Raw genomic sequence first — 72089 nt, 5'->3', positions numbered from 1 at the left:
GGTTTGGTAACAGCGTTAACTTTCCTGTAATCATTACAAAACCGAGGAGTGTTGTCAGATTTTGGTACTAGCACACACGGCGAACTCCATGCGCTGGCGCTCGGAAAGGCTAAACCGTGTTCTAAGAGATAGTCAACTTCCTTCTGCATTATCGCCCTTTTCACTGGGTTCACTCGGTAAGCATGTTGCTTAATCGGTTTATGTCCTTCCACATCAATATCGTGGCACAGGACCGCAGTTTGACGAGGGTGATCAGAAAAAAGTGATAAGTTGTTTTCTATCAGATCAGTGATGTCAGCTCGAGCGGGTTCAGACAGGTGGACTAAATATGTGTCTAAATCATTTAAGATCTCCGAATTTTTCAACCGGCCGCTACCCAGCGCTTCACTTTTCTGGAGTAGCCCGTCATCAGAGGGTTCATAGGGAGAAACAGTACTAGCGGCGCACACTGGAGACGGCGCACCCGAAGGACTCCTCGAGTGAAACGATTTTAACATATTAATATGACAAACCCTAGACTTTCTCCGGCGGTCTGGGGTCTGGATCACATAGTTGTTGTCACTGAGTTTTTGTTCCACCACATATGGGCCAGCGAACTGAGCTGATAAGCTGGACCCTACCACAGGCAACAACACCAACACTTTCTCTCCCGGCTGAAAACTTCTGCAAACAGCTTTTTTATCATAGCGAGTTTTCATTTTAGCTTGCGTATGTGACAGATTCTCTCGAGCTAACTGACATGCAAGGTGAAGCTTTTCCCGAAGTCCGCTAACATAATCCAGAACATTATGCTGAGTTTCAGAAGTTTCTGACAACCACCTCTCCTTCAGAAGGCGGAGGGGACTGCGGACCACGTGTCCAAACACCAGATCCATCGGACTGAATCCCAAGGATTCCTGAGTGGTTTCTCTGACTGCAAACAACAATAACGGCAGACCCTCATCCCATTCTCTATCCGACCCCGCGCAGAACTTGCGCAGCATAGCTTTGAGGGTTTGATGGAATCTTTCCAGAGCACCTTGACTTTCCGGGTGGTATGGACTGGATTTTACATGTTTTATGTGCAACTCCTCCACAACCTGTGCAAACATTTTTGAGGTGAAATTCGTTCCTTGGTCTGTTTGAACAACCTTTGGAAGCCCGAAAGTAGAGAAAAATTTAAGTAGTGCTTTTAGCACCGGTTTTGCTTTCAGCGTGCGTAGTGGAATTGCCTCTGGGTACCTTGTTGCTGAACACATTATTGTAAGTATGTATTGGTGTCCGGATTTGGTTTTTGGCAGGGGACCCACACAATCCAATATTACTTTTTCAAACGGCTCACCTATTACTGGAATAGGATGTAACGGAGCAGGTGGAATGGGTCTGTTAGGTTTCCCCGCCATCTGACATGTGGTACAGGTACGGCAATATGCCACCACATCAGCTTTCAACCCTGGCCAAAAGAAGTTGCGCAACACCCGATGATATGTTTTGTTCACCCCAAGATGTCCAGCCATGCTGGCATCATGCGCTAAGCTAAGCACCTGCCCTCGATGTGGCTTCGGCACCACCACCTGCGTAGCAACAGGCAAACCACACCGGTCAGAGGACCACCTCCTCATAAGAACTCCATCTTGCAAAAAATAAGAAGTGGGTGATTCACTTCCTGCACTCTTAGCTGCAGATAGAAAACAGGGAGCCAGTGATGAGTCATTCTGCTGAGCGGTTGTCAATGCATCCCTATTCAATTTCTCATCCAGCTCTGGCATCAGTTTCATCACATCGCTTTTTGTTCTGTCACTCTCACGGCTGGGAGATTTTCTCTCGTCTAGCGTCGCCATAAACGTGTCAGCAACATCCATAACGTCATCAAATTTGCGTGACTGCGCACGAGTGATTGCACAAACAGGAAACACATTTGACAAAGGGGCGGCAACCTCAGTGACAGAAGAAATAGGCGTTTCCACCACTTCAGGCGGTGGGAAAACTGTCCCACCAGCCAAGTCATTTCCTAAAATAAACGAAACCCCTTTAATCGGCAACTGGGAACTCACCGCAACTTTGACATGCCCCGTTTTCACGGGCGAATGTAAATGGACTTTGTGTAACGGCGCCCGAAGAACGCTCATCTTAATTCCCCAAACCAACACATCCGAATCACAAGCAGTTTTATCTGACAATGGTAGTACACTATCCAACATAAACGACTGATGCACACCTGTGTCCCGAAGAATAGTAACAGGCACTTTGTCCCCCTCTTCTCCCGTCACAGAAACAAAGCCTTTTGTGATGAACGGTTTAAAACGTGGCTCTATTTCTGCATCCACATGGTGCAAATCACGGGTGATAGTGGAATGCGATTTAGGCAAAGGGACAACTTTGATGAGACCTACGCCCGCTGGGTTTTTAGAGCCTTTGCGCTGCTCTTTCCTCCGGAGCGCAGGGCAGACAGCGATTAGATGTCCGGGTTCGCGACAATAAAAACAGTCGCGATTAACACCATCCTCCTGTCTATCTTTCAGTCCTATCTTTGGTGACTTTATCTTCCTTTCCTGTCCCACCCTAATATTCTGTGAGACAGCGGCTGAAAATATAGTTTTGTGGGTGAGAGTAAACTCATCAGCCATCACTGCCGCTTTAGCAAGTGAGGTCACCTTTTGCTCATTCAGATAAATAACTACTTGGTCCGGCAAACATTTTTTGAATTCCTCTAACAAAAGAAGCTCTTTCAGCCCCTCGAAATCCTGTGCTTTACTGGCCTGCAACCATCGTTCAAACAGGCGACTTTTTTCACGGGCAAACTCCACAAATGTCTGATTGGCGGTTTTTTCACACTTCCTAAACTTTTGACCGTAGGCTTCTGGGACGAGCTCATATGCCTGCAACACAGTCTTCTTCATGACGTCATAATCCAGGCTATCTTCAATTGATAAACTGGTACACACCTCCTGGGCTTTGCCAACCAATTTGCATTGTAACAGCAGCGGCCAAAATTCCTTCGGCCAACTTAACGCGGCCGCTATACGCTCAAAAGCGTTAAAATAGGAATCCACTTCGGCCTCACGAAACGGGGGAACCAGTTTAACGTGTTTGGTGATGTCAAAACCTGTCGGGACCGCGGTGGACGTACTAGGATGACTAGAGGCAGATGTGGAGGGCTTTCGCTCCAGCTCCAAAGCTCTGACACGGAGGTGCATTGCTTGTACCTCAAGCTCTTTAGCACGGGCTTCCACCTCCCTTATACGGAGGGTCAAACGGAGATCTTCCGTAGACCGCCCCGCCAGGGGTTCCCCGGCCGTACCAGACTCAGCTGCTTCAGGCTTCGCCCCAGCAGCATCAGGGTCCGCCTCGGCTGTGTCAGAGCCCGCCTCAGCTGCATCAGAGTCTGCCTCGGCTGGTAGCACGTTAACAGGCCCTTTGGCATCCGACCCCGGCTCAGCCTCCGGAGCCACCTTCACACCCCCGCCATCAGGCTGCTCTACAGCTGCCTTCGGGGCAGGAAGAATGCCTCGCTCCACCAACTCTGCACACAAAGCGTCCCTAACCTCCGCTTTGCGGGCACCATAGGACACTTGAATATCATAACAACTAGCAATGATAAGCAAATCCGCTTTCCTGCACTTCACAATTCTATCCCACGAAGGCGAAGTAACAAAATCATCCAAAGAAAACTCCATAATTCCACACACCTACCACCCCCACACCCAAGAAAACCGCCAACAGACCAAACACACGCAAAAAAAACCACAGAAAAAGGCAGAGGACGAGCCCCCAATTCATGTTACGACCCGTCTAGGGCCAGGCCATAACATGAGCGAGGCACTCGCTTCCCCCCCAAGACCCAAGCAGTCACACGCAACAAATCCGTTAGATGTGAAGTGATTTATTTACAATGTGAATAAAGAGAACCAAAACGGGAGTGTCAACACTTCAGGGTGAGCCAAGGCCAAAACAATAAACAAAACAAACCTACACAAATCCCGCACCCCTGACCTCACCAAAATAAAGTCAAAAATAAAGACAGAGTCTGACCTCCTTAACCAACTCAAAAACAGGAGAAAACGGGTGATCAAAATAAACGGCAGCTCACCCCTACCCACTCCACTTCCACAATTTTCGCGCGTATACTGCAGCCAGCGGCTACCACAGGACTACTGCTGGGTGATGAGGAGAAATGCGAGGACCTCTCCCGCTGTAGCACTCCAGCCTCCTTTTATTGGGCGGGTCCTCCAGCTGGATCCAATCACGCCGGGGCAGTAAGTCCACGCACCAATCGGAACAGGGCCCTGGCACAGCTAAATTAACATAGACAAAAACACAGCACCTGCACAAACAAACACACGGACATACAAGTTCGTAACAGTGCAGCTGCCAAGATGCCACTTGCCACCAGTTTGGCCATATTTCAGAGCTGCAACATCACTGGAGTGCCCAAAAGCACAAGGTGTGCAATACTCAGAGACATGGCCAAGGTAAGAAAGGCTGAAAGACGACCACCACTGAACAAGACACACAAGCTGAAACGTCAAGACTGGGCCAAGAAATATCTCAAGACTGGTTTTTCTAAGGTTTTATGGACTGATGGAATGAGAGTGAGTCTTGATGGGCCAGATGGATGGGCCCGTGGCTGGACTGGTAAAGGGCAGAGAGCTCGAGTCCAACTCAGACGCCAGCAAGGTGGAGGTGGAGTACTGGTTTGGGCTGGTATCATCAAAGATGACCTTGTGGGGCCTTTTCGGGTTGAGGATGGAGTCAAGCTCAACTCCCAGTCCTACTGCCAGTTTCTGGAAGACACTTTCTTCAAGCAGTGGTACAGGAAGAAGTCTGCATCCTTCAAGAAAAACATGATTTTCATGCAGGACAATGCTCCATCACACGCGTCCAAGTACTCCACAGCGTGGCTGGCCTCTACACTTTTACACATTCAGTGACACTCAGTACATCACATTGCTGCCGGTGTGGAGCAACTATGCCATAAGTGAGTGGCAATTCTGAGTGGCAATTCTCATAACACAATAGTCAAACTAACTTGTAACCCAGGCCTTTACAATATGATCCGGCGCATTAAACAAGAGAAACATACGATCTTTACAATATAAAACACTTTAAGATTGTTGTGATTTGGCACTATATGTCACGGCTGGCGGCATGAGCCGTGTGGTGTAGGAGGAAAAGGACCCAAAATGCAGGCAGTTGACTGGTGATGAGAATGAAGTTTTATTTGCAGAAGTGGAGCGACTAAACAGGTAGTGAGGCAAGACGAATGACTGAAAAAACCTAGACTGGGAAAACTAAATAACAAACCTAAGCATGAAACGGGGAGCGGAGAATGCAGAGAGACGTCGTTACACCGAGAAACACAGACGATCCGACGATGAACAGAAGCCAACACACACTATAAATACACACTAGGTAATGAGGAGATGACATGCAGGGGTGGACACAGCTGACACTAATGGACATGATGAGAGGCAGACCTACAAAGTAAAACCGGAAACACCCAGACTGTTTTGCAACAAAAACACAGGGACCTGAACGGAGCACAGAGGGGAGACACAGGTAGGGATAATAAACACGACAACCAACCCAAAGAATTAATACAGAATCAGAATAAACACCAAACACAAGATGAACCCAAAAAGAAACACAAAACGCTGGGTCAACGACCCAGGATCATGACACTATATAAATACAATTTAATTCAATTATGTTGAATGTGAGTTTATGACTGTCTGTTATAGGTCACTGGTATGCATGCCTGCCTATTTATGATTTCAGCATGATCAGTAAACTTAATATAGCTTCTTTTTCAAATCATAAAGTCAGAGATCCTCAATTCAGCCTCTCAAGTGTCTCACTCATCCCATCATTCCATCTTAGACCTTGTCTAAGCCCGAGGTCAGCATTAGCACAAACATGCCACTCCACACAGAATCTCAGTGAGAGACCAAATGTTAGAATCATTTAATTCATCAGGTTGTATTTTCTTATTCATCATATTGATTAAACTTGTATATTATATTCTGATTAGAATGAAGGATTATTTTCAAAATCACATATAGGTAAATTCTGTTTTAACACTCTAGAGGAAGAGAAGACATTGCAGTAACATGAAGACAATACACAAAGACCAGAAGGATGAAACAGAAGAAGGAACAATTAGACAAACACTGTGGGAATCAAACACAAATAAATCCAAGAAGGAACTGAAACTAAATACAAATCAGCGCTAGGACCCCAAGCGCTTTGGGATCCTAGTAAAGCGCTATACAAATACAGGCCATTTACCATTTACCATCAATGAGCACTCACCCAGACCTCACCATCTGCTTTGCCCCCATGTCACAACCTGCCTGCGGACAAGACAAGATAAAACTCTTGCTCACTTATTGGCCATCTCCCCAGTGAACCTACTGACGACGCCAATACAACCGGGAAAACGTTCTCTCCAGAATCAAAACAAAACCCCCACTCTCTCTCTTCCCCAACTCGCGCTCCTTTCCCTGCACACACCAACCAACAAACCTTTTCTCGGTTTCAGTGATTCTATTCACCGGCCCCGAACAACGACTCCTTTGCCCATTTCCTGTTCATAATTGCAAGCACCTGATATAGTTTATTGGTCATGTTGTTGTATTCCAAGTGTCAAGTTTCTGTATAAGAAAGCTTTCACGTCTAGCCGCCTCAACAAAGAAGCTGTATACAAAAAGGGACGAGCAATTGCTGTATTTACTGAGAAAGCTTAGATCCTACAATACATGCAGCAAAATGATGGAGATTTTCTGTCACTGTGGCAAGCACAGCGTAGATTGTGCGGCTTGCTGGTGGAGCAGTATCAGAGCTTATGGGCAATGCTGGCCATTCTCGATCAGTGCCACAAGGACATATACAGGGAAACTGTCATATCTTATGCAGTTACTCTCTTTAATCTGTGTCCTCAGTAAACATTTTTCCTAATTACCCGTGAAAGTGATAAACATCTTTATCTTAGTAAAGCTTAAAGAATTTAGTTTCACAGCTGCTAACAAGAAAATATTAGAAACTTTTATTTGGTTATTTTTATTTGTATTAATACTTATGAGTAAAACAATTTAATCTGGTTGCCCAGAAACTAATAGAACATACAGTCTGTTTACTATAAGTGTTATTATTGTTAATTAATAAGTAATAAGTTCTTGAAATACTGGTTGAAAATTAAGTAATGCTTTCATGATATAGTGTGTCTTTGCCATGGTAGTGATCTGTGACCAAGTGAAAGTTTGACATTATGCTGATTGTTTTTGAATACTCTGTGATTCTTAGGTTCATGGTTATTTTTACGTCATGTATTAAGTATGTTTCAGTTAGTCCTGAGCTCTGTTATTTTTCAGTTTCTCTCCCTCAGATTCTAATCTTCAGGACCTGAAAACTCTTCAAATTAAATTGTCTCAGCAGGATGCAACTTTTATCAAACACTTAAATCTCATGCAGGCACCGAATGACAACACCCAGAATTTATTTCTGTGTTACTCAAATGGGGTCAGCTACTAAGCCTTTAGCAAAAGACTTCACATTCACACAGTCAGGTTGAACTACACTTTGCATCTGTTTCTCTAACTCAGATGGCTCATAGCATAAAAAAGACTTTAAAAAAAAGTGAAACTTCGCGCCTCTGATACGCTCACAGCATCAGGTGTAAGGTTGTGGTGGCAAAAATGCACTTTGTCAGTGGTTGTGAAATAGAGGGTGACTTCCTGACAAGATGTTGTAGTGTGAAAAAATAAGTATGCACAGATGTGACAGGGAAAAACACATATAGTCAACTAGTTAGTCATCGACAAGCAATGTAGAGTTCACAAATTTAATATTTTTAAATGTTAAAAGTACAATAAAATTTTTAATCTTTTAATTTTTTTTATTAAATGTTCTAGCAGGGATTGGGTGAGTGCAGAGTGAGGGGAAAAATAAAAATGTAATTTTCAGCTTTCGCTTTCATCAAGAGGCTTATCTGAAAGATAAAAGTGTTTTTGACATTTTTCTTGTATCAGTAGGAATAGAAAAGCTGACATTTTTTAAATTGGCGTCTTTGTTTGTATATAAACTGTTAAGGGAAACATTTACTTTTCAATTTAAAGTGATTAAATGTTTTTGAGTAAATCCAATTTCAGCATTATAACTCCTCCTACACAAGAGCTCTCTAAATGACTGTCTTAGCTTTGAGCTGTAACCCTGTGCACCTCCTCTGACTTCTTCTTCTTTCTGCAGAAGAAATACCTCACTCTTCTGCCCAATTAAAAAAAAACTTGTAGTTTTAATGGATGTAACACAATGAAATCCATCATTAGTGCTTCATCATTCTTGTAAAGCAAAATAAATTTGTGCTTTCTGATCAATCTGATGAATGTCTGGTATGACCTGAAACCTGTCTTCTAAATACACAGAGCACACATACATTTTTGATTTAAAAAAAAATACAGTACAAAATCAGTAGGGATCAGTGATTAGTAGGTCAACCCATATAATCTAAAATACTTTTGATGTAATTTCCTCATTTGCATTTTTTCCTCTTCAATGAATGAAGTTCAACACAGCCAGTTTTTTTTTTTTGATTATCTCAGTTGGAGATAATAGGATATCATTGTAGTGGTTTACAACTTTCTCTGTTGGCTTTTTGCTTCAGGCTCTGTGCACAATCACAGTTAATGGGTCTTATGACTCTTCTTCTGCAAAAAGTGATCCCTATGAGTGCCACATACTCCAGTCAGACACAACAACATGTCCACTGTAATTTTGTAAACACTTATAAATTCTGCTAACTTTTTCATTTCAAATGCCTCTAGGGCTGAGTTTCTGTGTGTTCTCTTGTACTCTTGTACTTTTAAGCTAACAGACACAAGGTGGCACCCCTCTGTCCCAGCTCACTGACCTACCAGTGACAGCTCTCTTCCTCTTACTGAAGCTGTTCTTGTCTAAATTGACACCACACTATCTCCATACACTCAGGTCATATGATGATGATAATGTGGTTATTAAAAATCTGTAAATAACACAAAATAAAATAGTAAAATAATAATGACAATGTGACATACAGTTTGCACTTAATTCAGTAGTTTTAATAGAGTAGAATAATCCTTTAATTGTCCCACAAGGGGAAATTTGGTTGTAACAGCAGCAAGAAAGACACATATACAAACAAACAGTACACAAGACACAAAACAGAAATACGCAATTTTTACATATTTACATCAAGGACGATGGTTACCAAAAATAGAGTACTGTACAGTTATTAAAATTAAATAAAATTAAATACAGATAAGAGGCAAACCCAGGTTATAGTGTGAATCGGTTGATAAAATAGTGCCAAGTTACAGCGCTGATGTGAACATCTATGTTTGTTGGGAGCAGTTCTGATTGTATAGTCTGACAGCTGCAGGGATGAAGGACCTGCAGAAACGCTCTTTCATGCATCGAGGATGCAGCAGTCTGTCACTGAAGGAGCTCTGCAGTTCAGCAACATTTCCATGCATGGGGTGGGAGACTCTGTCCATCAGAGATGTTATTTTGGCCAGAGTCCTTTTGTCTCCCACCACCTGCACTGGGTCCAGGGTGCATCCCAGAATAGAGCTGGCCTTCCTAGTGAGTTTATCCAACCTCTTCCTCTCAGCTGCCGATAAACTGCTGCTCCAACATACAACACTGTAAAAAATGATAGATCCCACCACAGAGTCATAGAAGGTCTTTAAAAGCGCTCCCTGGACTCCAAATGACCTCAGCCACCTCAGCAGGTAGAGTCTGCTCTGACCCTTCCTGTAAAGAGCATCGGTGTTGTGGCTCCAGTCTAGCTTATTGGTACCTTATAGGCCGTACCAATAAGATACTAAAAACTTATACATAAATTGTGGTTTACTTACGCAAAAATGCAAAAATTGTAAGCCAATTTACAATACATAATCTGTATTATACTTAAAACATGCTGTAATTAAACAAATCAGGGAGATTTTAACAGAGTGAATCTCAAACGGACATTTCACAACCTTCACCAGCACATCAACTGCCCCACCCGGGGCACGAGGACATTAGACCACTGCTACACCCCGTTCAAGAACTGTTACAAGGCTCAGCCCCTGCCGGCATTTGGAAAATCGGACCATTCCGCCATCTCCCTCATGCCTGCTTACAAACAAAGGCTAAAGCAGCAACCACCAATCAGGAGGGAGGTCGCTCGCTGGACGGACAAATCGGTGGCCGCGCTGCAGGACGCACTGGATGACGCAGACTGGGACATGTTTCGGCGCAGCTCTGATGACATCAACATGTTTACGGAAGCGGTTGTGGGATTTATCGGGAAACTAGCGGACGACACAGCAGAAAGAACTATCATCCGAACGTTTCCCAACCAGAAGCCGTGGGTGGATAAAAACATCCGCGACGCTCTGAGATCACGCACCGCTGCCTACAATGAAGGGCTTGTCTCTGGTAATATGGACCTATACAAGGCTGCGTCCTACAACGTGCGCAGCGCGGTCCGAAAGGCAAAGCGGAGCTACAGGGAAAAACTAGAGTCACAGCTACGACAGTGCGACTCTAGGAGCCTGTGGAAAGGACTGCGGACTATAACGGACTATAAACGACCAGCTTCTTCAATGATGAATGCAGATGCTTCACTGGCTGATGAGCTGAACACGTTTTATGCTCGCTTCGACGCCGCAGCAATTAAAACAACAAACGGCTGCGCGCGCTCGGAGTGCACCAGTGAAGAAAATGCATTCGTCATCACAGAGCATGCCGTGAGGAACACCTTCAGGAGGGTAAACACCAGGAAGGCAGCAGGACCAGATGCAATCCCTGGCCGGGTCCTTAGAGCCTGCACTGATCAACTAGCACCGGTGTTCACAGAGATCTTCAACCTCTCCCTGGCCCAAGCTGTGGTTCCCACGTGCTTCAAACAGTCCATTATTGTCCCTGTTCCAAAGAAACAACAGCCCGCTTGCCACAATGACTACCGTCCAGTAGCACTGACTTCAATTGTGATGAAGTGTTTTGAAAGACTGATGAGAGATCACATCACTTCTTCACTTCCTGCCACCATCGACTCACTTCAGTTTGCTTACCGGACTAATCGTTCCACAGACGATGCCATATCTCACCTGCTCCACACATCCCTGAGTCACCTGGACACTGGCAGAGGGAATTATGTTAGGATGCTGTTCGTGGACTACAGTTCAGCATTCAACACAATAATTACCTCTAAGCTTTTCACCAAGTTGACGGATCTAGGACTCAGCTCATCACTGTGTCAGTGGATCCTCAACTTCCTCACAGACAGACCCCAATCAGTGAGGGTGGGAAAACAAGTCTCCCCCTCCATCTCACTCAGCACTGGAGTGCCTCAGGGCTGTGTTTTAAGCCCCCTGCTGTACTCACTGTATACTTATGACTGTGTAGCCACATCCGACACCACCTCCATTGTCAAGTTTGCTGACGACACTGCTGTTGTGGGCCTGATCTCCGACAACATCGAGACGGCCTACCTGGAGGAGATTAGGAACCTGGAGACCTGGTGCCAGGAGAATAACCTCCTCCTAAACATCAGCAAGACTAAGGAGCTGATCGTGGACTTCACTACAAAGCAGGCGAGGAATTACAAACCCCTCATCATCAGTGGCACGCCAGTGGAGAGAGTGGACAGTTTCCGATACCTGGGTGTCCACATCACTCAGGACCTGTCATGGTCCTGTCACATCAACACCCTGGTTAAGAAAGCCCGTCAGCGTCTCTTCTTCCTCAGAAGACTTAGAGACTTCCATCTGCCACTGAAGGTGCTCAAGAACTTCTACTCCTGCACCATCGAGAGCGTCCTGACGGCAAACATCTGCACCTGGTTTGGGAACAGCACCAAGCAGGACAGACGAGATTTGCAAAGGGTGGTGCACTCGGCAGAACGCATCATTCAATCAGAGCTCCCTGACCTGCTGTCCATCTACACCAAGCGGTGCAAGTCCAAAGCTAGGAAGATTATGATGGACCTCTCCCATCCCAACAATGGACTCTTCTCACTGTTGAGGTCTGGGAAGCGCTTCCGCTCCCTTAAGGCCAAAACAGAGAGAATGAGGAGGAGCTTCTTCCCCCAGGCTATTCGGGGCCTGAACCAGGTGTAGGACTGGACTCTCCCAAACACATCACTATAAGACTGGACTCTCACACACGTCACCACACGCACCACCACACATTTCCTATAATCCCATAATTCCTATAATTTATAATCCTTATCTTTATAATCTCTTCTGCTATTTGCACATTCTTTACTGTAAATTCCTAAGTTAATTTGTAAATTTTGTAGTAAACTGTAAATTGTAAATATTGTAAAACTTTTCTTCTGTCATTTAATGGTCGGGCATTGTACAGCAACAAGCATTTCACCCCCATGTCATACTGTGTATGGTTGTGTGTGTGTGACAAATAAAATTTGAATTTGAAATCAGTGAAAATGTGAAGATTTTAAATCGCAAATCTGAACACAACCTGCTCCAAGTGAGGTTGTGTTCAGCGTAGGGAACTGTAACCCTGAGCCAGCTCCCACTTCTAGAAGCAGAGTAAAGTCAGTCATAAAATGCATATATTAGGTACTATATACACAGTTTTAGAAAATGAGACATAAGAATTGCATGAAATCTGAAGAGGTGAGTGTGATTTTAAACATTTAAACATATTCAGTGTCACAAATGAATACAAAATATTACTTAAAATATAAAAAGGAAATAAAATAAAGTAAATGTAACTGTCTAAAGCCAGAAACAAGGGTAATATACACTAGTGAGCGTCAAAACCATGGTCCATGGTCAACCAAGACCATTTTGCAAGTCTGTGTTTTCAAATTGGGTAAAACTCCAAGCTTAGCAAAGGTCATACATTCGCACAGTCAGGCTTGCTCTAATCTGCATCTGTTTCAATTTATCACACTCAGTTCATAAGAAATCACAGAGAGACTTGAAAAAAAGTGAAACTTTGCGCCTCAGATGTGTTCGGATCATTGGGCGTTAGGTTATGTTGACAAAAGTGCACTTTACCGGTGGTGGACTTGCAGACAAAGAGGGTGACTTCCTGAGAAAGATCATAATCTGAACTAGTAAGCATATACAGATATGAAAAGGTGTCAAAAGTAGCAGAGTCAACTGTTAGTCATCTAGCAGGGTTCTGACATTATTTTTAGATGCTCAAAGTATTACTGAATACTGTTTCTTAATCCTAAACTGGAACATACAATGAGTGAGCTATGCCGACACATTTAAAGTAAATGGCTTTAATTTTGACTTAATGTGCACATTCGATACCTGCATAGAACATTTACTTTCATTTACTTTTTTCACCCATAGACATGAAGTACCCACATATTGAATCCAGGGATATTCAACCAACTCATGCTACATGCATCTTTGGGGTTTTTTGAAAGGGAAATTATTAGATTTTATGACTGAGTGAGAGTGTAGAGGAGGTCAGGCTTTGTATACATACAACTGAAACTATATTCACGATAACGAATAGATAGAAGGTTTCATTTGGTTATTTATGTTATGGTTGGACAGGCTTGGGTTTTGTTCCTGCTTTTTTCTCCGTCTACTTTGTCTCCTGTCATGTTCATGGTATTTGAGGATCAAATTCCATGAGCTGACTGGATGACTAGTGCCATTGTTCTCTACGTTGCCACTCTGTTGGTAACTAGGGCTTGCTTCTTGCTACTAAAACTTTGTGCTTTCTGAACAGTGTTCCTCCATTAACTCTTATGAGTCATGTAACAGATACTACCTGTAAGACAAACCTAAGCTTAAAAGCTGGGGTAACCCACCACGACCAGACAAACCTACCAGCATCTCTCCACTGATTTCCTCACCACTCCTAAAGAAAGACAGCCTATTAACCAGTTCTCCACAACTCCAGTTGAAGGGAACAGGAAGCCCAGAAACTAATATAATAAACAGAATGGCTTGTTTAAGGATTATTGTTGTTTACTGAAAAATGTAATGCTTAAAGAACTTGATCAAAATTAAGTAACACCACTTAACAGTAGCAGCACTGTGTCTTATCAAACACAGTGCTGTCAACATTGTAACTCCTCCTACATAAGACTTCCTCCTAATGACTCTCCTAGCTTTGATCAGTCGCCCTATAATATCTGCATTTTTGGTTTCATCTCCTCTGATGCTTTCAGCAGAAGTAGTACTTCACTCATCTGTCATTTATTTTTCATGGGAGTAACACAATGGAGTGGACAATAAGTGTTACAACTTTATTGTCAGGTAAGACAGGTTTGTGCATTCTGATTTAGTCTTTTATTCTCTAATAATTAACATCTCCAAATAGTGAAGATACAAATGACATTTAATTAAATCTGCAACCTGTGTTTCCACTAAATAAAATCTATAAGCAAATGGAATTCCACATCTAGCTGTTTTTTTCTTCTTCAGTTCTTTAGAAAAGCAAATGTATGTATGGTTGTTTTTAAGTGAATATTGCTCCAATTCACTATGTTCAGAACTTAAATCAGAATTTCTGACTTTGTTGCTCTTTAGTTGGAATACAAAATGAAATAAACAAAACCCATTGAAGTAAAAAAAAAGTGACACATAGTGTATACATTTTCTTGTATACCTTAAATATAGATAACTATAACTACATAATCGTCCATTACATGAGACTATGATGTTCTTTCTTCTTTAATTCTCAGTATTAAATGCTGCACTTTGTTTCAACATTGATCCTGTGGCTTGGAAGACCCTGAGGAGTGCTGCTGCTGGTTTTGGCTACCAAGTGGTGCAAAGACAATCAGAGTAAGACAGAACAAGGATTATTATGTTTAATGTGGATTTGCAACTGCTATGTATTTTGTATTTTTAGAACAAAGATCTCTGTTATGGCCAACAGAAATAATTAAACAAGCATACAATATTTCTGAGCTTATTGCTCTCTAGACTTACATCATTCTCATTATTCTGTTATTTATTTCCTTAGTTTGCTCATCAGTGCTCCACTTGAACAGTATTCACAAAATGGAAGAGGGAAAATATATACGTGCACCACCTCCTCCCCAAAGTGCCAAAATATTGAATTTGAAGGTAGGTAACTGTTTGTCTTGACAGGATGTCCTGAAACTTTGACTTTCCACATCCAAGCCCAGAATTAAATTGGTTAAATCAAATCATAGTTTGAGTAGATTTCCAAAACAAATATTTTAGTATGTAACAGTAATGTAGTAAAAATTATATTACTGATGAAGTACACCAAGCAAAGAAAAGCAAATTATTAAGATTATTCTTTTTAATTTTTCAGTTGTTATAGCTGTCATGTCAAAAAGGAAAAAGTTCTTTAATTGTGGTACTTTGGAGTTGTCAAAAGTTTTTTATGAGTGTTATAACAAATGTAGAATACTTTTATTACAGCATCAGGTTTTGCAGTCAACATGTCGCTTGGTTTAACAATGAAAAGTGATCCCACGGCACAAAACACTGTGGTGAGTTGTTGAACTACAGACATTACCAGTGCTTTGTTAAAAATCACAAAGGATGAAATTCTTCTGTCCTCTGCGTCTCAGATGTTTTCTTATAGTTAGAAAATAAATCATGAGTTTGTGGCATGCCCTTATTATTTTTTTGGTGGGGAGGGGTTGAGTTACAATAACTTCAGAATATTTAATAAAGACATGCAAAATTTTACCTTTATACGCTGAAGAGAATAAAAATTAATAAAACTGGGCCTAAAGGTCTTTTTTTTGTAATTCAGGTTTTTACCATTTAAGCTGTGTGAAAAGCTGAATGTAATTTTTTTTTAAGATTTGGTTGATTTTATATGGAGCAAACTATTGCTTAAAAGAAATGGAAATAATCAACTCAGTGTATTAATCACAACTTGACTTTTTCTCCTCTCAGGTGTGTGGGCCAACCATTCCAAATGACTGCAATAGTATCACCATGTACAACGGTGTGTGCTTTGAGATGGATCACTCTAGTACATTTGGAACACCCAGACCTGGTTTTATTCAAGGTAACAGTACATGGAGCTTGGAAAAATATACCTCAAATCATTAAAATCCTGCCTAAAAAAAAAAAAAAAAAACCACTTGCATTTTATACTTCATCATAGTGTCAAAATCTTTTATGTTTGTGCCTTTCTATTATTTTGTACATATTCCTCTAGTTTATATAGCTCTTCTGTTGGCTATTTATTTCTGATGTCTTTACTATTTTTTTTCCACTTACAACTGCAGAGTTGGGATTATACATGTACAATGACAATAAAAAGCTATTTTTTTCTATTCTATTCTGTAAGTAAAGCTTATTTAAGTAAGTTTTACTTAGTTTTTTGAGGCAACAAGTTTGCATAATGTTTTAAGTTCTGGTAACTAATTGGATTTTATAGTGTAATCTCTAAATCTCAGCACAACTGAAACTGTATTATGACTTTATATTTCGTATAACTGAAAGTATGTTGAAACCATTAAAAACATCTATTAACCCATTAAAAATTTATTTCATTTTGAATCTATATCTTGAAAGCGTGCCCGCCCCAAGCAGACATTGCCTTTCTGTTGGATGGTTCAATCAGTGTGTCTTCTAGAGATTTTCAAACAATGAAGAAGTTTGTGAAAGATCTAATCCAGTCATTGCTTTCAATTGATACACAGGTGAGGTGCTGTAATCCTTTAAATACTAGCACACACATAAAATAGTTTCATTATTATTTCCATTTAACTTCACAAAACATGGCTGTTTTACGTGTTTTAAATATTTTTTCTCCTTCCTTTTTAGTTTTCTGTTTCCCAGTTCTCTACTTCACCACAGGTTCATTTTTACTGCACAAAATTTTCATCATCTACATCACTGGATACTACCATCAAAGAAATTAGCAAACTAGGAGGAACTACTTACACAGCGAAGGCCATCAAACATGTTGTGTAAGGGATGCAAAGATATTATTATTTATTCCCTAACTCTGTAAATCTAACCACACTGAGCACTGTGGTCCATGTGTTCAAGCTTTTTGAAAGAGACAATGAAAGACTTGTGTTTGGGGGTATTCTACTAATTGTGAGATGGCCCAAAGAAAACCTCAATTCAAATACTTGCAAAGCTAATTTTGAAAAAAAACAAAAACAAAAAACAAACTCCAATAAATAAATTTGCTAAGTACAAAAATCCGTCTACATCGAAAGGTAATATGAAAAAGAATGATGCATGCTGAAATAATACTCAATAATTCTCAAGATGTTTTGACATTAGATTTTTGTTTTTCATTTAACAGGGAAAAGGTTTTCATACCACAAAGAGGTTCCAGACCAAATGTGAAGAAGGTCTTGATAGTAATTACCGATGGGCAATCCCATGATCGAAATCATCTGCACAGTGCAGCACAGCTAGCAGAGAGTAAAAACATTGTTCGATTTGCTATTGGGGTAAGTACTTTGATTATTTAAGCTTGCAGAATGTGTAAAGTTGTTTGACCATCGGAACCAATGCCATGAAGGTTCTAATGCACTGTTTTTGTTACCAGATGAAATTATTGCGTAAGCAGGGGGTGTCCAATGCATTATGTACCTCAGCACAGCTGTATTTAATTATAGTGAGCATGTAATCATGCGTAGTATCAGAACTAGAGATGGCACGATACCACATTTTTATGTCTGATACCGATATAAATTTGGATATCTGCCGATACCGATATGAATCCGATATAGTGTGTTTTTTAATCAATAAAACTGTTTTTATTAATATCTTGCTGCTTTTTGTATAAGTTCAGACTCAAATTAAAAACTGTGGCTCAGGGGGTTGGGAATTGCATCTGTAACCGGAAGGTCGCCGGTTCGATCCCTGGCCTCTCTGTCCTGGTCGTTGTGTCCTTGGGCAAGACACTTTACCCTACTTGTCTACTGGTGTTGGCCAGAGGGGCCGATGGCGCGGTATGGCAGCCTCGCTTCTGTCAGTCTGCCCCAGGGTAGCTGTGGCTACAACTGTAGCTGCCTCCACCAGTGTGTGAATGTGAGAGTGAATGAATAGTGGCATTGTAAAGCGCTTTGGGTGCCTTGAAAAGCGCTAGATAAATCCAATCCATTATTATTATAAAAACAAAACACTAAAGCTATTCTGTTATAAAAAATGCACTGCACCCAGAATATTTCATAGTTCAGCAATACTGATCAATCTAATAAACCTAAACCTACTCCATCCTCCCTATTCTGGTATTTTAAAGAGTAAGCAACCTAACTAATAGGGTTCTAAAACTCCCAGCAAAAAAATAAAATAAAATAGGGAATCACCCTCCACCTCGTGATGCTTAATCGACGTAATCAACTTTAATTTGATGCAGTGTGGAAAAAAAATGCACAGAAATCTATTATTTTTCAAGAGTAATTAAAGAGATTCAACATCTTTCTTCAACAGAATTGCAGACTGCACAGATGGTACCTTCCCAAAGGAAAAAGTACTATAGCTTACTAGGGTATATTAGATTTAATAGTTACTATATACAGTAATGGACTTCTATACATTTTACATCAGATTAAAACTTTGGGTGTAAGATTCGGATAATTATTTATTAAAAGCTAGACATTTTAAATGAGAATAAGAAAGGAAAGTATGTCTTTGTGCCCCCCTTTTCCCTGTTCATGCCCTATCGGCCCCCCTGGCTAAACTTTGCTAGATCCGCCCCTGCACAGTTACCAGCCGTCAGCTACGTAGAAAAGGATCCTGGTGTAGAAAGTAATATTAAATACATTCTAACAACAGCTTATCAAGGTTAAACGTGCTGCTGTTGTTCAGCCGCTGGTTTCCTCTTTCTGGCGCGAAGTGGGTGATAACCAAACAAGAGAGACTGACTCGCAACAGAAAAGCCGATCAGCTGATCATTAATCAGTTTCACATAGCAGCAGGAGAGAGAAGAGGCAGTCGCTCCATATATCGGTTGTTAAGCTTAACGTGGGAATTCTTTATAAACATTCAGAGATGAACTTACACACTTGCTTTACTTCTCTCTGGGATCACTTCCTCAGAGATGAAATGCCGGATTGCTAGCAAGGCTACAAATACACACAGCCGCTCTATCACATGACGCATACTGCTCCGAGGTGCTACGGTTATGAGCCGAGTTACGCCATGTCGCAAGTTTTTTGAGGTGCTTTTTTGATATTTAATGGATCGGATTACTTTTTTTATTTCCCTCCGATATCCGATCCAGTAATTTACGTCAGTATCGGACCAATACCGATACTTAATATCGGATCAGTCCATCTGTAATCAGAACCCAAACATATTTCTAACAAATAATGCATAATTCCTGTCTGTAAATGATATATTATAATGGAGTGAAAACGTTAAGTTTATGATTGTATTTTGTTAAAGGGACCAAATCATTTTGCATAGCATGACAATGTAAACATAATTTCCCAACAAACCTAGGTGGGGAATGCATTTACTAAAACTGAAGCAAAACGAGAACTGCACACCATTGCATCGTCTCCTTCAGACAAACACGTGTTTCAAGTGAAGAACTTCAACGCACTTGAATTAATAAGACAGAATCTGCAGGAGAAAATTTTCTCCATCGAAGGTACAAACATGAATTTAATGCTAGATTTTTGTTTCCTTTATTGGTTTGTTATCCTACTGATTGACTAAAATAACATACATTGTAAATACATTGTATTAACCTTTTTATTTACTATATTACTTTATTGTGTCATGGCAAAATATCTCATCACTATACATTATTGAAACTGAACACTAATTGCCACTTCAAACCTAATGAAAGGATTGAAAGAATTAACTTGTAAATGTTGTATTGTGTCTCTTTTTTACCTTCTAGTTTATTTTTGTGTTTATAATAAATAGCAAAAAAAATAAATCTTTTGAAACTATTACTTGAAGCATAATGAATTTGTATTTACAAAATTTGCAAAGTGAAATTTGTTTTATGTGTTTTATCATCTTGTTTTTTATGTTACAGGATCTCAAAGCAGTGGAGAGTCACTGAAAATGGAAATGTCTCAAGAGGGATTCAGTGCAGTTTATGTGCCTGAGGTAATTAAAACCACCTGAAACTCACCAGACAGTATAGTCATAGAAAGAGAGATTCCTGTGTGCCAAATTTTGTGACGTAAAGGCAAACAGACAGTTATGCAACTGAACACCATCCAGATTTTAAATGCAAAGTAAATTGTATTTTAAATGTATTTTCTGTCTGCACTGTAGGGAATTCAAATGTCTATTGTTGGTGCAAACCAATGGAAGGGAGGCTACGTGCAATACACAACAGAGGGCCAGAAAGTGAAAACATATGAGGATGTGTCTTTGGAGCCTGACAGTTATCTTGGTAGTTTTTAACAATTGAATTCATATATCTGTCTTTGTGTGTATAGCTCTACTGCAATTAATTGACCAAAACACATGTATCAGTTTGCAAAATGGAAAAAGTCGCAATAAGGAGTCTTTCCCTTTTGATTACCTAAATTCTAGGTTACTCCATGGCAATTGTTATAACCAAAAATGGCACACTTACTATTATTGGTGCTCCAAGATATAAACACAGAGGAGTGGTGGTCGCTGTTAACAGACAAAGCTTTGAAAACCAAAAGATTGAGCCCTTTTCATCACAGGTATGTACTTACAGCAATACAGATCTGAATTACATTGTAAACTGTACATAAATTATTTCCTAAAACAAAAGCTTTTGATTAAAGAAAACATGAATCATTTCATTAATAATATCTTCCTTACACAGTATCAGACTGGTGAATATTTCGGGGCAGAGGTGTGTACCATGGACATAAATAATGATGACATCACTGATCTAATCTTCATATCAGCCCCAATGTACACGGAGCCTGATAGAGAGGGAAGAGTTTATGTTTGCAGATTAACTGGTTTGGTAAATTGCATTTTAACTACTGCCATGGAATTAATCAGTTTATTTGTATACTTTTTAATGATGATAAAAAACACTCTCACTTTCCTCCATTTAGTTTGTGGAGTGTAATTTTGATGATCCGTTAGTACTAAGAGGACATGCAGCTGTCAAAGGAAGGTTCGGCTCTTCTCTTGCTGTGCTGCCTGATCTAAACTCAGATGGATTCAGGGATTTGGCAGTTGGAGCACCTTTGGAGAATAGTGGTGAAGGCAGCATCTACATATTCCACAGTGAAGGAGGAGGAAGAATCAGTTCTACTTACTCACAGGTACACAACATCAAAGAACTCACAAGATGACTGAAATCATCTACCATGTAAATCCAATATCTAAACAATCTGCAGCTTAATTAAAATATGTCCATGTATGCAGAGAATAACTGGCTCTGAGGTCGAGTCAGGACTGAAGTTCTTTGGCCTGTCCATCAGTCAGTCGTCTTTTGACCAGAGTGGTGATGGACTTCCTGATTTAGCGGTGGGTTCAAAGGGCACAGTTGTCTTACTGAGGTAAGTCCAAGATACTCCAGTCATGCACTATTGTTGTCTGTCGTAATTCTACAATCTTTGTTGATGGTCCAACTTAATAAATACACTAATTGTATAAAGTTCAGGTCAGTTTGTATGCTCAATATTCTAAGAAGAGTGCATATTAAGTTGGTCAAAAATGATCAGGTTTTTCATGATAAGGGATTATTGAATTTTAATCACATACAGCTATCATATTATATGAAGGTTTGTTTTAAAATCCTCACAGACCATTGGCATTTTTGGAATTGACTTACCACAAGATAAGAAGCACAGATTAAGCACAGCTCCTGTGGGTTTCATTCAAATATCAAAATGAAATATGAAATGCATAACAGTAGCCTTTTCCTAACAAACATGAACAAATGCATACATTACCTAACAGCAGAAGATGTCATTAAAAGGGTGGTTAGTTCAGAAGACCGTAATGTTCAAATCGTTCTTATTTAGTGAGGCTATTACCATGATGAAGTTGCACCACTGGAACATAAGAGTGATAATCTTAAAAAAGCGGTAATGTTCTAAAACTTTGAAATGTTGGTAAAGCAAATATTTGACTGATGCTAATTCACGGTAAAACACCAAAATTGAAGGGCAGCTTTTAGTTTGGTACTATTTAAAGAGCCAAATCTTGTTCTCATTTGTTTTCCTACTCTCCAGATCAAGACCCATAGTACTGATTGAAGCTGACGTGTCATTCAGCCCAAACCGAATTCCTACTCAGAATGTAGACTGCTCAAAACCATTGGAGAACACAGCTGAAATCTGCTTTACTATGAGTACAATATCTACAGTCAACACAGGTTCATCATTCTCCTTGTTTTCTCTGAACTACAAAGCCACTGTCCAGCGATTTAACTTTTTATTTATTTATGTACATTTGCAGCATTGAAATCAAACACTCATTTATTCCAGCTCAAGTGAAGATTAATTATACTTTAACACTGGATGCCACTCGCAAGCCTCCAAAAAACCGAGCTTACAGCAGCGGGAAACAACAAGAGGAGTCCGGATCAGTTATTATTGACTTAAGAAGAAAAAAGTGTTCAACTATAAAATTTCTTATTGAGGTAAAGCCTAACAACAAAATATTTTGTTTAATGAATTTTATTTTTAAGACTCGACCAAATCTGAATTTAAACTTAACACTGCTCCCTTCTTGCAGGCCTGTCCAGAAGATGCTCTTAATGAACTTTCCAATTATCTTGAATTTTTGTTTTATGGGTTGCCCTCCAACACAAATCTCAGACCAAGTCTTTCCCAGCAAGCTCAAACAACAACAATTTATCCAGTAAGTGAACTTTAAAAAACAAACACCAGACACCTCTTTGCTGGTGCTTGCTAAAGGATGTGGTAAATGTCTCCACTTGACTCAAAAAGTGAGAAAGAAAATGAAAGAATGTGTACTTTGTATCAGATCAGAGAGCGGCTTTTTGACTTCATAGTCACTATAGGCCACATTACTGGCACCATAGACAGAAAGAATTTGACCCTCTCATGCCTGGGTGTTGCTGCTAGTCCAGTTTCCTCACGAATGGGGCAAGCTAGGAGCTAAGCAAAAAGGTCTGGGTTAGCTCCACACCTAGCAAGAAAGAGCCATGTACTACTGTGGGAAGTTCCATCCTCCTCCTCAAGACATTCTCTATCCTGAATGAGGAGGATTTCCTCAAAATATAAATATGAAAGAAATGACATTTGATTCACCTAAACAATGTTTTATTTTGTCGGTAAATATTATATTTAGTATATGCTCTTTACATCATGTCATCTTTCACAGTTGAGGTTTGAGATTAACTGCAGGACTGACAACAAATGTGTTGATAACCTGAAAGTGGATTTCAATTTCACCAGGTGAGTTGATCTGCTGAGAATCTTCCTACATAAACAGATCACAAGAATGTCTCCTTAATATCCCCTTTTGCACCAATTTATGTCCCCTCAATACAAATTTTAAGTGCTTTGTTAAAGCTTTAACCCCCCCACCCCAATTTCCATAACGTACCGTTAATAAAACGAGAAAAACTGATGACAGCCTCAATGGTTCTTTACGTCAGCAAATTTGAGCATAACTCAATAAATTAGAAAGGTAAAAATATATTCCCACATCGCACCCGTGGCCCTTTGATGCATGTCTTCCTCTTTTCTGTCTACTCTTCATTGTTAAGCTACTGAATAAAGACAAATAGTCTGAAAACAAATCTTAAAATAGCATGTTAGCATTGGGCTCAAAGCTGAATATGATGGCGCTTCAATAACTTTTGTGTTGCAGCAGTCTTATTTTTCCCCCCTTTCTTCTGATCCTCATTCAAACCACCAGATCCTCAGTGGTTAAAGTGGGCATTGATGAGCTTCTGAATGTCACAGTCACAGTGGAGAACAGAGGAGAAAACTCCTACAACAGTCGTGTTATTCTCACGTACCCAGCTGGACTCTCCTACAGGAAGTTCACCATTCAGCAGGTAAAGCATCAGAATCAAGTCTGTATCAGTTCATCACTGATCTGCTGTTCTTCCAATGCCTCCAGCAGTCATTTTCTTTTCTAACAAAGGGAAGAATTGAGTGCAACTCCTTGGACAGTGAAGATGGTTTATCACAAGGAATGACAGGCTGCACTATTGACAAGCCAATTTTCAAGAGCAAAACTGAGGTTTGTTTTTTTTAATGTTTTTTTTTAATGTAGAACATCTTTTCTCACTTTTAGTGAGAGTTTTAAAGACAAAGCACTCTTATCTCTCTCAATAAATTCAGGCTTCTTTCATTGTCGCCTATGAGATTAAAACCAACAGTCAACTTGAGAGGAAGATTTTTGTCACTGCAGATATCACCAGGTACTGTTCCTTTGGCACAAGTACATTTCATGTAAGCATAGATACAGTACAAATGTTTTCACTTTTCTCTTTTAGTGGAAATCAGGAGCATGCCCCTACAAGTGAACTTTACAAAAAGCAATGGATTGATGTGAAATACAGCATTTTCATGACATTTGAAAGGTGTGTGTTGTTCTGTTTAAAAATAAAAGAAGTCAATTAGAAATTAACAAATGTTGTCTTGCATAGTATTTATTTAATCTTTAACATATGTCTTTTTAGCTCCCTTAGCTACAACAATTTCACATTTGGGATGACATTTCAGAAACCAGTCCAACAGTCAATCAAAGTATGAAATAACTTCTTGAGTAAGTTCCTTGATTTAGAATGAACGTAACGATTGGTGTTCCTTTTCTTTTCTTATTTAGGTTACAAATTATATCAGAACACTTAACTTTACCGTGGTGATCAGGGTTCCAGTGAAACTTGGTGAAAAAGACATTTGGGTGGATTTGAGCAGCCTACAGGTAATATATAAATGTTTTGCCATGATGCAAAATCATGGCAAAACCAAGCATACATAAATCAAATATACTGCAGATTTCAGACTGTCAGAGTGGAAATGATGAAGAACCAGGTGCCACAGATTTTGTTCCAAAGATACAAAAGGATAAAGTGGTGGTAAGTATGCCTCTGCACTTTAGCTGCTGAAAATCAGACTAATTGTAGAGTTAAAAACACATTGCACACTACACTGATCTTTATCTAACAATGTAAAGCATCTTGAAGCAACTGTTGTTGTGATTTGGTACTATATAAATAAAATTGGATTGAACTGAATATATCACAATACACTGGATCACAGCAAGTGTACTCTTTTTAAATCACCCACAGGACTGCTCTGTAGCCATGTGCAGAGTGTTCAAGTGCAACACATTCATGGCAAGGCTGCAGAGTAGGACGTACAAAATCTCTGCCAACCTCAGTTCAAGATGGATAGAGCAGGTAATTAAAGGGTAATTGTGGTAATAAAAAAAAAAAAAGTACAACTGTTACTATGTACTTGTAACTTCATTAAATTTTTCAGACATTTACTCTTAACTCATTCTTTTTTTGTTTAAAAGATTGGACTTCAATCTGCCAAATTCCTCTTGACCAGCACAGCCAGTCTGGAGTACGATGAAACCCAGTACATCTACTTTTCAACAGGGTCCAACAGTAATCCTCCTGTATACAAGGTGAGTACACAATATTTCCTCTTGTTTCAGTTATACAAGAGCTGGAAAGTCATCCACATTCTGTCACCTCATTGTTCAGATAGAGGCAGAAGTAGACGTGTGGCCTGAGCCAGATTTTACCAAAGAGATCATTGGAGGATCCCTGGGAGGTTTGGCCTTTCTGGCTTTACTCACTGTTGGCCTGTATAAGGTGAGATGGTCTACTTTTTTTTCCAGTCAATATCACAATTTTAAAAATGTTTAAAAGAGTTAAAGAAACTGTTTCAAAGCTTATTATCTTTAGTCACTAACTTTTTATTACATTATTATTATAGTATATCATTTATTTTCCTTTGTCATTGCAACTCCATTGCATGATTGCTGCCTTTTTAAATGTTTTTTTCCTTGCACTCCTAGGCTGGATTTTTCAAGAGTAAATATAAACAGATGATAAATGAAAATGCAAAAGACAGCAGCTAATGCAGGTGCATCCCCAGCGGAATTACCTAAAAAGAAACAAACATGGTGTGTGTAAATGTTCATGCCACCACATTTGAAGAATTATACAAAAAAACAGCTGTGTCTGAAATCATTCCCTCACTCACTCATTCACTATTATCTATAACATAGGTTCCTACCTGGTGGTCATGACCCTAAAAATTGGGTCACAACATAAACCTCAAATATCAAAGAACGTTTATTTTTTTACAAAGTACCTTCAGAAGTGCTTCATAGTCTTTTACAGGATCATACACATTCATCAGAATATGAGAAAAAACTCCAAATTAAGATGTCTGAACAGAAAAACATAATTGTCAATTTACTGCTTAGATATCACACATTCACCCCAAGGTAAAGCATCATAAATATATATAATTCAGACTCCTGGAAAAGAGTAAATGTAGTGAACTACTGGATCGGAATAGAGGGATTTTGATCCAATCCTGTGGTAGATCTTTTCAAAGTGGCTGTATATTTTTTAGGAATCTTATTGCTCATCTCAAGGGTGTAGATTTGGTTTTGGTATTGGTGGGGACGGATGATTCAACCACCGAACCCTGCCCTGTTTCTTTTTTTTTTTTCTTTTGTCTTTGCTTCTTGATAAAAAAGGAAAAATATACTTGCCTACATATGCTATTCTACATGCTTTTAAACCATTTAAAATTACAATTCAGAGTTTTATATGTGAATTATATAATGTTAAGTTACAATTAAATAAATGACTAAGTATTTTAGACTTTAGTTTGCTTCAGCCATATTCCATATAAATCAGGTATCATACAAAAATAAAAATACAGTCATGACAATAAAAGAATATGACTTTAAGGACTTAACAACATTACTTCAGTTATAGTACACCAACATCTCTGATACATTAGCACTATGGGAACACTGAATGACTTGGTGGTTTTTGTCCATAAAACTACTCATCTAAGATTACCACAAAGTAAAAGATCTCTCAGCAAAATAATGCAACATTTTAGGCACACTATTGCCCCTATCAACTCAGTGAGCTGGGATTTTTTATTCTAAACATGAACTACTGTTACAGCAACAGACATGGACGACTGGTGTCCCACACAACAACTCAATGTCCACTATGTGAAGGAGCCAAATACATGTCTTCTCCTCTCGTTAACTGAGATAAACTGCTGGCATATTTGTTTTATATATATACTGTCCAGTCTCTCCTGGTGGACATGGCATACAGCAGCATTGTTTAATCTCATTTGAGTCATTGTTGAACTTAGCCATGTTTTTAGTCTTCTGAGAGCACTGAAGCTTCTTTCAGCCTCAGCTGAGGATACTGGGATGATGATAATAAATACTAGTTAATCTATAGCACCAAAACATCAGTCAGTCACCTGTGACCTCGTCTCTTCACCTCTGTCCGAGCTACAACATGGCAGAGCTGCCTCTGTCACTTGATAAGTAACAGTGAGACATTCCAAATACATGCAGTCACACGTGTTTTAAATAAAGTAATGAACCAACAAGTCATCATCCAATTTCATCTGTGATCTTGTATCCCCATTACTCTGAGCTTTATGTTGGTTCTTCTGTCACCTGACAAATAGGACATACATGACAATACGAATAAAATGGGTAGCTGCTTCAGTGTTTCTATCAATTTGTGCAGATCTTGACTCATCAGTAATGTTTGTAGGGTGAGTGCATTTTTAAAACAATTTGTGCAGAATGCACTACAAGGTGGAATATTTGCAAAATCATGACTAGAGATCCGATCCGATATTATGTATCGGTATCGGTCCGATACTGACCTAAATTACTGGATCGGATATCGGAGAAAAATAAAAAATGTAATCCGATCCATTAAATATCACGAAAGCACCTCACAAAACTTGCAACACGCCGTAACTCACCTCAGAACGTTAGCACGTCGGAGCAGTATGCATCACGTGATAGAGCGGCTGTGGCATGCAGGACCTGTCGGTGGTCTGGATAGCATGTGGAGCTTCGCTAGCAACCCGGCATTTCATCTCCGACAAAGTTATCCCCGAGAGAAGTAAAGCAAGTGTGTAAGTCCATCTCTGAATGTTTGTAAAGCATTCCTGCGTTAAGCTTAACAAACGATATATAGAGCGACTGCCTCTTCTTGCTGCTACTTCAATCATGAAACTGCTTAACGATCAGCTGATCGGCTTTTCTGTCGCCAGTCGTGTCTCTAGTTTGCTTTTGGCCCACTTTGCACCAGAAAGAGGAAACCAGCGGCTGAACAACAGCAGCACGTTTAAGCTTGATCAGCTGTTGTTAGAATGTATTTAATATTACTTTCTACTCGAGGATCTTTTTCTACGTAGCTGACGCTGGTAACTGTGGAGGGGCGGATCTAGCAAAGTTTAGCCAGGGGGGCCGATAGGGCATTAACAGGGAAAAGGGGGCACAAAGACATACTTTTCTTTCTTATTCTCATTTAAAATGTCGAGCTTTTAATAAATAATTATCTGACACCCAAAGTTTTAATTTGATGTAAAATGAATAGAAGTCAATTACTGTATATAGTAACTATTAAGTCTAATATACCCTAGTAAGCTATAGTACTTTTTCCTTTGGGAAGGTACCATCTGTGCAGTCTGCAATTTTGTTGAAGAAAGATGTTGAATCTATTTAATATTTCTTGAAAAATAATTGATTTCTGTGCATTTTTTTTCACACTGCATCAAATTAAGGTTGATTACGTCGATTAAGCATCATGAGGTGGCGCGTGAGGGGCGGTTCCCTATTTTTTATTTATTTATTTTTGTTGTTGCTGGGAGTTGGAGCCCTATTAGTTAGGTTGCTTAATATTTATGCTAAGTACTCTTTAAAATACCAGAATAGGGAGGATGGTGTAGGTTTAAGTTTATTAGATTGATCAGTATTGCTGAACTATGAAATATTTTTTTTTGCATACAGGTATAACAGAATAGCTTTAGTGTAGTTGTTGTTTTAAACTTGAGTATGAACTTATACAAAATGCAGCAAGATATTTAAAAAACAGTTTTGTTGATTAAAAAACACTATATCGGATTCATATCGGTATCGGCAGATATTCAAATTTATGATATCGGTATCGGTATCGGACATAAAAAAGTGGTATCGTGCCATCTCTAATCATGACTACCTTGTGATATTTCGTCTCAAAAATTAAATATCCTGGCTTGCTCGAGGCTGCCGTTTTCTCTGACAGTTTCAATCAAAATTTGAAATGCTACTCTGCGAGACTGAGATAACTAATAGTGCTGCATGTTGTGCAGTTAGTTTCCAAAACACGTTATTATTGGTTACATACAATTTTAGACTAATGTGGGCCAAAGCCTAGCATAGCCTGTAACGTTATTATGATGGACACATATTATGAGTTAACTTGGCTTCAAGTGACTTACAGGTTTCTTTGAAAAATTTCTCTTTGCTGCCATCCTCCTCTCCTCCTTGCAGGTCCTGGCAGCGCAGGCTTGCCACTGCCAAAACTAAACAGAGCTCCCTGAAAGGCACAGCCAATCAAATTGGCCATATTTGTCACATGATGTAGGACTCCAGTAGAGAAGTAATTTAACTCTTTCTGCACTGCTAGGTGAATGAGATGTTGACAGATCGATTTTTTTCTTTCTGTCGGTTTTGTTTTTCTTTACTCGAAGAGATCAAATTATTGGTGGGTACAATTCAGTAACTGCTGGATATTGGTGGGGACATGTCCCTTCCATCCATGCCAAATCTACACCTTGGCTCATCTATGTTGTAACTTGTGTGAGTTTAAATTTCTGCAAACATTTCACAATGATTGTTTAGAATTTTTTTGCTAGGTGAAAAGAACTTTCATGGCATCATGTATTGTAAAAATGTATGAAATTCGGTGGATATATTTCAATACTTAGCTTGCTTATAAAACCCTGAGAAATGTGACTTGCTTTATTCAGAAATAAATTAAAAGATTTTTCAGCTTTGTGTTGTATTATATGAAAAAGGTATTTCATATTTCAGTGTTAATCATTTGCTGTATGTAAACATAATAATTAATTACTGATCTCATATGACTCATTAACACATTTTTAATTTGAAAAATGAAAGTATAGCGTAATAAACATATTCTTGGCTAATGAGTTTGGATCATCATTATGCAAATTAATGCACTCTTGATGAGTCCTTCTGAAGCAGGGATGTCAAACTCATTTTACATTGTGGGCCAGTAAAACTTCTTTACACTCCAGTTACATATTTAACTGTTTTTCTACACGATAAAGAGAAAACTGTTGTGACAAAGAAAGAATTCTGTCAGCATGACTCTTTGGACTTAAATTGTCAAAAAGAGAAACAGAAATTTCTATAGTAGAAAGTGAAAAACAGAAAAGTTTCTGTTTTTCACAAAGTTACAGATTGTTTTTTTAGAGACATAGCTAAGAGTTTTGCAATTTGGCATAATTTGTGAAAGCTTAAATTACTTCGGTACTGAATGTCAGAAATTAGGCCTTATTGTCAGAGGTTATTTTGGGGAAAAAACAACAACAACAACAAAAAAACCCAATACACTTTCTGTCTTCGGAACAACTGCCCCCCTTCCTTCTTTCATGATAAAACGATTGGCCGCAAGTCCCACCTCTGCCCGCATGGATTCTTAGGAGGGCTGAAAATTCGGCTCCAACATATAGACTGGCCATTAATAACTGACATATGAAATTGTCTTGCAGTCCAGATATAATTCCCTCGAAGCACAGGCAGACGCAAGTGGTTTTCTGTCACTGATTTATTTGAAGACTTCTCTCCAAAGCCACCATAAAAACTATACAGCATTAACAAAATAAAACTCAACGTAAGACACAGCACCAAAAATAACACCGTACAACAAACACGATAAATCAATAAATATCTCGTTGGCTGCATGCTGCAAAAAGCGAATAAGCCGCCGTTCTTCTGAGGTTTCCTTTAACCGTCTGTAGTTAAAGTCCACTTAACATGACTTTCAATAAAGACCATTTTTTCTGCATGCTTACAGGTGTTTTCGCCTTCTTTCTACCCAAAGAGGAAACTAGCGCAACTGGTAAGCGAGCTTGACTTTCAAAATAAGAGCACCAAAACGTTAACTGCATAAATGGTGTATGGGGAAAGAGGACCCAAGATGCAGGACTCTGCGATGCAAACAGTGCGTTTATTTACAGTGGAGTAAACAGTACACAATAAATTCCCCGTGCGCCTCCAAATCTCGTGCCGTGACTCCTTCTCAGTGCCCGTGCTCAGTGTCTCCGCTCCCGTGAAACTTGTGCTCGCTGCTCTCCCGTTCCCGCACTCCTGCTGGAAAACTACAAAGACAGCCGTTAACCCACAACTTAACAGCGATAGACTTAGCATGCACTGACTTTGCTGGAAACACTGACGGGTAGTGACTCAACGATCCAGCGTCGAGGAGCTCTCAGCCACACTGCTTTGTAGCTCCGCTGATGAGGCTTGATCGCGCCAGGTGTGTGTGGAGATCCTTGAGTGTGCCTGTCACCCCCACGCCCACAAACACACACACACACCTGCCAAAACACCTGCCAGACCCAATCCCTAAATAAACAAAAACAAAACCCTCTCTAGGGCCACAGTCCAAAAAGTCTGACCGAGCACCCAGCAGCGGTGTGAAAACTGTCCCCACAAAACAGTTCAGGTGGCCTATCACGGGTGCAATGGCAGCAGCGCTGCAGCTCCGGGGAGCAGCCACGGATCCGGCGGAAACAGTGTGGCAGCTCCGGCGGCCTGCCACGGGTCTAGTGGCAACGTCGTTGCAGCTCCGGCGGCCTGCCACGGGTCTAGTGGCAACGTCGTTGCGGGTCCGGCAGCCTGCCACGGGCCCAATGGCGATGATGATGACGGGGCTCAGGCGGCCCGCCACGGGTCCAGTGGCGGCGATGCTGCACCCCTGGCGAGTGGCCACGCGTCCAGTGGTGGCGGCGCTGCAGCTCAGGTGAGCCACAGTGTAGAATGGCCCATGATCCCTGAAGTGCTGGCCGAGCTAAACGTGGACGACATGGAGGCCACGCTGGATGTGGAGGGCGCGCTGGACATGGGGGTCCCTCCAGCACACTGACCTCCTGCCAAAACACAAACATGGAGCACAGGAAAAGCAGCAGAGCAGAACACCCCCATAAAATACAATAATAATAATAATAATCATAGTCCACACTGCTGACAGACCCCGAGTCCCTGGAACCGGGTCCGTGAAAATAAAATAACAAAACATAAAGTAATGTACAGCTTAAACAATTTACAGTAATGGCATGGACCTTGACAAGATAAAGAAATAATCCAAATTATATAAACAATGTCATCATGCCAACAGCTACACTCCCACCAAATCGCACTAATCTTCATGTGGGATTTTCCTAATGAAATAGTGTCTTTAAACAAGCATTTCTACTTATCACCAAAGAATGTCCTGTTATCAACTCTTTGTCAGGTAACTTCTAGCAAACAACCCTTTAGTCTGCTTCTAAGAGAGTAACCACCCTTTGAACAGGTCTCTCAAGAAAAACTGTTTTAGCTGTGGGGGTCCCACCTTTGTCATGTGTATTATCACCAATGAGCAACTTTATTTTCCTCACTCGATTATCTGATCCTGGATAAACTTCTGACTCTAAGATAAACATCTTCGTTGACAAACTCTCCAGGCGGGGGCAGAACGATCTTGGACTTCATTGTTAAGATGTGGTTTGGAGTCAGTGGTTCAGGGCCTGATGGATCATTCAAATGTTCAGTTGTGAGTGGTCTGCTACTGAAGATAGCTATGACCTCATACAGAAAGGTTCTTAAGGAGGTGCAGTCAAGCCTTTGTGATGACTGATCGTAAATAGCAGTAAGAACACTTCTTATAGTCCTTATTTGACGCTCCCAGACACCTCCCATATGACTTGCTGGGGGGGTTCATGAGAAATTCACATCCCAGAGTGCTAGCCTTTTCTTGATCATTCCTTTCATTAACTCCATGATCTCTCTCCTAGCACCAACAAAATTTGTTCCTTGGTCGGATCTTAGCTGTCGAACATTTCCTCTTATCAATGAATGCCCTTAAAGCATTGAGAAATGCATCAGTTGTCATGTCATCAACCACTTCTATATGTATGGCTCTTGAACATAGATAGGTATATAAAAGACCATATTTTTTGAGTCTTTCTTCCTTCCTTAACATAGATTGGACCAAAGCAGTCCATGCCAAAGTAAGTAAAAGGCGGTGTTGTTTCTGTCCTATCTTGTGGCAAGTCACCCATTTTTTGCTCTTCAGTGGATCTTCTGTAATTCCTGCAGGTCACACATTTAATAATATGTGATGAAACTGCACTGCTGCATCCCAGGATCCACCAACCATTTGCTCACAGTTCGTTCATTGTCATTCCACATCCTTGATGATGGATTATTTTGTGAAAATGCTTGATTAGTAAAGCTGCTACATAGCTATTCTTTGGTAGAATTGCTGTATGCTTCACATGAGGGTGCAACGTGGCTTGACTTAAACATCCTCCCACTCTTAAAATCCATTCTTCATCCAAGAAAGGATTTAACTTGCACAGTGGACTGGTTTCAACTATTGTTTTTTGTTTCAAGCTCTTTATCTCATCTGAAGCAACTTGGCAATAACAAGTTCTGCTTATTTCCTTTCCTCTAGACTTGTGCTATCACTTGTCATTCTGATGTATCGTTTCAGTCTGGCAACTGCTCTCGATAACTTTGACCAGTCAGAGAATTTCTTGAGGTGATCCAACAATGATTGGTCTTCCTTTGACTTAGTGTTACACACAATCAGTTCAGGATCATCCTCCTTGATTTCTCCCACCTTGCATTGTCTGCCAGGCAGTGGCATTTCAAAGTGACCTGTATCATTTTAGATGATGTTTTCTCTTAACTTTGTCAGGAACTTGAGATCATCTTGAGACACAACATCTTCTCCAGTTCTTTCTGAAAAGTCTGATTCCAAGACCCTTATGATGTCTGAGGGAGTGACTTCCTTTACTTTGGTTTGGCTCACATAATGAACTACCCTTTTGAGGTTGACAGAAGACAACATCTGGTATCACTTGTCTCACAACTATGCGATGACTGATTCCAGTTGCGTCCCCATAAGCAACACAGGAGTTCCCATTACCAACAATACTCCATCCAAGGTCTGTACGTTGGGCATAAGGCCCATTCTCTTTGCCAGACACAACCTCTCTTGGAAGTAGGGCTTGTGTACAGTTGTATCCAATAAGCAGACCCACTTCACTGTCCTGCAGAGGTGCAATTTCTGCCTGTAAGTGTTCTAGATGGGGCCATTCCCCTGCAGTTTCATTACCGTATTTTCACGACCATAAGACGCACTGTACTAAAAGGCGCAGTCTCAGTTATGTGTGCCATTACTGTATTTAACACACACATAAGGCGCACTGGATTATAGGGCGCATACAAGTACCGTATGCGTATTTAAAAATAAAGCGGGAGCAAACCTGAGTTCGGTACCTTACTCACATTTCTATTACCGGTAATCGTCATCATCAACAACACACAAGCATACAAGTGTGCGTATTTAAAAATAAAGCAGGAGCAAAACGAAGTTTGGTACTCACATTTTTATCATCAATCAAACCCATCGAAGTCCTCATCCTCTGTGTCTGAATTGAACAGCTGCGCTAAATCTCCATCAAACATGCCAAGTTCACTTTCTTCACTGTCAGAGTCACTTTCCGTGCCGTGCGGCTCCTTGGAAATGATGCCGGCTTTTGCGAAAGCTCGAACAACAGTGCCAGCAGACATGTTAGCCCAAGCATCTACAATCCATTGGCAAATTGTGGCGTAACACCCCCGGCACTGCCTTCCACTCTTGGTGAAACTGTGGTCTCCATCGGTCATCCATCGCTCCCAGGCCGCTCGCAGACTTACTTTGAACGGGCGGTTCACACCGATGTCCAGCGGTTGGAGTTCCTTTGTCAGGCCTCCCGGAATGACAGCAAGCTCACAGTTCATTTGTTTCACTAGTTTTTTCACATCGGCTGTGAGATGGGCACGCATAGAGTCACAGATTAAGAGCGATGGTGATGCGTGGAAAAAACCACCTGGTCTCCTTACATACACCTCCCTCAGCCACTCTTTCATCATTTCCTCATCCATCCAGCCCTTTTCATTTGCCTTAATGATGATTCCTGCTGGAAACTTCTCTTTAGGCAAAGTCTTTCGCTTAAAAATCACCATAGGCGGCAGTTTCTGTCCATTAGCATGGCAGCCAAGCACAACAGTAAAAGAAGACTTTTCATACCCTGTTGTGCGTATCGCTACCATGCTGGTCCCCTTCTTCTCCACAGTGTGACTCACCGGGATGTCAAAAGTGAGCGGGACCTCGTCCATGTTTGTGATGTGGCTGGGCTGGATGTTTTTGTCGCCGATGTGTTTGCTGCAGTAGGAGCGGAAGATGGCCAGCTTTTCCTTATAATCCGCTGGAAGTTGCTGCGCTACTGTAGTCCTGGTCCGGATGGAAAAATGGCACCGTTTCATAAAACGAAAGCACCAAGACGGACCTCCTTGGAAATGTTCAATGTTCATCTCTTCAGCTAGTGAAACTGCTTTTAGCCGAATGGTGACCGTCGAAACACTTCTCCCGCTCGTTCTTTGCTCGATGATCCACCGCCCACACTTCACCCTTTAGCGTTCTCATGGTGTTCTCTACTACGTCCTCCTTACAACACACAGGGCGCACTGCGCTATAGGGCGCGCCGTACTTTTTGAAGAAAATCTAAGACTTTTAGTCTTATGGTCGTGAAAATACAGTAGCTGGGAGTTCTGTTAGCTGGGATGAAATCATGCATGTACACTGGTGGTAAGGAGATTCTCTTGCTGGAGTAAAAGCCACAGACTTTATTAAGCCCGATTCTTTTATCCCCATGATAGAACAGAGAAAACCCAACTTAGAGTGGTCAAAACATTCAGAATTCTTTTATTCAATCATCTTCCGGAAGAGAGAGCCCTGCACAGCCCAAAGCCAGTTGCAGAATCTCTTAACATTAGAAGCTAAAAAATGTGTCTCATATAGGTGTTATTCTGGTACTTTACACGTCACACACAGTTTTGATACAAACAACTCCTTATATTTTACTAGTTCCTCTTTTTCTGTCTGGCTTCCTATATTTATTAATATGCTTGTACAGCTCTACAGTAACTTCCTGTTTTTCAGTCTGGCTGAGCACTTAGTTTGTGAGTCAAACTGGCCTTGGTTTACAAGCCTTTGTTACTAAGATACATAAAACAATATCCTCAGAAAATAAGCACTAAGAATATATGTTTATTCCATAACAATTTGTAGGTCATTACACTTTGAGAACTCACAACTGTAGTTCTTGACGTCATGATACTGGGGAAACTCTGATAGGAAGAGGTCTGGCAGACCCAAAGCCACAACTGAATCAGAGGACAAGTTTCTGAGAGTTAACAGCTTGCGTGATAGGTGGCTCACAGGACAACAGCTTCAAGCACAGCTTAATAGGGGTCATAGTAAGTGTGGGAATATATTATTATAACTCTAGGGATTTAGCTGCGTAACTGTTAGCAAAGCATTATATTTGTTAGTCATTTAAGTAGATCATAGGTCAGTAGGTCATACTAACATGCACACACATAGAGAGAGAGAGATAGAACTCGGAGAGTGACCGCAGCTGGACAGAAGCAGATAACACCTTTAAGTGTTAGTTTCTGTGAGAATGGGAAACAACTCCTTAAAAGGAGATAACAGTGAGCCTGTGGGACCCCTGTGAGGATTTTACTTTTCCACTAAGGTTGAGAGTCGGGTGACAGGAGGTGGGGGTGCAAAGGTATAAGTGTAACTGCTGAGTCAGGAGGGTTCAGATCAACTAGTGTTATGTAGGGCATACCATGGTTTGTGTGCAATTGGTTGATCTCCAAATGCGAATTTGTTTAATTTGTTTGCAATGAAAAGTTGAACCTAGTCTATTGTCCTGTCGCGCTTCTTCTGCCAAAAAGATTGGGGAGAGACGGTGAGGGCTCTAGTCTCTACAGTTTTGGTGTTTCTGCCCGGTTATTGGCAGGAGTTTTGAACTGGTCGAGGCAACGCCGGCTTAAAATAAAGACAAAGCACGTACAAACTCCAAAAAGCACATACAAATTCCAAAGCACGAACAAACTCCAAAACACATTTCTAGCGTTAACTGAACTTCCAAAACAGAGCTACCTAGATCACTTAAATTACACAATTAAAAGCATATGTGTATTGTTTGTGTATTTATACACAAGCACTCATATATTCAAATAATTTAAAAAAAAAAGTTCATTTACCTGTTACTAACACACACCAAATTCGGTCGTTGGTACTTCCTGGCTTGTGTAGCCACTAGCCAGGAAGCAGCACAAAGGCTCAACACTGCGCCGAGCATCCTGGAGCACTTCTGTTATGTTTCGTACGTGCTTCGGACTTTGTACGTGCTTCGTCTCTAGCGGCCACTGGAAATATACTTTTATTTATTCACTCCACATAAAATGTAATAAATAAATCATATAATACAAAAACCAACTATTTATATTTCAACTTTTAACTATTTAAATTTTCAGCTTTCCTTTTAAACAAATTTAAAGTGAAACAACACAAAACACTGCAAATCACAACACAAATATAAATTAAAATATGAAAACAAAAAGAAGATGCACATTCTCTGTCATATGGGCCTGCATGAATAAACTTTCTGAATCCTTTATCATCTGCAACTGAAAATAGTTGTGGATGATTACTATACGTTTCTAATGTGACGTTATTGTCCCTGGCTCTCTTTCTCTCTTTCCCTCCTGCTCTGTTCCTGTGCTATTGCGAGTGTTACTACCGCCCCTCCCCTATGAGGTGCCGTAAGGGACATTATTACTGAAACGCTCTCACACACACAACTGAAACGCTCTCACACACACTACTGAAATTTTAGCTCTCACACACACAACTGAAACGCTCTCACACACACAACTGAAATTTTAGCTCTCACACACACAACTGAAACGCTCTCACACACACTACTGAAATTTTAGCTCTCACACACACAACTGAAACGCTCTCACACACACAACTGAAACGCTCTCACACACACTACTGAAATTTTAGCTCTCACACACACAACTGAAACGCTCTCACACACACAACTGAAACGCTCTCACACACACTACTGAAACGCTCTCACACACACTACTGAAATTTTAGCTCTCACACACACAACTGAAACGCTCTCACACACACTACTGAAACGCTCTCACGCATACTACTGAAACGCTCTCACACACACTACTGAAACGCTCTCACACACACTACTGAAACGCTCTCACACACACTACTGAAATTTTAGCTCTCACACACACAACTGAAATTTTAGCTCTCACACACACTACTGAAATTTTAGCTCTCACACACACAACTGAAACGCTCTCACACACACTACTGAAACGCTCTCACACACACTACTGAAACGCTCTCACACACACTACTGAAACGCTCTCACACATACTACTGAAACGCTCTCACACACACTACTGAAACGCTCTCACACACACTACTGAAACGCTCTCACACACACTACTGAAATTTTAGCTCTCACACACACAACTGAAATTTTAGCTCTCACACACACTACTGAAATTTTAGCTCTCACACACACAACTGAAACGCTCTCACACACACTACTGAAACGCTCTCACACACACTACTGAAACGCTCTCACACACACTACTGAAATTTTAGCTCTCACACACACAACTGAAATTTTAGCTCTCACACACACTACTGAAATTTTAGCTCTCACACACACTACTGAAACGCTCTCACACACACAACTGAAACGCTCTCACACACACAACTGAAACGCTCTCACACACATTACTGAAACGCTCTCACACACACTACTGAAACGCTCTCACACACACTACTGAAATTTTAGCTCTCACACACACAACTGAAACGCTCTCACACACACTACTGAAATTTTAGCTCTCACACACACAACTGAAACGCTCTCACACACACTACTGAAACGCTCTCACACACACAACTGAAACGCTCTCACACACACAACTGAAATTTTAGCTCTCACACACACAACTGAAATTTTAGCTCTCACACACACTACTGAAACGCTCTCACACACACTACTGAAATTTTAGCTCTCACACACACTACTGAAACGCTCTCACACACACTACTGAAATTTTAGCTCTCACACACACTACTGAAACGCTCTCACACACACTACTGAAACGCTCTCACACACACTACTGAAACGCTCTCACACACACAACTGAAACGCTCTCACACACACTACTGAAACACTCTCACACACACTACTGAAACGCTCTCACACACACTACTGAAATTTTAGCTCTCACGCACACTACTGAAACGCTCTCACACACACTACTGAAATTTTAGCTCTCACGCACACTACTGAAACACTCTCACACACACAACTGAAACGCTCTCACACACACTACTGAAACGCTCTCACACACACAACTGAAACGCTCTCACACACACTACTGAAACGCTCTCACACACACCACTGAAACCAGAGGCATTTCTGCTGAACAGGAAGTTGTTTCCTGACAAGGAAACTGATGGAAAAAGTGGTATATTTCAAAACACTACAAGGATTTCTACTCAGCAACCTGCTAGTACAGCAGTCCCCAACCTTTTTTGCGCCACGTAAACAATATAAAAAATAAAAAAAACGATAAATACCATGAAAACCATAAATAGAAATGTGTTCGAATTTTTGTGGAGGAATAAAACCCATTACATAGAAAGATCTCAGCTTGTGAAGGGATACAATAAAGGTGGTATCAAAACTCCAGAATTGGAATTTATGGTTGGCACCCTTAGAATTAAATGGTTAAAATCTTGTCTGTCACAGCCAGACTCTACTTAGCTCCACATCCCATGATTCTTGTTTAATAAAATAGTATACAGGATTAGACTTTATTTTGAAATGTGATTTTGCGGCAAATAAAATCCCCATAAAGATATCAAACTTTCCAAAACAGACGTTGCATTTTTGGGAAAATGAGATTTACCCACAACTTCTCCCCATAATTCAACCTTATGGAATAATAGGGTAATAACACTTAATCAAAAATCAATTTTCAAGAGTGACTGGTTTGAACAAAAATATTATATTCATAACAGATTTGTTGGATGATAACGGTGTCATTCTAAGTTACACAGACTTTTCAGAAAAATATTGTCTAAACTGTTCTCAAAGAGAATATAACACATTTTGTGAACTGGTCCCACTGCCTCTGCTTCATTTGATTAAAATTTTTATGATATACAATAATTTCTCATCAGTGCTCCCAAATTTATTGCTAGGGCAATGTCAGCTGTTTGATAAAAATGCAATAAGAAATTTGTTAGTAGTTTCTTCAAAGACAAAATATTTCATAGTTACAACAGAATGGTTACATGGCATGGTTCTAGTTTAGTTATTTCATATACACTGGATAAAGCATACTAAAAATTTATGAAATACCCTATTCTACCTAAAGTTAAAGAAACACACTTTAAACAAAACTAATACTGTGGCAGAATTTCTAAAAAAAGAGATTTGGCTTTGAGGTGGATCAGTGTTCTTTTTGTACTGATGAAAATGAAACCCTAGAACATCTTTTTTTTTCCTATGCCCTATCACACAATGTATTTGGTGCAACTTAAAAAATTGGATTTCCCTAAATATTAATGATGTGCCACTGTTTGAATTACATCATAATTTTTTTTATATGGATCATCTAGCATTGGATGTCTCAGACATTATTAACATCATCATACTTGTTGAGTATTGCAGCATCGACAGCGATCAACTCGAAGGAAAATGACGACGGAGGAAAAAATGTCCTTAATATTTTTGGGAACTTTATTCCTCATCAACATGCGCAAAACTTTTCTCATGGGTGCCATTTTCGTTGTGGTATACTTTTTTTTTTTCTTAGGGGCGTGATGACGCAGCATCCGTGCTCTTACAATGAAACAGTGCCTCCTTGTGGTGGCAACTAAAATACTGTCTCTGTTAAACCACAGTAACCATAATGCAGTTAAACACTGTACAACATGAGTACACACAATGAATATCTTAACAATACTTTTGAGTAAATATCATATCCATTGTGCTAAATGGAGGAACGCTAAGCCTTCTCTCCCTGGTTTTATTGATGATTTTAAGATATTTTTCTTTGCTAAAAAAGACAAAAAGCACATATGCCAAAAAAATAACCAGGATAATGCACGTCTCCCGCTATTCTAAATTTTGACTTATGCTGAGGCTAATATATTGTTAAGTAATGCAGCTGTCTCACTAAGGTCCAGAATCGATTTGTTCCACGATTCGATTCAATTCAATTCGATTTGATTATGGGGAATTTTGACAGTCAGAAATATTATAATTCAGATCAGTACATTTACATATTTTTGTATTTAAAAAAAGGAAGCTGACACACGCAAGACTTTATCAAAGGTGTGAGCATCACAGCAGATGCCTTTGTGTCAAAGTAGCTGAAGATAAAACACATAAAAACATGAAGGTGGTTTTCCTGGCCTGGGATTTTATAAAAAATATTCTGCAGTACATCAAAAACGAAAGAAAACCATTAACATATGAACGTTACCTCTGACGTTACAGCAGTTTTATTAGAGACACGGCTAACGTTTTGCATTTTGCATAATTTTAAAAAGTTTAAATTTATTCAGTATTGAACGGCAGAAATTAGGTTTTCTTTTCGGAAGTATGTAAAATGAAAAAAAAAAAAAAAAAACAGCGGCCGACTGCGCTGTAAACAACAGTAGACTTGTGCATAACAAGCAAGCGAATAATACAGAAAACAGATTTTTAGACGGGAAACTGTTCTTGAAGTACAGAGAGCGAGAAAGAGAGAGAGAGGGCTGTGCATGACGTGCGATTTTATCGTGGTGGAAGCAAAACAGTTAGGGAATTCATGACGATTTTTATGTGAAGCGCAGTTTGGATCTTCTTTTGCTGCTGGTTCAGTCAATATTGTTTGGAGAGAGATAAAACTAACAGCTTTAGAATCGGCGCAAAAACGGGGTGAAAACAAAGCGCGGACCTGCCGACAGATCAGAGTCAGCGAGCTGTCGGCTTTCAGCCCCGACCGTGTCCGTGCTGTCGGGTGAGAAAGGCGACATCTCACTGATTCTGATCCGCGGGTCCGCGCTGTGTGTTTACGTCTTTGTGCAGAAGCCATGTACCTGCTCTCATTTACTGTCTTAGCTGTTTGGTGGTTGTTGAAATTTTGTGAGGTTTCACCAGAGATTCTGGCATTTCGGGTAAAATAAATTTATATTAAAAAAACGATTCAGGATTTTAATGAATCGATTTCACGTTATCCAAGCCAGAATCGATTTTAATCAATAAATCGATTATAAAAACCCACCCCTAACTAACAGGTTGCTGAGTAGACATCTGTGTAGTGGTTTGTTTGAAATCTAACACTTTTTCCTTCAGTTTCCTTGTCAAGAATTAACTTCCTGTTTAACTGAAATGCCTTCCTGTTTAACTGAAATGCCTTCCTGTTCAACTGAAACGCCTTCCTGTTCGACTGAAACACCTTCCTGTTTAACTGAAATGCCTTCCTGTTCAACTGAAATGCCTTCCTGTTCAACTGAAACGCCTTCCTGTTCGACTGAAACACCTTCCTGTTCAACTGAAACACCTTCCTGTTTAACTGAAATGCCTTCCTGTTCAACTGAAATGCCTTCCTGTTTAACTGAAATGCCTTCCTGTTCAACTGAAATGCCTTGGTTTTTCAGTAGTGTGTGTGAGAGCGTTTCAGTTGTGTGTGTGAGAGCTAAAATTTCAGTTGTGTGTGTGAGAGCGTTTCAGTTGTGTGTGTGAGAGCGTTTCAGTTGTGTGTGTGAGAGCGTTTCAGTTGTGTGTGTGAGAGCTAAAATTTCAGTAGTGTGTGTGAGAGCGTTTCAGTAGTGTGTGTGAGAGCGTTTCAGTAGTGTGTGTGAGAGCTAAAATTTCAGTAGTGTGTGTGAGAGCGTTTCAGTAGTGTGTGTGAGAGCGTTTCAGTTGTGTGTGTGAGAGCGTTTCAGTAGTGTGTGTGAGAGCTAAAATTTCAGTAGTGTGTGTGAGAGCGTTTCAGTAGTGTGTGTGAGAGCGTTTCAGTTGTGTGTGTGAGAGCGTTTCAGTTGTGTGTGTGAGAGCGTTTCAGTTGTGTGTGTGAGAGCTAAAATTTCAGTAGTGTGTGTGAGAGCGTTTCAGTAGTGTGTGTGAGAGCTAAAATTTCAGTTGTGTGTGTGAGAGCGTTTCAGTTGTGTGTGTGAGAGCTAAAATTTCAGTTGTGTGTGTGAGAGCGTTTCAGTAGTGTGTGTGAGAGCTAAAATTTCAGTTGTGTGTGTGAGAGCGTTTCAGTAGTGTGTGTGAGAGCGTTTCAGTAATAATGTCCCTTACGGCACCTCATACTCCCCCCTCTTCCCAGCGCAAAGCACAAGGCTCACGTGCAGAGTGAAGCGGAAAAAAGTGCGAGAGAGAGGGTGAGAGAAAGAAAAGAAAAACCCACGGCTTGCGATAAGGAGCCAGCTCGCGTTGTTCACTTCAAAGATCCGGGTCTAAGAGCCGTTTTGTTCTTGACCAACAGATCACTACCACCATCCCTAGAAACCTACACAACTCACACCCGGTACTAGGTGTGGGGAACTCTTTAATCACTGCTACTTTGGCATCAATGGGCCGGACATGTCCACGTCCCACCGCCCTGCCCAAGTACGTCACCGTAGCTTTGGCAAACTCACACTTGGCTAAGTTGAGAATTAGAGTCGCCTGAGCCAAACGGTGGAATACCTGGCGTAGAGTTTCCAAATGATCTTGCCATGTTTCAGCATAAATTACTAGATCATCTAGGTAGGCACTGCAGTTGGACAGGCCACGGAGGACTTTATTTACCAGCCTCTGGAAGGTGGCTGGAGCGTTATACATTCCAAACGCCATGACTGTGTACTGCAAAAAATCATCAGGTGTTACAAAGGCAGAGATGTTAGAGGCACGTTCAGTTAAAGGAACCTGCTAGTAACCTTTAAGAAGATCTAATTTAGTGACATACTGAGCAGTCCCAATACTATGGGGCGCCGTTTGTAAACTGAAACATGCCGAAATTAACAGCAACATTTTTCCACATTTAGCTCTAAATCTTACAAAAACATGTTTTTTCGAGTCATTTTTTACAACATTTAGTAAAATATTTGTAACTTTTCATATTTAAAACAGGATTTTAAATGTTAAATCTAAATGCTAAATGTTAAATCTAAATGTTAAATGTTAAATCTAAATGCTAAATGTTAAATGTAAATATTATATTTAAATGTAAATGTTAAATGTTAAATGTAAATATTATATTTAAATGTAAATGTTAAATGTTAAATCTAAATGTTATATATAAATCTAAATGTTAAATGTTAAATCTAAATGTTAAATGTTAAATCTAAATGTTAAATATTAAATCTAAATGTTATATATAAATCTAAATGTTAAATGTTAAATCTAAATGTTATATATAAATCTAAATGTTAAATGTTAAATCTAAATGTTATATATAAATCTAAATGTTAAATGTTAAATCTAAATGTTACGGGAAACTAAATATTTAGCTAATATGCAAATTTATTGTACGGGTCAACGGAAATACCAAAATAAAAGCTTCAAGAAAACCTCCCGCGCTAAAGTGTGCCGGTCGCGGTCAGGAACGGTGTTTGCGCTCCTCTTACGGTCACTTTTGACTGCCATGAGCTGCTTCGACTATTCCCTACCAGCATGTCCAGCGATTTAGCTGAAAACATTGGAAGAGCCGTTTTGTCGGCCATCCAACGATTCAGCGGTAATGCACCCTCGACCTCACAAACGCCGCAGCACTTGGTAAGTTTATTGTATAGCATTTTGGACGGGTTGATAGCAGTGTTAGCAAAACTAGCAAAGCTAAATTACTTAGCTAGTCCTCAATTATTTCATTTGGTAGGCAGCAGACAGAGATCGAACATCATACAACTCTATTTATTTATTTGGTAGGTAGGTAACAGTCGTTCTTGATGTAAATGTTTCCTTAGGAATCCAGCAATGCACCTGGACCAAGTAGACCTGCCGTCTCCACTGGGATACCATACTGCTCGGTAGGCCTTCTTACACATATCATTTAGCTGACTAATTTTTGTTTTTTCTTTGGTGTAATATGTCACCTTAAATTAAATCCTGTCAAAGTAATGATTCTGATTCTACATACATTTCATCTTCTTAGGGGTCCATTACTAGCAGTGTCACATCACCACCAACAACATTCACAAGTTTTACGTCATATTTTATTACTGTTTTTGCTGTGAAGTGTCTTTTGATTGCTCACTTTCATATTTTAAAACTATTGATAAAATATTACTCTAGCTAATCTGTCACAGTACAATTGCCTCAAATTACCCATCTTTTGTTATAGAATTGTGCTCATTGAGATTTTCTGTGCCGTGTTCTAGGATGGTTACCAAGGAAGGCTTCAGATTTCCAAAGAGGAATTGGAAAATGTTCTTTCCCTGAAAACATCTTTTACTGAAGCTGCATCTATCCTTTCCATCTCCAGGCCCACTCTGTATAAGTTACTGCAAGACTATAATATCTCAGAGTCAAAATTCAATGTAATCAGTGACCATGAGTTAGATCAGATAGTGTCCCAGATAAAAACTGAACATCCAAATGTTGGAGAAGTGATGCTGATGGGTCATCTGCGTTCCAAAAACATAGTGGTTCAAAGATGGCGCGTAAGAAAGTCACTGCGGAGGGTGGACTCGGCTGGTGTTCTATCCAGGAGAAGAACTGCAGTTGCTCGGCGAGTATATTCTGTGCCTCATCCAAATTTCATATGGCACATAGATGGAAATCACAAACTGATTCGTTGGAAGTTTGTTGTTCATGGTGCAATAGATGGATACAGCAGGATGTTGATGTTTCTTCAGTGCTCCAGCAATAATCGAGCTGAGACTGTGAAAGCCCTCTTTACTGCAGCTGTTGGACAATTTGGCAGACCCCTGCATATCAGGACTGATCACGGAGGAGAGAATGCTCAGATTTGGGAGGACATGCGAGCAAGCAGGGGTGAAAGCTCTGTCTTAATGGGAAGTTCTGTGCACAACCAGAGGATTGAGCGTTTCAACCGAGACTTAAACAACAACTGTAGCCGCATTTATGCACCTATATTTTATGAATTGGAATCACTTGGTATCCTAGACTTAGAAAATGCAACAGACCTATTTTGCCTTCATTATGTGTTTCTACCACGAATCAACCGCACTTTGAAGGAATTCAAAGCTGGATATAACAATCACTCTGTTTCCACTGAAGGTAATAGAACTCCCATCCAGCTTTTTGCCTGCGGAACTCATGTGTCTCATCGTCACAACCCAGAACTTTCTACAGCAGAGGTCTCCATACCCTCCTTGTCAAACTCTGAAAGTAGGTTTGTCCCATTAAATGACAGCGATTTACAAGAGCTATATACAAGCATTCACCCTTTTGAAGAAGACAACAATAATGGTAAAACATTGTTTCAACGAACACAGCAGTATATTTTTAACAAACTTGTAAATGTGTGACCTCAACCACAGGATACCAGTGATGTTCTAAAGAGTGATGACACTTAATATTCTTAAATGCTGTACAGTAAATGCATTTTTTGTACTACTGCAGAAGCCCCTCCCCTCTAGCAGTGATGCCTCCTGCCACATAAGGACTCAGAGTTAATGACTGACAGTGACTCATAGGCTATTCAGAAGGCTACAACCACTTTTAGTTTATGGGTAAAACCAGTTATTCAGATTGAAGTAAAGATCAAATTCACACTGTAATACAGTATAACAGTGAAAATTATCAACACGGAACAGTCAGTCTTTAAATCAATTCACAAGATTATCTACAGTATTGTTTTAATCATTGTAAAGTTGCAATAGTCTTAATAAATGTTGCTGTTAGATGTCTAAGTAATCCTGGCTTGTTCTACAAAGCATGTTTAGTATACTCTGTGCATAAACTGTTTTGAAGTGTCCTTGTTTAAAAAAGAAAAGCTTAATAAAATTATTGTATTACACCAGTGACTTTATTGATTTGTCGTTGAAAATACAGAGTTAGCATTTTTATAAATCTATTGAAGCTTTGAAAATTATTACATTTCAACATTAAATGCAGTCAGAATTTATTTCAACTATCTTGTATGAAGTAAAGTTACTTGAAACTACAATTAATGAACAGGATTAGAGTTAACAAACCCACCATTTTAATTTCACTTTTTTGGAACATGTTTAGATGGTGCTGAATAAAGCTCCATTCATGAGTGCTACTAAGAAGCAGTAATGAAAAGCATCATCATCAGCCATTGTTGTTTCATTCACAAAAAGCTGAAGCTCATTTGCACATGTGTGTGCAATCGGGAGATGTTTGCTTTCATCGTGAATGAATGTTATTTTAGGAGCTGGTTGAAAACCTATGGCTGGAACCTTGCTGCTCCCGGTGGCAAAAGCCAAGATGTGACCAGGCCTCAAAGCCTTCACAAATGCCTCTTCATCCTTGGTAAGAGTCCTTTCTCCAAGTGAGTCTCTCAGCTCTTCATCTAAAAACAAAGAAAAACCACCGTTAACCTGGGGACACTAAAATAGTTAAAGCTTGAGCTAACAACTAAATGATGGCTAATGTTTTTATAAAAAATACAGAGGTTCTGTCTTTGCCTTGCTTGTCAGTTGTAAGCTATCATACATCTTTATTCCTGTTTTGTGTGTGCGCATGTGACATAAAAAGACAAAGTTTTACTTTAGTGTCCCGAATTGTTTCATGGCCAGACTACATTATGTGAATTTCTGCTTAATTTCGACACACTGGAGAAATTCCCGAAATTTGACCACCATCAGCTCCTCTCTAACTCTTCTGTTGCTCCCAAGGACAGAATAGCTTGGCCTGAGAACCCCAGCAATTAAACTGGCTGTCAGATCTTTGTCCTCCCCAGATAGGTCAAGCAGAACACGCAAACTGGGGTTCTCTCTCAGGAGTGATAAAATCTAGACAGAAAAGTTTAAATAATGGTTAAATTCCAGTTTTAAATATAAAAAGTAGCTCACTCTAAATGATTATAAAATAATGACCAATTGATACAGAAAAAATATAAATCTCACTCCATAGTAGGACAAGCCATCAGTTAGTTGATCGAAACAGCTTTGCCGTTGCAGAACTGCAAGGTATAGAGCTGCATTTTTCACAAACAGATCTTTATTGGCCATGGTGACTGTGAGTGGAAGACCTTCAACTTGATATCGCCATGAGTCGCAGCAGCTGACTGCTTCCTCCAAATCATGTTGAGTTGTTGCATTTACAACCTAAATATTTAAGAAAAACACTTTAAATGTTTGTTTTTTACCAGTGTACACAAATACTGCAGATGGTTCATTTTAATTGGACTCGAAACGTTTTTGTTTTGGTTTATTTGGCTGTATTTCACCAATTTTTTTTTTTTTAACAAAAAGGAAACAAATTGAAAATATAATACATGGAATTGCCTCTAATAACCAAAAGTGTATTTATTATATATTATAAAAGAAGATGTTAAGGTTCAAAATATTGGGGATGGAGACAAGAGAAAAAACCACAATAACAACACTGGTCCGGCCGGGTTGAGTCAAACGATGATTTAATGATCACACACGTGGGAGATGGACACTGATGCAGACAGCCTCAAAATCTCAAAATGGTGGAGCATTGCTCAAACTTTTATAACCTCTGGTGCCTCCACCTTATCATAAAAAGCCTAAACATTCACATGCTCTCTCTCACACAGCGCCTAAGCTACGACCTTGGCTCCCTGTTTATCTGCTCCTGCTGAAATGGGGCAGAAAACTCCAGCACACTCTGTTCTCTTCTACTCAGACAAATTAGACAATAACCTTCTGCGAACAGTATTTCTTATAACTCAGCAATATAATGCATCATAAAACAATATCATTCATTCACAACAAGTCAGCAATTTAATGTAATGCAAATCAGTTTAACTAATGCAATAGTTATCAGCTTCTTCTAATTCAGGAGAATAATGCAAACTAAAACTACATAATAATTCACAATCTTTAATTAGGGGTATAACATGGCATAAAATAATATCATAATTTTACAAAGACCAGAAGACTTGTGAATATAGGAAATATTACAATATTCTTGTTATAATATTGCAATTCACCTTTTTCAGATTCTCTCTTAACTCAGGGTCACCTATATCATCCGGTGTTAGGTGTACTTGAAGAATGTCTCCTGACACAATGTAGTCTACTACATGTGGAGAGAGAAAGGCAGGTGCTTCTCCACCTTGCACTATTATCGTGGACAACATCCTGCCAATGGTTCGATATACTCGATATACTCCATTTTGCAAGTTAAATTTCAGTGTGCATCCATTTGGTGTAGCTGAAAAATAACACACAAAAAAGTATATTCTGTACAGACCCCAAACTGATATCTTGAGATTGACAGACAAAAATGTATTACTTTTTTTTTTACTGTTTCAGACACACAGAACATAACAGATTTATTATCTGTAGTCATTTATTAACTTGTTAATGTTCTGTCAAACAATGTTCAGATCAGGTGGTTGTTGCGTTTGTAACATTATAAAAACGAGTGTCGTCAACAAGCCTTTAGGCCTTGAGTAAGTAAGTTAGTTTGACTGTGAAATCCTATTACCTTCAAAAGCACCACTGTCCTGAAAGATGGCCTTCACCAGTAAACGGAAAAACTCCCGCCTTGGCCCCCCAAGGTCAGCAGCATCTTCCTCTGTATCATGTTCATCGCTTGCAAATGTGACATAAAGCATCTCACAGCTTTCTGCAAACTTGGGTCTCTTGAACTGACGCAAAGCAGTCGACCACACATTGGCTCGACTGATATGGAGTTGTCTTGTTCCTGGTGTAATGACTTTCTCACTATGAGCTCTAAGAAGACCTTCAATTTCTTCTTTGCTGAGCTTCTTAAAAGACCTATATAAAAAAGGGACAATGACAAACAGATCTTGGGGAAAAATGGAAATTTGCTGTACATTTGACTCAAGTGCACAGAGTTACAACATATAATTATGTTGTGATAGTTCATATTAAATTAGTCAGAAATGAGCAATTACCTTTGTAATTGTGTAACTGCAAAAAAATGATGCAAGTAAAGATGCAAATAAAATATTCAATTATCAAAGGTTACTTTCAAATCTTACCTTGAAATATGAACTTCACTCTGTCTATCAGACTCTTCTAGGAGGCTACGCTGAATTGCCTCTTCAAGAGCGTCATCTTCCTCCAGAAAAATAGGGCTAAGTAGATAAGAGATATTAGAAATCATAAAACATGTCAGCCTTGAAGAATTTCTCACACTACATCATTAAAAAAAAAAAAAAATTAAATGTAAATCCTAAAGTTGCAGTCATTCAGCAAAAAAAAACCCAAACATGCAAATTGGAAACTTGCATCAAAACAATATCCTAAACAACATCTAAAATGAAGGATTTCTTTAACCCCTAGACAACAGCTTACACAAATTCTGCCACATTATATGGAAACATCTGCTGTCCCTCTGCCTGTCCCTCATTTTCACTCTCTTGAATGCAGCTCTCTGTTTTCTGATGCTTGGCCTCACTTTCACCTGGTGTTGTAGACAACGCATGATGCACTGAACAAAGGAAAGAAGGTCAGCATGACTTGCTTCATAATGTTAACAGAGCCTTTATATATCCTTATATTAGTTTAAGTGAAAGTTGGGCACATATTCCTCCTTGGCTGTAATCACCTGTGATAATTTGTAAACATTAAAATGGTAAATGGCCTGTATTTGTATAGCGCTTTTACTAGTCCCCCTAAGGACCCCAAAGCGCTTTACACACCCAGTCATCCACCCAGTCACACACTGGTGAAGGCAAGCTACAGTTGTAGCCACAGCTGCCCTGGGGCAGACTGACAGAGGCGAGGCTGCCATATCGCGCCATCGGCCCTTCTGGCCAACACCAGTAGGCGGTAGGTGAATGTCTTGCCCAAGGACACAACGACCGAGACTGTCCGAGCCGGGGCTCGAACCGGCAACCTTCCGATTACAAGGCAAACTCCCAACTCTTGAGCCACGATCGCCCCAATCGGACAAATTAACGATGCTCTCATCAAACAAACCCCCCAGGAATTATTACGCACTGCAGTAACAAAATCTAACTGGTCATCGAGCTTAGAACCTCACTAGGTTTTCATTCACGTCACATACCTCGTCTTCTCCGGCAGACTTTACTTTCAAAGTCACTGTCAGACAGCTCTTCTGGTTCCTCCTGAGGGAAAAGAAAGCATGTTCTACATAAAATCAAATACAGTTGCACCAAATCACTGGTAACACAGAGGCACATGGCTGCACTAAAAACTGTTTACACCTGCTGAAACTGCAATATTAATTACCGTAATACAATTAATAAAATTATGTTAAGGGAACAGACTCACTTTTTAGACAATAAATATTTCTGCACTGCAATATAAAATGTTTACCTGTGCAGGTTTTTGTATCCCTGCCATTATATAGAGGCAGGTGGTGGAACAAATCGAGCCAACTTCTTGGCCACCCCAAAGAAAACTGCTAGAAACATTTGGTTTCATTAGTCGTTTACATCCTCTAATTGTACTCAAATACTCAAAAGGGAATGTCTGGCCAGTTGACAGTGCAAATGTTCTTCTGAAGATTGCTGCTATTTCTTCTCTAAGTTGTGCTTCAGACCAGTCAGATGTAAAGGAGATCTTCCCAATAAGGCCATCTTGTGCTAGTTTTGCTCGTGAATCCCCTCTCGGTATGAGAAACGTTGATGCTGAAGACAAGGGCAAGCACACAACATCTTTTGTATAGTGTTTGCAGGTCTTGTTTTTTCTCACAAAATGTGAGCGCGTAGCATGAGCTTGAGGAACTGATGGAAGAGGAACCTGAAATGAATTCAAACACAGATACAGATAGACACCTATGCATTACAATACATCCGTAAGGTTTCTGTTATCTGTTCATTAAAAACAAACAAACAAACTGTAGACTCAGACCATCTTACTATTGTCTACCCATTACACAGAAAACTGAACCTTTTGTATCTTGTAGATTAGCATTGATTGTTGGTCAAGTTGGTGATTCAGTTCCCAGGTGCTCTAATCTAGAGCTCCCAATGAGTTTATCCGACTATGACTGTGTGCGAATGTTGGACAGAAAAAGTGCTTGTATTAATCTGTGCATGTGAATGGGTAAATGAGATCTGTTGTATAAAGTGCTTTGAGCACTCAATTAGAGTAGAAAAGGCCTGCAGTTAGGTCAGTGTGTATTTGGACCCTAACAAGTTTTATTTTGTTGCCCGTTTACTGAAACATATTCCAATCAAAATTATATCATGGACATGATGTGCAGACTCAGCTTTAATTTAGGGTATCCATATTAAAATGATGATGTCATTACCAATTAAGCAGATAAAAGGCCTGGAATTGATTTGAGACGTAGTGTTTGCATTTTGAAAATTTTACTGTGAACAGACAACATGCGGTCAAAGAGAACATAACAGAAAAAAGAAAATTAAGAAATTAATACAGCCACTACAGTGACCATCAAAACGATGAAAAATATTGACGTAAAATTTATTTTGCGACACCACAGAACAAATGATAGCGTATAATATGAAATGATAGATGTTTTCATATTGTCATATCAAACAGCCCTAATACAGAGGGTTCACTGCAAGGTGCAAGCCACTCATAAGCCTCAAGAATAGAAAGGCTAGAATGGACTTAACAAAAAAAAAAAAAAAAAAAAAAAAACCATCTAGTAAAAGCCAGCTAAATTTTGGAAAAACATTCTTTGGACAGATAAAACCAAGATCAACCTCTACCAGAATGATGGCAAGAAAAAAGTATGGAGAAGGGTGGAACGACTCATGATCCAAAGCATACCACATCATCTGTAAAACATGGCAGAGGCAGTGTGATGGTTTGAGCGTGCATGGCTGCCAGTGGCACTGGTAGTGTTTACTGAATATGTGACACAGGACTGAAGCAGCTGAATGTGTTCAGAGACATACTTGTCTGCTTAAGTCCAGCTAAAAGTAGTCACATTGATTGGGCAGCATTTAATAATAAAGATGGAAGATGACCCAAAACATACAGTCCAAGCACCCCATGACTTTAATAAAGTAAAGAAATAGAATATTCTTGAATGGCCAAGTCAATCACTGGATTTTAACCCAATTGAGCATACATTTCAGTTGTTGAAGACTAAATTTAGGACAGAAAGGCCCACAAACAAACAGCAACTGAAAGCCAATGCAGTAAAGGCCTGGCAGAGCCTTAGTAAGGAGGAATGCCAGCATCTGGTGGTGTCCATGACTTCAAGACTTCAGGCTGTCATTGCCAACAAAGGGTTTTGAATAAAGTAATAGAAATTATCATTTTATTTTCAGTTATTTAATTTGTCTAATTACTTTAGAGCCTCTGAAATGATAGGATTGTGTTTACAAATTAATTTTTCCCTCTCACATTTTTATGCATTCATTTAGTCCAACCCACTGAATTAAAACTTAAAGTCTGCACTTCAACTGCATTGGAGTAGTTTCATTTTTAATTCATTCTGGTAATGTACAGAAGCAACATTAGAAAATGTGTCTGTATCCAACTACTTATGAACCTGACTGTATATCAAAACCAGTCAGCTAAGATAAGATAACATACCTTTATTAGTCCCACAAGGGGAAATTTCATGATAAATGAATTAAATGATATGTGTAAGAAGGCCTACCGAGCAGTATGGTATCCCAGTGGAGACGGCAGGTCTACTTGGTCCAGGTGCATTGCTGGATTCCTAAGGAAACATTTACATCGAACGACTGTTACCTACCTACCAAATAAATAAATAGAGTTGTATGATGTTCGATCTCTGTCTGCTGCCTACCAAATGAAATAATTGAGGACTAGCTAAGTAATTTAGGGAGTTTTTCCGTTTACTGGTGAAGGCCATCTTTCAGGACAGTGGTGCTTTTGAAGGTAATAGGATTTCACAGTCAAACTAACTAACTTACTTACTCAAGGCCTAAAGGCTTGTTGACGACACTCGTTTTTATAATGTTACAAACGCAACAACCACCTGATCTGAACATTGTTTGACAGAACATTAACAAGTTAATAAATGACTACAGATAATAAATCTGTTATGTTCTGTGTGTCTGAAACAGTAAAAAAAAAAAAAAGTAATACATTTTTGCCTGTCAATCTCAAGATATCAGTTTGGGGTCTGTACAGAATATACTTTTTTGTGTGTTATTTTTCAGCTACACCAAATGGATGCACACTGAAATTTAACTTGCAAAATGGAGTATATCGAGTATATCGAACCATTGGCAGGATGTTGTCCACGATAATAGTGCAAGGTGGAGAAGCACCTGCCTTTCTCTCTCCACATGTAGTAGACTACATTGTGTCAGGAGACATTCTTCAAGTACACCTAACACCGGATGATATAGGTGACCCTGAGTTAAGAGAGAATCTGAAAAAGGTGAATTGCAATATTATAACAAGAATATTGTAATATTTCCTATATTCACAAGTCTTCTGGTCTTCTTTTATAATATATAATAAATACACTTTTGGTTATTAGAGGCAATTCCATGTATTATATTTTCAATTTGTTTCCTTTTTGTTAAAAAAAAAAATATTGGTGAAATACAGCCAAATAAACCAAAACAAAAACGTTTCGAGTCCAATTAAAATGAACCATCTGCAGTATTTGTGTACACTGGTAAAAAACAAACATTTAAAGTGTTTTTCTTAAATATTTAGGTTGTAAATGCAACAACTCAACATGATTTGGAGGAAGCAGTCAGCTGCTGCGACTCATGGCGATATCAAGTTGAAGGTCTTCCACTCACAGTCACCATGGCCAATAAAGATCTGTTTGTGAAAAATGCAGCTCTATACCTTGCAGTTCTGCAACGGCAAAGCTGTTTCGATCAACTAACTGATGGCTTGTCCTACTATGGAGTGAGATTTATATTTTTTCTGTATCAATTGGTCATTATTTTATAATCATTTAGAGTGAGCTACTTTTTATATTTAAAACTGGAATTTAACCATTATTTAAACTTTTCTGTCTAGATTTTATCACTCCTGAGAGAGAACCTGTCACGGTCCGCTGTGACAGACCGTGTGGAGAGTGCGTGGAGGACTCAGGTGCGGACACGAGTGATAAGGAAGTGAACTTTAAACAAAAGCGAGCCTTTTATTGTGGCTGATGAATACAAAAGAAGCAAACCAGAATAAGGGCAGCACAAGAGCAATAACTAAACAGAAACCTAAACTGGGAATAAACTAAGGTAAGGCTATGACTTGGAATACAATAGACCGGGCATGGAAACACGGAGGGTGGGAACACAGACGACGCGACACAGACTGTACGAAACACAGAGACTAAATACACATGAGGGATGATCAGGGGAAGTGGATGCACACGGGGAACACAGGTGACACTGATAATCATAACAAGACACGGCAGGAGTGAACGCAACACTGATGGGAGATGGGCAAAGTAAAGCAGGAAGTACACAGAGGTTCAAACAGGAGGAGAGAGAGCACGGGGAGAACGCAGACATAACGGGCTGGGGAAAACATAGAATAAAGCACAAAGAGAGACGAGGGCTCATAAATACACGGAGGGGCACACAGGGGGTAAGAGTCACGAAGGGAAAACACATAAGGAACAACGTAACAGATCAACCCAGGAAGCATGGCCTAAATAAAGAACAAAATACAAAAATACATGAAAACTAAGAATACTGGGCCCACATGGCCCAGGACCATGACACCACCCCCCCCTAAAGGGCTGGCTCCCGACAGCCCAAACCCGAGAAACAAAACACAAGCGAAACAGAAAACACCCCACCCAGGGCGGGAGGCGGGGGACCAGGACGGAGGGACCAGAACGGGAAACAAAAACAAACAACAGAAAACACAGGAGCACATGACTAGTCCAAATAAGGTTCAGGGGGCCGACCCAGAGCCCACAGGCACAAGAGTTCACGGGTCACACGGTCGGGGGGCCGACCAGGCGGGTGGCACAGGTGACAGAGTTGGTCCGGAGGCCGGCCGCGCGGAAGGCAGCGGCGTCGGCGAGGGAGACGACAGAGTTGGTCCGGAGGCCGGCCGCGCGGAAGGCAGCGGCGGCGGCGAGGGAGACGACGGAGCAGTTCAGGGGGCCGGCCGCGCGGAAGGCAGCGGCGGCGGCGAGGGAGACGACGGAGCAGTTCAGGGGGCCGGCCGCGCGGAAGGCAGCGGCGGCTCTCCAGTCTCAGGCGTGCTGGCCATGGCCTGGTGGGCACAGGACCAGCCGATGGCGATGCGGGGGCCGGACCAGGCGTCGCTGCAGAGGCTGAGGCTGGAGCTGCGGCTGACGAAGACTCTGAGGCTGGAGCTGCGGCTGACGAAGCACGGGCTGGAGCTGCGGCTGACGAAGCACGGGCTGGAGCTGGACTAGGAGGAGCAGAAGCAGAAGGTGGCTGGATGGGCTCCTCGGGCCCTCCAGCTGAGGTGGCATGGTGCTGGACGGGCGGCTCGGGCCCCCCAGCAGACGTGGCATGAGGCTGGTGCGGTTCTCCTGAACCCCCAGCTGACGAGGAAGGTTGCTGAACGGGCCCCTCGGACCCTCCAGCGGAGACAGGAGGCTGAACGGGCCCCTCGGACCCTCCAGCGGAGACAGGAGGCTGAACGGGCCCCTCGGACCCTCCAGCTGACGAGGCGTGAGGCTGGACAGGCCCCTCGGACCCTCCAGCGGAGATAGGCGGCCGGGGCAGAAAGCAGTCTGAGGCGGAGAGAAAGCTCACGCCATTCCTAGCAGGCTCAGAAACAAACTGTACAGCCGACGTGTGAACCCCTTTCGCTGTCTCATGAACCTGGGCTTCATGTGGTACGACTATGAGAGCAACGCTAGAAAAAGTCCTGGATTCTACAGAGACAAGCACATGGTCTGTGGTTTCGTTGTGTGCTCCTTCAAAACAGTTACACACAGTTCTTTCAGCTCTGGAGCCCAATTCCGTTATAGTCTCCGGTCCCGGCAAATCAACACTCATCTCACTCTGCTTCATAGAAGGGACGTGAGGCGCAAAAACGCAGTCACTCACCGGAGTTAGTGCGGTGCAACGGCGGCGCCGGCGCCGCCCCCTTCTGGTAGCTGGCGCGATGGGCGCTGATGCCACCACTGCAGAGGGTGGCGTAGCGGCAACACCCTCCTCTGCCCATATCCTCGCTAACGGCGAGGCAGGGGAAGCGAAGTCTGAGCGGGTTGGAAACGGCGAGCGGCTGGTAGGCGGTGCAGCAGGTGAGAGTTCCTCCTCTGGGATGAGCCAGGGTTTCCACCGGAGCTCGTCCTCCCGATAAGCCCGTAACACCTGCTGACGCTCATCATCCCCGAAGTCTATGGCCTCCACCGCCTCCGTGTGCCGGTTAGTGCAGCATGACGGTGGCGGAAACGAGGAAGCCGATCCACGGTGAGGCGATGGCTGAGTGGAAGTGGACCTCAGCGTTCCCCCTGTCGCAGCCTCTGGCTCATGAGGCAGCGGCGCCGACACCCGTTTACGGGGTGGAGGTGTGGGTGCTGAGGCGGCATCCAGGACCCTCTGGGCCAGCGCACGGGCACGAAGCTCCTCCTTCAGGGGGCCCAGGGAGTCAAATGCCTCGACGAGGCGGGGGAGCTGTCGCAACCGCGGCTCCCGCAACATAATGGCGTCCACGGCCGCCAATCCCGTGGAAACCACTCTCGGATCCGTGCATCCGATGATGCGATCCATAACGCGGCAGAGCCTGTTCAGCTCCTCTCCCACCTCCTCCGAAATGTCCGCTGAGTCCGACATGGTCGCGTCGTACTGTCACGGTCCGCTGTGACAGACCGTGTGGAGAGTGCGTGGAGGACTCAGGTGCGGACACGAGTGATAAGGAAGTGAACTTTAAACAAAAGCGAGCCTTTTATTGTGGCTGATGAATACAAAAGAAGCAAACCAGAATAAGGGCAGCACAAGAGCAATAACTAAACAGAAACCTAAACTGGGAATAAACTAAGGTAAGGCTATGACTTGGAATACAATAGACCGGGCATGGAAACACGGAGGGTGGGAACACAGACGACGCGACACAGACTGTACGAAACACAGAGACTAAATACACATGAGGGATGATCAGGGGAAGTGGATGCACACGGGGAACACAGGTGACACTGATAATCATAACAAGACACGGCAGGAGTGAACGCAACACTGATGGGAGATGGGCAAAGTAAAGCAGGAAGTACACAGAGGTTCAAACAGGAGGAGAGAGAGCACGGGGAGAACGCAGACATAACGGGCTGGGGAAAACATAGAATAAAGCACAAAGAGAGACGAGGGCTCATAAATACACGGAGGGGCACACAGGGGGTAAGAGTCACGAAGGGAAAACACATAAGGAACAACGTAACAGATCAACCCAGGAAGCATGGCCTAAATAAAGAACAAAATACAAAAATACATGAAAACTAAGAATACTGGGCCCACATGGCCCAGGACCATGACAGAACCCCAGTTTGCGTGTTCTGCTTGACCTATCTGGGGAGGACAAAGATCTGACAGCCAGTTTAATTGCTGGGGTTCTCAGGCCAAGCTATTCTGTCCTTGGGAGCAACAGAAGAGTTAGAGAGGAGCTGATGGTGGTCAAATTTCGGGAATTTCTCCAGTGTGTCGAAATTAAGCAGAAATTCACATAATGTAGTCTGGCCATGAAACAATTCGGGACACTAAAGTAAAACTTTGTCTTTTTATGTCACATGCGCACACACAAAACAGGAATAAAGATGTATGATAGCTTACAACTGACAAGCAAGGCAAAGACAGAACCTCTGTATTTTTTATAAAAACATTAGCCATCATTTAGTTGTTAGCTCAAGCTTTAACTATTTTAGTGTCCCCAGGTTAACGGTGGTTTTTCTTTGTTTTTAGATGAAGAGCTGAGAGACTCACTTGGAGAAAGGACTCTTACCAAGGATGAAGAGGCATTTGTGAAGGCTTTGAGGCCTGGTCACATCTTGGCTTTTGCCACCGGGAGCAGCAAGGTTCCAGCCATAGGTTTTCAACCAGCTCCTAAAATAACATTCATTCACGATGAAAGCAAACATCTCCCGATTGCACACACATGTGCAAATGAGCTTCAGCTTTTTGTGAATGAAACAACAATGGCTGATGATGATGCTTTTCATTACTGCTTCTTAGTAGCACTCATGAATGGAGCTTTATTCAGCACCATCTAAACATGTTCCAAAAAAGTGAAATTAAAATGGTGGGTTTGTTAACTCTAATCCTGTTCATTAATTGTAGTTTCAAGTAACTTTACTTCATACAAGATAGTTGAAATAAATTCTGACTGCATTTAATGTTGAAATGTAATAATTTTCAAAGCTTCAATAGATTTATAAAAATGCTAACTCTGTATTTTCAACGACAAATCAATAAAGTCACTGGTGTAATACAATAATTTTATTAAGCTTTTCTTTTTTAAACAAGGACACTTCAAAACAGTTTATGCACAGAGTATACTAAACATGCTTTGTAGAACAAGCCAGGATTACTTAGACATCTAACAGCAACATTTATTAAGACTATTGCAACTTTACAATGATTAAAACAATACTGTAGATAATCTTGTGAATTGATTTAAAGACTGACTGTTCCGTGTTGATAATTTTCACTGTTATACTGTATTACAGTGTGAATTTGATCTTTACTTCAATCTGAATAACTGGTTTTACCCATAAACTAAAAGTGGTTGTAGCCTTCTGAATAGCCTATGAGTCACTGTCAGTCATTAACTCTGAGTCCTTATGTGGCAGGAGGCATCACTGCTAGAGGGGAGGGGCTTCTGCAGTAGTACAAAAAATGCATTTACTGTACAGCATTTAAGAATATTAAGTGTCATCACTCTTTAGAACATCACTGGTATCCTGTGGTTGAGGTCACACATTTACAAGTTTGTTAAAAATATACTGCTGTGTTCGTTGAAACAATGTTTTACCATTATTGTTGTCTTCTTCAAAAGGGTGAATGCTTGTATATAGCTCTTGTAAATCGCTGTCATTTAATGGGACAAACCTACTTTCAGAGTTTGACAAGGAGGGTATGGAGACCTCTGCTGTAGAAAGTTCTGGGTTGTGACGATGAGACACATGAGTTCCGCAGGCAAAAAGCTGGATGGGAGTTCTATTACCTTCAGTGGAAACAGAGTGATTGTTATATCCAGCTTTGAATTCCTTCAAAGTGCGGTTGATTCGTGGTAGAAACACATAATGAAGGCAAAATAGGTCTGTTGCATTTTCTAAGTCTAGGATACCAAGTGATTCCAATTCATAAAATATAGGTGCATAAATGCGGCTACAGTTGTTGTTTAAGTCTCGGTTGAAACGCTCAATCCTCTGGTTGTGCACAGAACTTCCCATTAAGACAGAGCTTTCACCCCTGCTTGCTTGCATGTCCTCCCAAATCTGAGCATTCTCTCCTCCGTGATCAGTCCTGATATGCAGGGATCTGCCAAATTGTCCAACAGCTGCAGTAAAGAGGGCTTTCACAGTCTCAGCTCGATTATTGCTGGAGCACTGAAGAAACATCAACATCCTGCTGTATCCATCTATTGCACCATGAACAACAAACTTCCAACGAATCAGTTTGTGATTTCCATCTATGTGCCATATGAAATTTGGATGAGGCACAGAATATACTCGCCGAGCAACTGCAGTTCTTCTCCTGGATAGAACACCAGCCGAGTCCACCCTCCGCAGTGACTTTCTTACGCGCCATCTTTGAACCACTATGTTTTTGGAACGCAGATGACCCATCAGCATCACTTCTCCAACATTTGGATGTTCAGTTTTTATCTGGGACACTATCTGATCTAACTCATGGTCACTGATTACATTGAATTTTGACTCTGAGATATTATAGTCTTGCAGTAACTTATACAGAGTGGGCCTGGAGATGGAAAGGATAGATGCAGCTTCAGTAAAAGATGTTTTCAGGGAAAGAACATTTTCCAATTCCTCTTTGGAAATCTGAAGCCTTCCTTGGTAACCATCCTAGAACACGGCACAGAAAATCTCAATGAGCACAATTCTATAACAAAAGATGGGTAATTTGAGGCAATTGTACTGTGACAGATTAGCTAGAGTAATATTTTATCAATAGTTTTAAAATATGAAAGTGAGCAATCAAAAGACACTTCACAGCAAAAACAGTAATAAAATATGACGTAAAACTTGTGAATGTTGTTGGTGGTGATGTGACACTGCTAGTAATGGACCCCTAAGAAGATGAAATGTATGTAGAATCAGAATCATTACTTTGACAGGATTTAATTTAAGGTGACATATTACACCAAAGAAAAAACAAAAATTAGTCAGCTAAATGATATGTGTAAGAAGGCCTACCGAGCAGTATGGTATCCCAGTGGAGACGGCAGGTCTACTTGGTCCAGGTGCATTGCTGGATTCCTAAGGAAACATTTAAATCGAACGACTGTTACCTACCTACCAAATAAATAAATAAATAAATAGAGTTGTATGATGTTCGATCTCTGTCTGCTGCCTACCAAATGAAATAATTGAGGACTAGCTAAGTAATTTAGCTTTGCTAGTTTTGCTAACACTGCTATCAACCCGTCCAAAATGCTATACAATAAACTTACCAAGTGCTGCGGCGTTTGTGAGGTCGAGGGTGCATTACCGCTGAATCGTTGGATGGCCGACAAAACGGCTCTTCCAATGTTTTCAGCTAAATCGCTGGACATGCTGGTAGGGAATAGTCGAAGCAGCTCATGGCAGTCAAAAGTGACCGTAAGAGGAGCGCAAACACCGTTCCTGACCGCGACCGGCACACTTTAGCGCGGGAGGTTTTCTTGAAGCTTTTATTTTGGTATTTCCGTTGACCCGTACAATAAATTTGCATATTAGCTAAATATTTAGATTTAGATTTATATATTAGATTTAACATTTAGATTTATATATAACATTTAGATTTAACATTTAGATTTAACATTTAACATTTAGATTTAACATTTAGATTTAACATTTAGATTTAAGATTTAACATTTAGATTTAACATTTAGATTTAACATTTAGATTTAACATTTAGATTTAACATTTAGATTTAACATTTAAAATCCTGTTTTAAATATGAAAAGTTACAAATATTTTACTAAATGTTGTAAAAAATGACTCGAAAAAACATGTTTTTGTAAGATTTAGAGCTAAATGTGGAAAAATGTTGCTGTTAATTTCGGCATGTTTCAGTTTACAAACGGCGCCCCATACAATACTGTCCACGCAATCCTCAGTTCTTGGGAGAGGATGTGAGTCAGCCACAGTCATAGAGTTCACCTTCCGGAAGTCTGTGATAAAACGGGGTGAGCCATCTGGCTTCGACTGGGCTTCGCTAAGCCATGTTGCAGCAAATAGTCAACCTCCTGTCTCATGAGCAAGCATTTATGGGGGCTGGCTCGATAAGGATGCTGCTTAATAGGCTTAGCTCCCTGGACATCAATATCATGCTCTAGCACTGTAGTGCGAGTTGGCACATCCCTGAAAAAACAGGTGTATTCAATAATCAAGACAGTTATGTCTTCTTGCTGCTCTGAAGACAGATGCTCGAGCAAGCTAGTTAATGCTAGCTTTCTAGTTTTCTGCCGGTACACAGCGGGCATGACAATCTGCTTGACTTTACTCCATTCTGCACCTTTTGCACCTGGTGGAGACCACTGACGCATTAGAACATCATGTTCTACAAAATAGGCTTGTTGTTCTTTATTGACTTGCTCAGCACTTACCGTATGTTTAAAACAGTTCTGCAGTGTTTCATCAGCTAATTGAGCTGCTGACAGCTGGTCTCTAGTCAAGGGCAGCGAAGAGACCTTTGGAAATGGATCAGGCTCCTCAGGTTTCGCTGAGTCTGGGGGTGACAAAACATTGTTTCTTTTAGTTTATACATCATTCTCCTTGGAACATCAACACCGAATCAGAGAGGGCAACATTAGTATCTTTATGAGCTTTTGCCCGAGTAATCGCACAGGTTGGATACAGCCCAGGGTGCACGGAAACATCAGAAGTCTTCTGATTTAGGGGGTTGTCTAAAACCTCCAGATGAGGGAGCACTAACCCTTCCGCAATATCATTGCCCAACAACATGGCCACACCCTCTATTGGCAAGGCCGGGCAAACAGTAACAGGGAAAAATACTGTGACAATTTCTGGACAAGCCCCCACTTATGTTATGCCCCGGCTCTGCTAGGTAGTGATGGGACGTTCTGTATCGAGGCTTCGGTGCGTGTGTCGAGTAATGGAGGGGGCGTTTCCGCGAAGCGCGTATCTTGGCTTGCTTCATTTATGGGAGGAGCTGAAAATGATGACGTCCGAAGCCTCGCTGCCCGGCTGTACCACGTGACTGGTTCATGAAGTGGTTCGAACTTTGCCGCGAGATATGACAGCGATATAAACCCCTCAGACTTCATTCAAAATGTGGGTGTTTGATGGAGAGTTGCGGTTAGTGAGAGTTTGGAGACCGTTTGGAGGTTTATGAGAGTGAGGAAAGTCAGGAGAGAATGGAGCCAGCTAAGAAGAGGAGCATGTCCTCCCCTGTGTGGGAACATTTTGATCTTATTCCTCCCAACAAGGTATGTAAATTTCTACAGAAGATGTATTTTCATGATACTGATGGTGCAATACAATTTATGTTGAGCTGTCTTGACTTTTGTACAAGGTGAAGTGTTTGCTATGTGCCAGGGAGCTGGGATATGACAACAACAACACCTCATCCATGCTTAGGCACTACAGAGCTTTGCATGAGAATAAGGGGACACCGATTGTGGAGCAAGACCAGGTGAGCCATCAAATGCAATGATAATATAGCATGCAGTAATGTTACTAAATGATATAACAATATTATACAACTGTTATAAGTTACGTGTGTGATATTTATATTTGTGCTTTATCTTTATTGTCTTTCCTCAGGAGAACAATCTCAAATAGATGAAGACCTGGTTAGCATGGTGATTGAGGACTCCCAGCCATTTAGCATTGTGGAGGACAAAGGATTCAAAAGATTTGTTAAATCATTAAATCCTAGCTATGTTCTCCCCACTAAAAAGGCCATAAAAGCAGTGAAAATTTAGTTTTTACAGAATAAAATGTGAACAGGCAGGACTGAGGCTCAAAGCCTCAGTGTGTAGCTGTCCATACCTCAACGTTACAAAAGCACAACCACTGTCCACACCCCAACCACACCTCACCTCACAGTAAATGATCATTTCCATTTCAAGCATTTCCAAATAATCATTTCCCATACTGCCACTATAAATATACACAGTATACTGCCATCACTACAATATACATGTTTTACACACTCCTTTTGTTGTTGACATTTACAGGCTGTGTGCAAAATGCCACACTCTTCAAATTCATGCCAGCTATTATTTTTACGTCCAGTAGGTGTCCTGCTAGAGCACATGAAGCTTCATGAAGCTTCGCGTTGGGGTGAACCAATTGGATGAAAAGCTTCAGTGCTTCATGGGGCTTCATCTGCCCATCACTACTGCTAGGTGACAGGGGAGGTAACATAAATGAGGTAACTTAAAAAAACACAAGGTTCATTACCACAACTGAAAACCGTTAGTGAAACGACTCACTAGGCAATGAGGCAATTTAACAAACAAAAAACCCTCATATTTTCAAATAACACAAGAACACTAATCATCTCACAGGCGGCAACTCAAAAAGAGTGGGTTAAAAAAAAAAAAAAAGCAGCGGTACAGCGGCAGGAGGGACAACGTCTGTTCAAACCAGTCCCCCACGAGTGAAGAATCCTCAGCCTTTTGTATTCCCAGGTAAACACAGGCAGCCATGTCATTGGTCCACGGTGTCCGAGGATCCCACAGCAGCCAATGGTGTGTGTGGACTGGCACACTCCGATCTACATGAAGTTGGGCGGGCATAGGTCCCTGACCAGCCAATTACCTGTGAGTCCTGGCACGCTTCAATTTCCATACAGGAAGGCGGGCCCACATGAGGCCAGGGGCCGTAACATTAGCTTCACTTCCATGTGTTCCTCATCCTGAAAAGCAAGCTCCAAGGACGTTAACCTCTCCCTGAAGATGAGAAATGCAGTTCCAAAAGCAACAACATGGCAGGCCGAGAGACAACAGCAGTGTCCTGAGCAGTGAGCAGGTCCAGCAACAGCAGTATGGGCAAACTGCATCAGCAAAGAGAAAAACGCCATCATCATGACTGGATGGATGGAGATGCGATTCCAACAAGCTGCAACTTGACTGTATGTGAATGGACCTTTGAAAAGACTGAGTTTGACATTTGCCATTTCACTCCACGTTTGGAGTGAAATGGCAATGAAAGAGACAGTGGGATTGCACAGGACAAAGCTGAAGGGAAGAACTGCCACTGGAAAGGCTGTTGTTCAGCGTGTGAAATCAAATTGGGTTAGCGAACCTGGGGAGGAAAAACCGACTGCTTTAAGTGGGAAAATTTAGAAGGTGTCTTGGAGCACCACAAAATGGGACAGGTATACAAAATCACACACACAAAAAGAAAATGCATTAATCCTACTAACACAAACTCAGTATACAATAAAGCTCATGAAGACCAGACAATATCTTAAGCATGTTTTTCTGTTCTGACTATTGTCAATGTTGTACATGTTTTGTTTTGTTTGGTTAGTGCGCTGGCCCTTTCAGAGAAAGCTTGGTCTGTGCAGAGAAGTGTCAGAAAGACTCAGACAATTGACTGATTAATAGGGGTGGGGGAAAAAATCGATACTGTGTAGTATCGTGATATTTTGTTTACTAATAATGTATCGATACAGGGACAGCAGAAATCGATATTTTGTTACAAAAAAGGTTTTTGTGCTCTGACTTCAGAGCATGTTGATCCTTTTTCTGAGCAAGAATCCTGACATTCCTTCACTGTCCAAATGTGTTTAACTGTTTTTTGGCAGGAATAAACATGACAGTTTACTTATTTTAATTTAAGACATGTTTTATTTTAATTACGTTTAAAACTTTTTTATTTAATGTAAAATTATATTTTGTTTTAATTTACTTTCAAATTCTTCAGTTGCTGAATGGGCTGCATAGTTTTCATAAATAGCTATAATTGTACCAGATGGACAAGTTGGACTAGACTGTAATACAAACCGTTCAGTTTGTCAACAATAAAACTGACTGAAATGAGAGACTGAGTGTGAGACTTTGATATTAGATAAAATGAATATTGATAAAGTTTACCTTTATGTACCTTTATGACACCATATGGGGTTTTACAATGGGGGTGCTTGTGTGTTCACTGACTAAAGGCTGCGAGGGGACACTGGTTTTTTGGTGTTGTTTGAGTGCAGGTGCAGAGCTTGCTGCTCTGTGATTCCGACCGGGCTCCCCTTGCAAGTTAAAATGGATTGATCTCTGATTGTCTTGCTTCGTTCACGGTGATAAGTCTCTGAACCAGTGAGGCCTGCGAGTGCACACCTAACAGAGACACACTGATAAACAAAGGAATGTTTACTTCCTGCCTTTATAGGTTCACCTGTGCTTGTATATGGTGGACCGTTAAAGGAGTTGAGCCATATACAGGGGTGAGGGGAGTTGACACACGTGCTCGCACATGCATATACACACACATACAGTGCCTTAGCTTACACACCACAGGGGTGTTACAATGGGGGGTTGTGTAACTGTTTGTCACTGAATAAAAGGCTGCAAGGGGACGCTGGTTTTTTGAAGTTGAATGGGATCAGGTGAGGAGCTTTCAGCTCCAAGAGCCAACCAGGCTTCCCTTGAGCAGCAAGTAAAAACCGACTGAGAGGAATTGTCTTGCTTTGTTCACGAGAGTGAGTCTTTGAGTCAAGAGGCCTGCAAGCGCAGACCTAACATTTTCATTATTGTAGCTATCAGAGGAAATGGAACAATTTTGTATGTACTTTAAACTGAAACTATATTCTTAATAACCCTGAATGTATTTCTTATGCTGAATTTAAAGGGAAAATAAATATATTTTTAACTGAATAAAACCAACCTTACTTATGACTGAAATTTGCAGACACGAATAAACTTTCCAATCTGTTTAGTTTAAATGTTAGTAGTATTTACTGAAAAAATTACATTACTAAAGTACTGGATCAAAATTAAACAGTCTCACCACAGTTTAGTGTATCATATAAAACAGTGCTCTCTGTCTTGTAACTCCTCCTACATAACACTTATTTCAAATGACCCTCTTAGCTTTGAGCAGTCACACTATGATTTCTGCATCTTCGGTTTCAACTCCTTTCCTGACCCTTTCAGCAGAAGTAATTCATTCATCTGTCATTTATTTTTCATGGAAGTAACACAATGAACTGGATAATTAGTGCTACAATATCCTTGTTAGGTAAGAGAAATTTATGGCCTTCTATTCTGTCTGTTGTCTGAATTTATGCAAATAATGGACATATTAGTAGCATTTCAGTGAAAATTGCTTTTCTGCTAGCCACAGCACAGCAACATTTTTCAATAAAAAACATCTTTTAGTTTTAAAAACCAGCGGGGATGTTAAATTGATAAGTTAAATAATATCTTCTAGAAACGCTTTTGTGATTGTCATTTCCTCATATACATTTTACCTCCTGTGAATCACACTAGTTGCTGAAATGTGTGATTAGCTCAGTCAGGTCTTGACTGTCCTATGAGTTCATGCAGTCATCATATACACCTGCTTGTTTTTGTTTTACTGACACTGTACCTACTTTTGCAACAGGCATCTATTTTTTTGCATGCAAGACACATTGTCCTGGATTGGCCTTCCACTTGCATTTTTTTAAAGTGCCATGGACAAGCAAATCTGTACAGGTTATTTTTTCATGTGAATAGTTGTTCAGCACCACAGTGTTGAGAACTTTCAAATGTCAGACGTTGATACTTTCAAGTGGTAATGAAAAAAACAATGTGGTTAAAAAAATAGAATGAAAGTAATACAGGGCGTATGCAGTTTCATGCATGTGGTTATACTTAGAGGTGCTGCAAACACATTGTTCTATAAAGTGGCTTTAAGTAAGAATAATGATGATGCTTTTTCTTCATTAATCGTCAGGGTTAAATATTGCTCTTATGCGACATTACGTGATGGCAGAGCTTCAGTTCATCCTTTGTCATTTTTTTTTTTAATAAATAGGACAGGGGGAATGAATGAGAGAGAGAGGGGGAGAGAAAGAAAGAAAACCAAAGGGGAGAAGAGACGGTGAGAAGGGGGGGGAAGAGAGACAAAAAAAAAAAAAAAAAACTCCTGGGTCACCTGTATGGAGAAAAAAAACAAACAAACAAACAAACAAACAAAAACAAACAGAGGAGACAGCAAACAACAAAGAGCAACATAATAATAGAGAAAACAAAGCACCATCACAATAAACTAGCTAGTCATAGATATCAGTATTTACTAAGTAATAAACGATATTGTGCAGCACGCAAGCTAGACAGCGCACAGTGTGCTTTGAGGCAGCAGCCAAGAAAGCTTTAGTCCGCGTCTGTGAATACCCATGTGTGCATACCTGTGTGGATCAGCATGCTTGCATTCCAAAGGTTTCTCCATGTAATGATCTGCTAGGGAGTGTGGGGGGGCCACAGCCCCGTCCTCCAGGGTGTGAAGCGGGTATGGAGGAGATCAAAACTCCAGACATCCAGAGGCCCCCAGAACACAAGAGACCATGGAAGACCAACAGAGGGGCAGCCGCGCCACTGTCCCAGTAAGAGCTGAGGAGAGTCCCAGATGAGGGCTCGCCCAGCAGCCGCGGAGCAGAAGTCAGGGGGAGTTGCAGTGACGCGCCCGTGAGCTCCGCCGGCCCCCAGCTGCGCCTGAGTGACCGAGCCCTAGGCCGAGAGGCCGGGGGCACCCCACCTCCAAAGGGGCCCGAGCGAGCCCCAGGCCCCGACAAGCGGCCGCCAAGGAGTGAGCCGGTGTGTACCCGGACGCCCACCCCCAGACACAAAGAACCACCAACACACCGACACCTGAGGGAGTCCGCCACCGGCAGGGGAAGTGGTGGTGGGTGGAGATAGGCCTCCAAACCTTGGAGGGCCTGAGGTGTCCCCAGAGAGGTGGCGTCTGATACCCAACCTGACATATAGACACAGACATACAGGCACACACAGACACAAACATCCATTCCCACCCTCATGCTCTCATATGCACTCACTCCACACTCAACCAACGTAGAGACAGACATAAAGAGACGCTGTACACACAATCACACTCCCCAAGCGTACTCTACAAACCGGGTCTAGGTACCCTTGCCCCTGGAGGGGGGAATTGCACCCAGACCCAGGTGGTGTTACCCTTTTCCCTGCGGTGGGGAGAGGCAGACCACCCCGACTCCGCAGCAGCAGGGAGGCCCCACACCCCAGACCGCAGTCGGACGGCCAACTCCTCCTACTAGCCCTCCCGCTCCAGCAGGCCGCAGAGAATGGGGGTGGGAGAAGACTCCAAACCTCCCTCCACCCGCTCATTGTAGTGTTGATGCATATGTGTTCTAAGGTGCAATTAAAACCCAGGAGGGCATGGAGCTACCTGCCAAGGAGCAGCAGGTAAGCGCATAGTCCCTCCTGCTAACCCTCAATGACTAAGTGTATTTAAAATTGAGAGGTGGGCAACGACGTCAGGGGTGAGGTATACACCCTGATGGTGATTTGGACTCCGTGATTGTGCCCACCCCCAAGATCCTATATGTATGTGTAATGAGAGTGTGAATAATGTGAATGTCTAAGTTGTGGGATAAAATTGAGGCAGAGGCAGCCAGAAGGGGACAGGGGGGGGGGGGGGGGGGGGGGGTAGCCTCCTCTGCACCCTGGTGACATACCCCAACTCCAAGGCCCTGCATGTGTGGGTGGTTGTGGAGGAGCGGGAAGAGGGAGGCAGCTGGAGATGGGGAGGGAAGGAAGGGAGGGGCAGGTAACCCCTCCCTGGGGCCAGCTCCCCCGCTGACCCCAGTAGGCACTCCCACCCTCCGCGACCCGCCAGGGAAGGGGGGCCCAGGCCCATCAGACCGGGGCCCAGTGCAGTAGCGCCCCCCGGCTCCACAGAGCCCTGGACAGTCCACCCAACCCCACCACAGAGAAAACTGCACCCACCCCACCAACCACACATCTTCAAGACTACATAAGACGGTAAACGCCCAGGCTGAGATCTTCCTCCACCTCTCCTGTATCTCCCCCTCCTGCAGAGAGTTCCTGAGAGAAGAAAGCTCCTGCAAGATGTGACCATCCCCCCCACCAGTTGAAGAGCCCCCCAGGCGGCTCGATGCACCGGCGGCACCCTGCTCCAGGGCCGGGCCCCCATGCACCCACCCGCCCACAACCCCGGCAACACACCAACCAGGACCCGAGCCCCCGAGGCCCGGCCCGGGCCCCAGCCCAGAGACGGAGCGCCCCCAGAACCTCACGCCCATCCCGGACCCACCCAGGGGCAGCCAGGTTGCCAGGTCAGTAACCCGCGTCCGTCAGCACAGACCCTCCCCTAGCCCCGCTGCACGCAGCCGCGAGGAAACAGTCACCTGAGAGCCAACAGAGCCCTCAACCGGACATGACCGCTACCCCGGGTTGAGCCCCCCAAGGAAGATGCCTCCGGGGAACCCCCCGACGCCCTAAGCCTGTCCCTACCCCCTCACCAATCACAACAGTGAAGGCGGGACCAAACTATGACCCCCCACCCCCACTAGGTGATGGAGCTGATAAAAGGGGCCCAGAGCAATTGATCTAATGTGGTGGCAGAGGCTGTGTCAAGACTAATGTAATCTAATAGATAATTTCTATATTGGTTAGAATTAAGATTATTTTTATTTTTCCAGTTCATGAGGACTGTTTTCTTGGCTATGCATAGGGCAGTGAAGATCATATGGGCTATATTCTTTTCTGAAGTGACATTATCTAAGCTGCCCAACAAACACACTAAGGGGGAGGTTGGAATGTTACATTTCAGACATTTTGATAAGTCTTCACATATCTCGCGCCAAAACTTTTGCACTGGTGGACAGAACCAAAGAGCGTGGATGTAATTGTCTGGTGTATTGCCTTGACAGTGTGAGCAGTTGTTGGAATTGTCTTGCTTTGTTCACGAGAGTGAGTCTTTGAGTCAAGAGGCCTGCAAGCGCAGACCTAACATTTTCATTATTGTAGCTATCAGAGGAAATGGAACAATTTTGTATGTACTTTAAACTGAAACTATATTCTTAATAACCCTGAATGTATTTCTTATGCTGAATTTAAAGGGAAAATAAATATATTTTTAACTGAATAAAACCAACCTTACTTATGACTGAAATTTGCAGACACGAATAAACTTTCCAATCTGTTTAGTTTAAATGTTAGTAGTATTTACTGAAAAAATTACATTACTAAAGTACTGGATCAAAATTAAACAGTCTCACCACAGTTTAGTGTATCATATAAAACAGTGCTCTCTGTCTTGTAACTCCTCCTACATAACACTTATTTCAAATGACCCTCTTAGCTTTGAGCAGTCACACTATGATTTCTGCATCTTCGGTTTCAACTCCTTTCCTGACCCTTTCAGCAGAAGTAATTCATTCATCTGTCATTTATTTTTCATGGAAGTAACACAATGAACTGGATAATTAGTGCTACAATATCCTTGTTAGGTAAGAGAAATTTATGGCCTTCTATTCTGTCTGTTGTCTGAATTTATGCAAATAATGGACATATTAGTAGCATTTCAGTGAAAATTGCTTTTCTGCTAGCCACAGCACAGCAACATTTTTCAATAAAAAACATCTTTTAGTTTTAAAAACCAGCGGGGATGTTAAATTGATAAGTTAAATAATATCTTCTAGAAACGCTTTTGTGATTGTCATTTCCTCATATACATTTTACCTCCTGTGAATCACACTAGTTGCTGAAATGTGTGATTAGCTCAGTCAGGTCTTGACTGTCCTATGAGTTCATGCAGTCATCATATACACCTGCTTGTTTTTGTTTTACTGACACTGTACCTACTTTTGCAACAGGCATCTATT

General features: G+C 41.2%; 2 protein-coding genes and 4 long non-coding RNA genes across 6 annotated transcripts; 3 read left to right on the top strand and 3 right to left on the bottom strand.

The window, feature by feature from the left end:
- The first annotated feature begins 14215 nt into the window (after window positions 1-14215).
- On the top strand, window positions 14216-26466 carry LOC101469171 (integrin alpha-M-like). Its single transcript, XM_076887863.1, has 30 exons — window positions 14216-14252; window positions 14681-14783; window positions 14965-15068; window positions 15393-15463; window positions 15879-15993; window positions 16506-16633; window positions 16758-16903; window positions 17251-17401; window positions 19401-19551; window positions 19948-20021; window positions 20193-20313; window positions 20457-20596; window positions 20722-20868; window positions 20963-21175; window positions 21279-21412; window positions 22091-22233; window positions 22346-22500; window positions 22596-22721; window positions 23208-23281; window positions 23748-23889; window positions 23979-24077; window positions 24179-24258; window positions 24334-24420; window positions 24520-24586; window positions 24666-24764; window positions 24838-24918; window positions 25132-25242; window positions 25362-25475; window positions 25555-25665; window positions 25872-26466. The coding sequence occupies exons 1-30, from the start codon at window positions 14216-14218 to the stop codon at window positions 25932-25934; spliced, it is 3387 nt and encodes a 1128-aa protein (XP_076743978.1). The 3' UTR covers window positions 25935-26466.
- Window positions 26467-44560: 18094 nt separating this feature from the next.
- LOC143419838 (uncharacterized) lies at window positions 44561-47048 on the top strand. The gene is made up of 3 exons (XM_076887451.1): window positions 44561-44848; window positions 45037-45099; window positions 45451-47048. Exons 1-3 carry the CDS (start codon window positions 44747-44749, stop codon window positions 46561-46563), a joined length of 1278 nt encoding a protein of 425 aa, XP_076743566.1. The 5' UTR covers window positions 44561-44746; the 3' UTR covers window positions 46564-47048.
- A 914-nt stretch (window positions 47049-47962) lies between these two features.
- Window positions 47963-49345, bottom strand: LOC143419964 (uncharacterized). Its single transcript, XR_013099990.1, has 3 exons — window positions 49185-49345; window positions 48130-48330; window positions 47963-48015 (listed from the first exon to the last, which is right to left on the bottom strand). It is a non-coding gene; the product is annotated as an uncharacterized LOC143419964 (long non-coding RNA).
- Window positions 49346-49376: 31 nt separating this feature from the next.
- On the bottom strand, window positions 49377-50270 carry LOC106676303 (uncharacterized). The gene is made up of 3 exons (XR_003021984.2): window positions 50205-50270; window positions 49685-49977; window positions 49377-49408 (listed from the first exon to the last, which is right to left on the bottom strand). It is a non-coding gene; the product is annotated as an uncharacterized LOC106676303 (long non-coding RNA).
- A 4098-nt stretch (window positions 50271-54368) lies between these two features.
- LOC143412439 (uncharacterized) lies at window positions 54369-55152 on the top strand. The gene is made up of 3 exons (XR_013099988.1): window positions 54369-54529; window positions 54814-55014; window positions 55129-55152. It is a non-coding gene; the product is annotated as an uncharacterized LOC143412439 (long non-coding RNA).
- Window positions 55153-60577: 5425 nt separating this feature from the next.
- Window positions 60578-61881, bottom strand: LOC143419963 (uncharacterized). Its single transcript, XR_013099989.1, has 3 exons — window positions 61723-61881; window positions 61466-61528; window positions 60578-61114 (listed from the first exon to the last, which is right to left on the bottom strand). It is a non-coding gene; the product is annotated as an uncharacterized LOC143419963 (long non-coding RNA).
- Between the last annotated feature and the right edge of the window lie 10208 nt (window positions 61882-72089).

This window comes from Maylandia zebra, linkage group LG8 (genome assembly GCF_041146795.1).
Source record: "Maylandia zebra isolate NMK-2024a linkage group LG8, Mzebra_GT3a, whole genome shotgun sequence".
NCBI lineage: Eukaryota > Metazoa > Chordata > Actinopteri > Cichliformes > Cichlidae > Maylandia > Maylandia zebra.
Note: the sequence above shows the minus strand (reverse complement) of the source record. Positions and strands in the feature narration are given on the sequence as shown.

Coding starts and splice junctions, on each gene's coding strand:
- LOC101469171 (XM_076887863.1), top strand. CDS start 14,216: ATGGAGTGGACAATAAGTGTTACAACTTTATTGTCAG. Junction 21,413..22,090: donor GGCACAGTTGTCTTACTGAG/GTAAGTCCAAGA, acceptor CCTACTCTCCAG/ATCAAGACCCATAGTACTGA. Junction 23,890..23,978: donor GGAAGTTCACCATTCAGCAG/GTAAAGCATCAG, acceptor TTTCTAACAAAG/GGAAGAATTGAGTGCAACTC.
- LOC143419838 (XM_076887451.1), top strand. CDS start 44,747: ATGTCCAGCGATTTAGCTGAAAACATTGGAAGAGCCGTTTTGTCGGCC. Junction 44,849..45,036: donor CACAAACGCCGCAGCACTTG/GTAAGTTTATTG, acceptor ATGTTTCCTTAG/GAATCCAGCAATGCACCTGG. Junction 45,100..45,450: donor CTGGGATACCATACTGCTCG/GTAGGCCTTCTT, acceptor GCCGTGTTCTAG/GATGGTTACCAAGGAAGGCT.